The 72,089-nt window shown below is 31.9% G+C and overlaps 1 protein-coding gene across 3 annotated transcripts; it reads right to left on the bottom strand.

Moving 5' to 3' along the window:
• Positions 1–25,448: 25,448 nt before the first annotated feature.
• On the bottom strand, positions 25,449–64,120 carry LOC124357555 (serine/threonine-protein kinase SIK2-like). 3 transcript variants are annotated; one of them, XM_046809465.1, is made up of 6 exons: positions 64,009–64,120; positions 56,276–56,446; positions 54,221–54,344; positions 49,359–49,561; positions 46,898–49,015; positions 25,449–34,771 (listed from the first exon to the last, which is right to left on the bottom strand). In XM_046809465.1, exons 1-6 carry the CDS (start codon positions 64,099–64,101, stop codon positions 34,634–34,636), a joined length of 2,847 nt encoding a protein of 948 aa, XP_046665421.1. In that variant the 5' UTR covers positions 64,102–64,120; the 3' UTR covers positions 25,449–34,633. The 3 variants fall into 3 exon arrangements, with proteins under 3 accessions (XP_046665421.1, XP_046665420.1, XP_046665422.1); XM_046809464.1 differs by lacking the exon at positions 64,009–64,120 and adding an exon at positions 63,866–64,000; XM_046809466.1 differs by lacking the exons at positions 25,449–34,771; positions 64,009–64,120 and adding an exon at positions 63,866–64,000 and having other exon boundaries at positions 45,485–49,015.
• Between the last annotated feature and the right edge of the window lie 7,969 nt (positions 64,121–72,089).

Here is a 72,089-nt window from a genome sequence, read left to right as displayed (position 1 = left end):
ACCAGTTTCTAATCCTATTTTAAGTGTTATACATTTAAGAGATATTGGAATCGCACATAAACTAATTTTAAAGTCCACTCTATCAGGCGGTCCTCATATAAGATGAATCTCTATGATTCCTTTTTAAATTGTATTTCTTTGATATAACTTAAAATATACTCTATACAACAGCTGACGACCAATTTGTTGGTTTATGATATTTATTTGTTTATTATGAGTAATTAGTCGGCATAATGTTCTGTTTACTTGAGTTTGAGTTAATATGTTCAATTTTATTCGTTGTGTTCTGGAAATTTGAAAAATAAAAATATTTAGGTTTTACCTTTTTTTAATAAGGTTATTTACGTTTACTTCATGTATGGGATGGATAACAACTGTCATGTTATAGGTATTGAAATGTATTAGTAGCCTATTCTTAATGTTGATTTTATCTTAACATTTTTTAATGAAAATATCTATATCTATAAAACTAAGAACACTGTACTGTATTGATTTCAACCTCACTAAAGTAAATATATCGGTCTACGAGATATATATATATATATATATATATATATCTGGGTTCGAGTCCCGGCGGAGCAAGTACTTTTTGTGATTCAATGTTTATTGAAATTAAATTAGGCTATTGCCACTTACACAAATTTAATGAATATATATGAGTAGATATGAATATGAGGGTTCTAGCGCACTTTTTGGAGTAAACAGAAAATCAACGTAAAAATACTGTTTAAAGGACAATAAACGAATCTGTAACTCACGAATGGAAAATAACCGAATCTATAGCTGTTTTACTGTTTAATGTTTTTGCTTCTACATTTATAAGCTGTTTTAATGAAAAAAATCCATAAATCTCAATGAAAAATCTATAAACGGAAATAATGAAATTTGCTAACATTCGCTCAACAGAAAATAAGACGATTTTTTACTGAATTTCTTAATATCGTTCTTAATCACATCATAGGCTAAAAATTTCTCAGAAACCACAACCACATAAACAAATCGCGTTTGTAAACAGCATTTTGAAAATCCATATTGATAATTATATCGTTCTTTGAACTAGAAATATTTGTCAAACTCTTTGTTGTATCAATGACATAAATGGGTCTATTTTGCTATAAATTCTTTGGGGTTGTAATACATTTCCATATTTTTGTAGTAAACTTTCTTAAAATCTTGATACATCTGATACATGATTCTGAAAAGACCTCCTGAAATGTTTAAATTTTGTAATTCATCTGGATAATAAGAACCATTCAATTATATGCCCGGTTCATTAATAAAAATAGTGTTTTTTTGAAAGTTTGAAGGTAAGAACGATTCGTTTCCCCCCTTCTGAATCTATGTTATCGTAGCTTTTTTTATATTTGTCTTTAACGTGATCTCTAATCGCTTTCATCGTATTTTTAAAATTCCAATATTTCTGCAATATCTTTTTGCTTTAAACCAAAATTCATTATTTTCGTCAACAAAATGTTAAAATTTCTTCTATTATTGAATTTGAGTAGATTCACAACTGACTTACTCCATTTAGATAGAAAAAGAAATTTAACTAGTAATTTTTTATTTAGAGAATAAAGGCTAGATTCATTAATGAAAATAGTGTCAGGATGAAGATTTTGAAAGGGTCTATGGCATAGACTCTTGTAATTTATATATTTAAAGGCTATTTTCTCGTCATTATCAATATTATTTATGATAGCTTGTCTAGTATTTTCATATTCTAACACCTCTGCAACATCTTTCGCCTTAAACCAAAATTCATTATTTTCGTCAACAATTGTAAAGATATGTTTGCTTTTAAATCTAAGTTGATTATTGAGCAGGTCTACAACTGACTCCATTTAACTAGTAATTTTTATTTTGAGAATAAAGCCCAGATTCATTAACGAAAACAGTGTTTTTTTGAAAGTTTGAAGGCGGGGGCGAATCACCCCCTACCTTCAGAATGTGTGTGTTTTCGAAGCTTTTTTTATATTTTGGGGGTCCATTTTATTCCTTTTTCAATCTTAAATATATTGTTGTTTTACTCTCATTATTTAATAAATTTCCCTCAGAGTCTTGTATAGTTAGAGCGATTTTTTGAATTCTTGTAATATTTTTTCTAATTGGAATATAATCGATTTTCATTCGGTTTTTTCACTGATTTTTGATCCATAAGCAACATTTGGGAAAAAAGTGTACAAAATTTCCGATTCTTTGTGAAGATGTTCGGTATGATTTTCAAAAACTAGGTTCAACGAGATTGCAGTGCACTTCAATTACATCGAACGGTCTAAATTTTTGGCGTTTTATTTCCTAAATATACCTGATTTGGCTCAATAGTTTCTTGAACAAACCCTAACAAATCTACAATAATTGCTGAAAACATTATTCTTACTGGTGATTTTATTTGAATTTTTATTAGAGAGATAATTTTTTTGCATTTCAAACTTGTTTTCGTCAAAGTTTAAAGATTTATCTGATTGTTTGAATGTTTTCAGATAATTTTTAAGGGAATTTTTTATTTGATCGAAAGTATAATATCCTTTGTTTAAACCATAGTATTTTGTTATGTTCTTCTTCTCACTAAATCCTATACAATAAGGAGGGAACTTTCACTAATATTTATTACAAAATTGTCAGAATAAAAACCGCTTAAACCGATAAAATAATTTGATTCTTCCTCTAAGTGTATAGGATGTTCCAAGTTTAAAACTAATTTAGAGCTTTCTGAAGTCCAACTTGAACAGCTTCATTTTCGCAAGCGTTGCTTCAAGATGAAAATCTTCTATTTAAATGGAGAAAATTTTTAAAGCAAAAAGATTCAGATAAAACTTCAAACGTTTGAAGAAAATAAGAAAGATCAACCAATTCAGATTGTTAATTGTTATTGTTGGTTCAAGTGGATGTGGAAAAACAACTTTATTATTGAATTTTATCTACAATAGGTTGATTCCTTATTCCAATTTGTATGTTTTTAGTAAATCTTTAGAACAAGACGCCTATAAAAAATAAATTAAAGAAAGATTTGAAAATATTGAGAAAAACTTAAACAAAAAAATATCCACATTTTTATAATGTTCTGAGGACATAGTTTCCGTTAAGCGAATGTAAACCCAATTCGTTAATCGTTTTTGTTGATTGTATTTTAGAAAATCAAGACGTTATTAAGGAATATTTCGTAATGTCCCGTCACAAAAACATATCTGTGTATCTATCTTTCCCAATGCTTTTCAAAGGTTGATAAACAAGTTATAAGAAATTAACCTGAATATGTTGTGTATTTTTTAAGCAAGATGATCACTATTCGAGAAAAAATTTACAACAATTATGTGGGATCTGATATGAGTTTTTAACCACTTTAATGAATTATGTGATAAAATTTGGAAAGAAGACTATGGATTTTTAACTATTAATCTAACTTTTGAAGCCTAAAAATGGAAAATATTTTGAATAAATTTTCTAACATAAATGCTGCTCAGTGGTCTGACAAATCTACTTGATAAAATATTTGTTACAATTATTTTTACATTTATCTTTACTTTTTATTTACATTATGAAAATAACAGAAAAACGGTAAATCTGTTCACGTTCCACGTTTTACGTTCCACGTTCCACGTTCTACGTTCCACGTTCACGTTCTACGTACGTTCCACGTTCACGTTCCACGTTCTACGTTTCCACGTTCCACGTTCTACGTTCCACGTTCGCGTTTCCACGTTCCAAATTTTTTTTTCTTAATAAATGGATAGAGCACTAACATTATTACAAAGCGAAAAAGATAAAATCGAAGAAGAAAGAAATAATAAAATTTTAGAATTAATACAAAATGCCGAGACAGATTTTAAGAATTTAAGAGCAAGTTTATACAATCTTCTAGATGAAAAATATAAGCCAGAACTCGTAGAAATACAGTTTTAAAAATAGTAAAAGCTTTTGTAAATATTTTTAAACAATACAGAATCAGATTCTTTTACATTAGATACAGAAGACGAAGATAAAATATTAGAGATTATTAAACAAGTTGTTAACAGCACAATTGATGTAGATTCTAACGAATTTACATAATATTTCTGGAGGAAGACTCTATAAATACAGATTTAGAAGTTCTAAGTATGGTAGTGGTATCTAAGACAAACATTTAAAAATTCTAACACGTCTTTCTATTCTTTTTAACATTTTTTTTTAATTTTAATACATTTATCCAATAAATACGAATCTTTCTTTATTTTTATTAGGAGTTGTTTTGATCTTGTCTAACTTTATTTTTAACTTGTAATTTTAGATCAATTTTTTCTATCTTTTATTTCTTTTTCTAACCAATAATTAGAAATATAAACAATCTTCTACATTTTCGAATTTTAAGATATATCTTTCAGTTTTTTCTATAAACTATTGTAGATAAAGCAGTTATTTTTAATTCTAATCCTTCTTGTAAATCTTCTAATCTTTTACAATCCTTTACTTTTATGGTTCCAAGAATGTTATTCATTCTTAAGATTTTGTACTTGATTTCTATCTTCTTCTTTGTAAATAATATCTTCCTTATTTGTAAAAAGATCTAAAGCGTTTAGTGTTATAATTTTAGGAAAAGGTATTGCCATTAAAAGAAGTTTAAACCGTCTGTTTTTATTTCCATAATTGGTTTATCGATTGGATAGTAAATTTATATTTAGATCGTTGTATGGAATTAAAATAAATCCTTCTTCCTTTAAATTTTCCTTGTTGTTGTACAATTCGATTAAACTTATTTTTAAAAAGTCCTTTAACAAAATATACAGCTTTTTTACCGTCTTTTTCTGCTAAAACTCCAACATAGCTAAATCTAGTCTTTCTATTAACTACAAATGCAGAGATTTTATAGTGTCCTTTAGTACTTAAATCCTTCCATTGTTTCGAAAATTGATCAACTAATTCGTTTTTCGATTTTCTCTAATTTGTTTTTTTTTTTCCAAACTATCTTTATATATTTTTCGCTGTTCTTCCTTTAAGTTTTCTAGATAGTTTTCTTTTCCTAGTTTCCATATTTATTTCCTCAATTCTTGTTCTCTTTTTTTAATACTTTTTAAAATATAGAATTTATTGGATCAATTTTTCTTAAATGTATTTGGAAATAATTTGTTTGTAATATTAAATCTCTTTCGACAGATGTGTGGAACAAACATTTTTGGTGTTTATTAGTCCTAATTCTTCTAAATCGATCTCTTTTGGAATCGTCGAAAATAATGTATTAGACTTAGAAAAGTATGTTTTGCCTTCTTTTAAAATAGCATTTATGTTTAATCTTTACCAAATTTTTGTCATCTTTGTTTTCTTTTACATAGATTAAGTTAACTGGTAAAAGATTAAGGCTAAATGCAGATATTACGTATGTAATCAACTTGCTTCTTTCTTCTTTATCTGTTGGTAATTTGATCTGTAATCCTGTTAATTTTTTCGTATTTTTATTTCCCCAATAAACATATTGTAAAATATCGTTAAAAACTATACAGCAACTGTTTTTTAATAATGTCTTCGTTAATTTTGTCCCACATTTTCGATAAAGATACAGAATAAAATGGAGCATTCTTAAAATATCTTCTACTTTGTTTTAATAAGCTTATACAATCATCTAGCGGATCAAATTCTTTATCAGTTTGGACATTTTCGTTTACATAATTGTAAATAGTTGCTTCTAATCTCGTAATTCCATTATTTTTTGCTAACTCACAAGAGAATGTTTTCTTTTTAATCTTTTGTCGGGACAATTTGCAAAATTTACTATATGGTTACCTAATTGTTTATTAATTCCTGGACTCGTATATTTGACAGATAAATTTATTATATATTTTACCCTAGAATTAGAACTTAACCAAGTTAAAACAATCTGTTTCCAACAGTTTTGTCGTTATCTACATAATTTTAGAGTTATTTTTAATTTCTCTCCTTGTTTACCAAAAATTATAGTTTTCTATTAAATAATCGGTCATTTCTTGTTTATTACAGATACCAGCAAAATCTTGTGTTATGTCTAAGTCTAGCAAATAATAGTGTTCTATAGACTAATTGTTCTAGTATATTTCTGGTAATTCTTCCCAAGAGTGTTAATAATTTTACATCTGCTAACTCAATTTTATAAGGTATTGCAACTGGTTTTTTTATATTTATTTGTTATTATGGTTTTTAAAATCTGTATGTATAAATTTGATTTAAACTTTTCCCCTTTTTTATTGTTATTGTATTAGAATCTAAAAATTGTGGCAATTTCGCTTTTACACCATGTTTTGCTAATGGAAATCTCGAAAATTTGCTTCTTAAATAACTATTAAATGATCCACAAGCGTCTTTCTTTTAACAATTTACCTTCTAAATCTGTAGAATCTGTTATTTTAACAATCATAATATTATCGCAAAAAGGTTCTGTAATTCTTCTAAATTTGCTCATTCTTTGCCCACTTTCTGTATAGTTTATATCTCCAATATTTGTAATTAGATTATCGTTATGTAAATTTTCGTTTAAAAGCCATAGTTCAAATCGTTCGTTAGTTGGTTTTATTTTATTTCCTAAGAGTTCTGTTAAAGGAATATTTTCCAGTAGTGCAGATTTTATTTTCAACTTCCATTTAAATAGCAAAAATTTTTAATTAGGATTTTTGTTTTTTTCTAAAATATTTACTTAAAAAGCTCTAAATTTACTTAAAAATGTCTAGAAAGTAAAAGTAGTTGAAATCTTTTGCCTAAAATTTTAAACAAAAAAAAAAAATTTTCAGGGGAAATGTGCTATATTTAAGAGTTTTCGCAATAATTTTTGCAAAAAATGTGATTTCTTTTAAAGTAGTTGAAAAGCCGACCACAGTAGTATAGTAACCCTCCTTTCTTACCTATTTGAAAGTTTGAAGGTAAGAACGATTCGTTCCCCCCTTCTGAATCTATGTTATCGTAGATTCTTTTTTATATTTGTCTTAACCGTGATCTCTAATCGCTTTCATCGTATTTTTAAATTCCAATATTTCTGCAATATCTTTTGCTTTAAACCAAAATTCATTATTTTCGTCAACAAATGTTAAAAATTTCTTTATTATTGAATTTGAGTAGATTCACAACTGACTCCATTTAGATAGAAAAGAATTTAACTAGTAATTTTTATTTAGAGAATAAAGGCTAGATTCATTAATGAAAATAGTGTCAGGATGAAAGATTTTGAAAGGGTCTATGGCATAGACTCTTGTAATTTATATATTTAAAGGCTATTTTCTCGTCATTATCAATATTATTTATGATAGCTTGTCTAGTATTTTTCGTATATTCTAACACCTCTGCAACATCTTTCGCCTTAAACCAAAATTCATTATTTTCGTCAACAATTGTAAAGATATGTTTGCTTTTAAATCTAAGTTGATTATTGAGCAGGTCTACAACTGACTCCATTTAACTAGTAATTTTTATTTTGAGAATAAAGCCCAGATTCATTAACGAAAACAGTGTTTTTTTGAAAGTTTGAAGGCGGGGGCGAATCACCCCTACCTTCAGAATGTATGTTTTCGAAGCTTTTTTTATATTTTGGGGGTCCATTTTATTCCTTTTTCAATCTTAAATATATTGTTGTTTTACTCTCATTATTTAATAAATTTCCCTCAGAGTCTTGTATAGTTAGAGCGATTTTTTGAATTCTTGTAATATTTTTTTCTAATTGGAATATAATCGATTTCATTCGGTTTTTCACTGATTTTTGATCCATAAGCAACATTTGGGAAACAAAGTGTACAAAATTTTCCGATTCTTTGTGAAGATGTTCGGTATGATTTTCAAAACTAGGTTCAACGAGATTGCAGTGCACTTCAATTACATCGAACGGTCTAAATTTTGGCGTTTTATTTCCTAAATATACCTGATTTGGGCTCAATAGTTTCTTGAACAAACCCTAACAAATCTACAATAATTGCTGAAAACATTATTCTTACTGGTGATTTTATTTGAATTTTATTAGAGAGATAATTTTTTTGCATTTTCAAACTTGTTTTCGTCAAAGTTTAAAGATTTATCTGATTGTTTGAATGTTTTCAGATAATTTTTAAGGAATTTTTTTATTGATCGAAAGTATAATATCCTTTGTTTAAACCATAGTATTTTGTTATGTTCTTCTCACTAAATCCTATAACAATAAGGAGAACTTTCACTAATATTTTATTACAAAATTGTCAGAATAAAAACCGCTTAAACCGATAAAAATAATTTGATTCTTCCTCTAAGTGTATAGGATGTTCCAAGTTTAAAACTAATTTAGATGCTTTCTGAAGTCAACTTGAACAGCTTCATTTTCGCAAGCGTTTGCTTCAAGATGAAAATCTTCTATTTAAATGGAGAAATTTTTTTAAAGCAAAAAGATCAGATAAAACTTCAAACGTTTGAAGAAAATAAGAAAAGATTCAACCAATCAGATTGTTAATTGTTGGTTCAAGTGGATGTGGAAAAACAACTTTATTATTGAATTTTATCTACAATAGGTTGATTCCTTATTCCTATTTGTATGTTTTTAGTAAATCTTTAGAAACAAGACGCCTATAAAAAATTACAAGAAAGATTTGAAAATATTGAGAAAAACTTAAACAAAAAAATATCACATTTTTATAATGCTTCTGAGGACATAGTTCCGTTAAGCGAATGTAAACCCAATTCGTTAATCGTTTTTGATGATTGTATTTTAGAAAATCAAGACGTTATTAAGGAATATTTTCGTAATGTCCCGTCACAAAAACATATCTTGTATCTATCTTTCCCAATGCTTTTCAAAGGTTGATAAACAAGTTATAAGAAATAACTGAATATGTTGTGTATTTTTAAGCAAGATGATCACTATTCGAGAAAGATTTATAACAATTATGTGGGATCTGATATGAGTTTTTAACCACTTTATTGAGTTATGTGATAAAATTTGGAAGGAAGACTACGGATTTTTAACTATTAATCTAACTTTGAAGCCTAAAAAATGGTAAATATCTGAATAAATTTTCTAATATAAATGCTGCTCAGTGGTCTCGATAAAATATTTGTTACAATTATTTTTTATATTATCTTTACTTTTTATTTTACATTATGAAAATAACAGAAAGAAAAACGGTAAATCTGTTCACGTTCCACGTTCACGTTCCACGTTCACGTTCCACGTTCACGTTCATGTTTCACGTTCATGTTTTCACGTTCATGTTTCACCGTTCATGTTTCACGTTCGTGTTTACGTTTCACGTTTCGTGTTCACGTTCCACGTTCACGTTTTTACGTTCCACGTTCACGTTTTACGTTCCACGTTCACGTTTTTTACGTTCCGTGTTCACGTTTCGTGTTCACGTTTCCACGTTCCACGTTCACGTTTTTACGTTCCAACGTTCACGTTTTACGTTCCACGTTCACGTTTTACGTTTCACGTTCGTGTTTCACGTTCCACGTTCACGTTTTTACGTTCCGTGTTCACGTTTCCATCCACGTTCCACGTTTCAAAAATTTTCCTAAATAAAATGGCGAACGTAACTTCAGAAGAAGCAAAAAAACTTGATCAAATAGAAAAGAAATTAATCAAAGAATTTAAAGAACAGATTCGAATGGATGAAGAAGAACAAGAACTTATTCAAAAAATAATCAACCTGTAACTTCTGCAATAAAAAATGTTGAGGGCAAAATTGAAAATGTTTTAAGCGATAATCAAAATTTGATGAATTTGGTTCCAGTTGTACGACAATTTGCTGATATTTCGATACCAGAATCTGAGTTTGAATTGCCAAAAATTACCATCTTCAACACCATTTAGACCTCGAATTCATTGAAGGACTCTACCATAGTTGAACCAATAAGTTCCTGGAACAACGGATATAATAATTGGTGAAATTGGTAAAAAATTTCTTCCTAGAGCAAAGGATGATAAATTTGGTTTGTATTGGGACAGAAAAAAGAAAAGTTTTATGATTGGAAATTTGCCCGTGAATTTTGAGCATAATGATATCATTATTAAAGATAAAACATATAAAGGAACTCAAGGTTTATGGAGATTATTAAAAGGCACTGATGTTCCAAAAGATAATTTATATTCTGAAGAAGACTTGAAAAAGTATACTGAAATTTTATGGAAATCTGATTCAATTTACAAAAATAATGATCCATCAACTAAGAAACCAAAGTCAAGTAAAGGTAAAAAATATCTCAATTTGATTAAACCAATTTGGGGAAAAAAAGAATCGAAGGATCAGGTGTGAGAAAATACAGTGATAATAAGATTGAATACAGATATATCGACGATTTGACAAAACTCGATGGAATTATTTAATTATATTTATGCTCAAGAAAAAGGCTGGAAACAAACATTTTTTGAACGAAAAGAAAGCGATTAAAGATTTTTATTTTCGAACAAACTTGATGATAATGATTGAAAAAACCTGATGGAATTTTATTAAATATTTAAAACGAGTTTTGCCGGCAATAAGTTTCATCTATGATTGAAGGTAGCGGACTTTTGAATGATTTTATCAACAATTTACCTTTTGAATTACACGTTACCAATTATCAGTATCTGGGGGGCCTGGCACAAAACTCGAAAAAAGACTAAAAAGAGGAGATCCTGGTATAAATAAATTAGATTCAAGCTGCTATGGAACACGATATTTTTTATGCAAAACATAGGAGACACAAATTCCAGACATATAGCAGATAAAGTTTTGCAAGATAAAGCAATGGATAGATTTTTTTATCAAAAGATGCTAGTTTAGGTGAAAGATTTGTTGCGCTTCCAACAGCTGGAGCAATGTTTTTTTGAAGAGAAAACTAGGAATGGGAATCGAAGAGAACTTGAAATTTTAACTATATAAATGGAGGTGAATGTAAATTTCAGCAAAAATCAGAAAGAAAAAATAAAATCCGCTTTTAAGAAGAAAATACCCGTTAGTATTCAATTTAAAATAGATCAACTAAAAAATGGCGAAGATAAGATATTTTTAACAAATAGACAATACAATAAACTCGAAAAAACATAAGAAAAACAATAAAGGAACCAGAATAGAATTTTCTTATAATCAGTTGAAAGAACTCAAAAATGGTGGACTTTTGAATAGATTTATTAGATTTTGGAGAAAATATTCCAGTTGTTAAAAATGTTGTTCCTTATGTTCGTAAAGCTGCTCCAATCGTTAAAAAAGATGTGATTCCTATTGTTCGAAACATTTTAAATTGGTTAGATAAATAGAGTTGGAAGATGTTACCAGGATCTGGATTAGATGAAAAAACTTTGAATTACGTGAAATCAAAACATTGAAAAAAAAATTTAAACCTTTAACATTCGGGGAATTGGAAGAAATCTGCAAAAAATATTAAACATTTTAGAGGAACTCTTCATGAGAGATACATTACCGAAAAAGTTAAGAAATTCGAATGTGGAATTGTGAATTTTAGACTCGATTATGGGAAGTGGAAACGCATTGGATTTGTTATTATAAAAATGATAAGAATGCATGTTATTTGATTCGTATGGAAGAAATTGAGGACAAACCACCTATAGAATTGATTAAATATTTGAAAAAAATCAAGCGTCTACTACAATGACTCTCAGATTCAAGACTATAAAGATCCCCCAATTTGTGGTCATTTATGTGTTTTTGTTTTTGAATGAACTGAGTAATGGTAAAGATTTTAAAGAAGTTGTTAACCAAATTATTGCTTAATAAATATGGATTCACAAAATATTTTTGACGTATTTGGTACACAAATTATTCAAAATGTAGATAATAGTTTTCAATTTTGATAGTTTGAGAAATGAGTTTGATAACAAGTTAGAAAATTTATTACAAAACCTTCCAGATTCAGATATGTTTGCTGTCGACAGATTGAAGATTTTAAAGCAGAATATGATAACAAACTTGCAAATTTCAATGAGTTCAAATGAAGTTGCTGATAAAATAAAAACATTGGAAAAAGAAGTTGATTGATGGTGTAAAAAAATTATTTACCAATTTAATGTCTCATATCGAAAAAGCGATAAAATTACTGAAGCGATCAAAGTTGAAAAGAATTATGTTAGTTTGGCTAATAAGAAAAGAATTGTCGGTGTTCGACCTGGTATTGACAAACATGATGTTGTTTTATAGGTTAAAGAACAAATTTTAAAACCTCTAAAATTATCAGAAAACATCGATATTGTTGATTTACATGATCCGAATGTTAAAAAATGCCTTAGATTTTAAAGGAAAAGAATTAGCGGTGTTAGTAAAGGAATTAATCCATTTGATGTTGTTTGTAATGATTCAATTAGAAGATCCTATTAAAATGTTTAATGAACTAAAACAAAAAATTATGAGAATCATAAAACAGCATGTTAAAGATTTTACAACAGAAGTCTACGAAAAGTTTAGAAGCCAGAAATAGAAGATCAGTAGACGATGTTGGTGAATTACTTGATAAAGTAAATAAACTAGAAGAAAACCTTTAATACATATAAAAATGATGTCAATGTATTAGTTGGTGAAGTAATTAACAAAATTCTGGAAGATTTTGATACACATTTCAATGAGAAAGTAAACTTTTTTAAAAATTTTAGTACACGTTTCAATGTGAGAACGTAACACATAATAATAATGAATTACTTAAAAGAATAGATGATCAATACTCTTTATATCTCGATAAAGTAAATAAACTAGAAGAAAAACTTTAATAAATTTAAAGAAGATGTCGATAAAAACTTTTGAAAACATCGACAACAGATTTAATGGAGTAGGTGGTTACGATGACTAATTTTCTTATATATAAATGGCGCTCATATACTGTGTGAGGTGCAAAGAGAAAACTGCCACAAACGATATAAAATACTATGCAAACATTAACGAGTTTAAGAGAATTTCTGGAAAAATGTGCTGAATGTAACTCAAAAAAGAGCCAATTTATAAAAACTTGATTTTGAAATTTTTCTTATAATAAATAGAGATGGCGGGACATTACAGTGCTTTCGATCTTTTTATCATGCAACACGAAAGAGATTTGAAAAAAGAACATTGGGATGACATTTCTCAAAAATATGAATTATCCGAAGATATGATGAGATTATACGTAAACAAATTGAATTGGTATAACATTGCTAAAATATCAAACTTTAATCATCAGAGTTCATTTCAAGAAAATATACATTATCAATTAAAAGATCATAATGTCTGTTCTTTGTCTCTATCAACACTTGAGTATAAAGTTTTTGGATGAAAATAAAGAATACAGTTGATTGGAACAATATTATAGATAGCGGTTACTATCCTGTGTAGATTTTATTGAAATATGTGACCGAGATCGCAAAATTTAAGGAAGAGAATCCTGAATATGACGAAGTAGATCATTAAAAATGACTCTAATCTTTTTAATTATTTTACTAAAATTTATATCTTTTCTTATAAAAACGTACATTAGATCGATGAAAAAAATGATACATGATGTTTAAAATTTCTAAAATTTTCTCTTATTAAATGGCGGACTACAGAAAATTATGTAGTGATATTGAAAGGGCGGAGTTTAAAAATTTTCTATCCAATTAGTAAACAACATTTGAATGAACCGAATAAAAGAACTGAGTTTAATATTGATTTTTGGAGATAACTTTTGCTCGTCTAACTTCCAGTTTTATATTTCTGGAACTTTAACAAAAACAAGATGGTCAAGCATATCTTGGAACTGATAATGTTAGATTAATCGATAATTTTTATACCGTTTTTATTTTTTCTAAGATTGAAGTAAGAAAACACAATAAATTGATAGGAAGAAGTCGAAAACTGTGTGGCCAATTAAGCACAATTAAAAGGAACTATTTCGTATTCAAAAAGTGATGTTATTTCTCAAACTTCTAATGGCTTTGAATTCAGATTTTTAAATTTGGTGTTTTTGAAGCAGCTGGAAATTTATCTCATTTTGGATTAGGATTTTTTGAAAATGTTGACTATTCCGATCTATAAAGGAGGATTTTATCTAAAGTTTTATAAGAGCAGAAGACCAATGATGTGATTCTGAAGACTGCAACTGGAAATGTTATGCCTGTTGATGGAAAAATAACAATTACAGATTTTTTTTATTAGAGTTCCAATGATTGATTATAAAACCACGAGTAAAATTAGGTTGATTGATGAAATTACAAAAAAGTCAAAACATTTATGTTTAATTTTATCTAGATTGGCAATGTATAGAACAAAAAGGTATTTCCGGAACAACTTATTCGTTCGATATTACAAATATTTATAGAAATATCTTCAATCCCAAGTTCGTTATCATAGGTTTTCAAACAGATAGACAGAATAATCAAGAAAAAAATCCTTCAAAGTTTGATAGTTTGAATGTAAAAAATATCAGAGTCAGAGTAAAATTGAATGGTTCTTATTGATCCAGATGAATTACAAAATTTTAAAACATTTCCGGTGGTCTTTTCAGAATCATGTATCAGATGTATCAAGATTTTAAGAAAGTTTTTACTGTAATAATAAGGAAATGTATTACAATCCTAAAGAATTTTTAGCGAATAGACCTATTTATGTCATTGATACAACAAAGAGTTTGACAAATATTCTAGTTCAAAAGAACGATATAATTATCAATATGGATTTTCAAAATGCTGTTACAAACGCGATTTGTTATGTGGTTGTGGTTTCTGAGAAATTTTTAGCCCTATGATGTGATTTAAGAACGATATTAAAGAAAATTCAGTAAAAATCGTCTTATTTTCTGTTTGAGCGAATGTTAGCAAATTTCATTATTTCCGTTTATAGATTTTTTCATTGAGATTTCTGGATTTTTTTTTTCATTAAAAACAGCTTATAAATGTAGAAGCAAACATTAAACAGTAAAAACAGCTATAGATTCGGTTATTTTCCATTCGTGAGTTACAGATTCGTTTATTGTCCTTTAAAACAGTATTTTTACGTTGATTTTCTGTTTACTCCAAAAAGTGCGCTAGAACCCTCATATTCATATCTACTTATATGCATATTTTAGGTTTTCTGCATATTGGTTTAAAAATAGTTCAATGGTACTGAAATTGTTGCAACTATTCTTCAAATACATTGAATGTAGCAGACAAACTCCATTTAGTATTTAGATGGTAGACCTACTCATAAAATTGTTTTGGTACTAGTTTATAAGACCCACTTTATATTTACCTTTGCTTTACTCTATGACTTTGGAACACCAAAACACTGTTCTCAACACTTAAAGTTAACTATTCTGGTATGGATCAAGGATTGGAATATTTTTTTAGTAATCATTACTTTTCTCGGGTAGGGTACGATAAGCGGACCCGGTTTGTTATATCGAAGAATGTAATCATCGATACCTAATATTTGCATCTCAAATCCTAGACTATCAATCGATATAAAAGTATCTATAGTCCTCAATGACAATCATATGTTATAAATTAAAATATGAATTTAATATTTACAGTGATGAAACAAATTATTATAACCAAAATTAGGAAAACTTAAGACGACCATATTTGCTCCTCTAACAGTTACACTTGTTTCTTTCCCACAAATTTCACATAATGGATTTTTCGGTACGTCCAACATGTTGAAGTCATGTAAAACATGTCATCATCTTTAAAAGCAATGTCGTGTAGTTGTCTAAAATTGACTGCCATTTTTAATAATCAAATGTGTATTGTAATGTAAAATTAAAATATTACCTTACGTGTATTATTTGAAAGTGTTTACAGCTGTTGGTATAGATTATTTAAGTTAATTGTTCAAAATAATTAATCAGTATCGATTGATTATATCGGTGGTTATGATTAAGTAATATCGTTAGCCAATTTCGATATAAAAAACCGGATCCGCTTATCGTACCCTAGGCCTACCCCTTTTCTCTGGAGTTTGTATGCCCTTTGATGCTCTTTTTGAAAAGCTTGAAAGGATGATCTCATTGTATATATACTAAATGGTCATCAATAAGTTGTATCCCTGCGGAGATTGACCTCTGATCCTCTTCCAGTCAGATGTGGCTTCTCGCAAGGTTCAGGTTCAGGTTCCCTGATACAGATACAGATACAGATAACTTTATTCATGAGCTTCAAGCACAGAATGGTGTCAAAATTTTTATAATCATAATTTATTTATTTATTTTTTGTAGTGTAGTGTCAAGTAGCACTGCTGACGTCAGGTCTTACGCGAGCGATGAACTCCTCCATGCTGTATAGTGGGATGTCTGCAAGCCATTGCCGGAGCCTCTTCTTCAACGTGGAGGGTGTGCCTTCTTTTATTGACTGTGGAAGCATATTGTACAGTTTTGCTCCAGCGTATGAGGGTTTCTTTGAGAAAATAGAAGTTCTGTGGATGGGAAGATTAAAGTTGCTATTGTGCCTTGTGTTGTAGTTGTGAAAATTTCTGTTTCTTGGAAGAGGTGATTTTAGAGCGAAATCTACTGTCTCTAGGATGTATAATGAGACTGCAGTTAAAATTCCAAGGCTTTGAAAGGAGTTCCTGCAGCTTTCTCTTGGCTGAAAACCCGCCATGGATCGAAGAGCTCGTTTCTGGAGCACCAGCACTCGTTTCAAGTTTTCTTGCTTTGCCCCACCCCAGAATATTATACCATATCTGAGGTGAGACTCGAAGAGGGCATGATAGCATGTTCTTGTTGCTTCAGCCGTGCTGATGGCTCGAATACGCTTCAAGGCGAAAATTGAAGAGCTCAGCCTCATGCAAAGAGAGTCAACATGGTAGTTCCAAGACAGCTCATCATCAAGAACTATACCTAAGTGTTTTGTTGAAGTTAGGGTTTGAATGTTAGGAGGACCAGTGACCTTATTTTTGAGCTTTCCCATAATCAACTGTGTAGTTTTTTCTTCATTGAAGACCAGATCGTTGTTGATGCAGTAGTCTTGTGCTGAGCTCATAGCAATGAAGTTGTTCACTTCCAGTGCTTCTGCCGCCTTGTCGCTAGTCAGGAGCATGGTGTCATCGGCAAACATGATGGCCTTGCTATACCGGCTGACATGGTTTGGAAGATCGGCTGTGAACAAGGCAAACAGCACTGGACCCAAGACCGAGCCCTGGGGGACTCCTCTCTTAACATTCAGTGGCTTTGATCTGATCAAAGTTGTAATACCATTGGCGGTTCCTTTCAGCTCCACAAGCTGCATTCGACTGCTTAGGTAGCTTTTAAACCAAGAGTGTGCTATTCCGACAACTCCAAGATGTTCGAGTTTGCCTAGAATAATCTTGTGGTCATGGCAGTCGAATGCCTTGCTTAAGTCAAGTGATGTACTAATAATTGTTTTCCCAGCATCCAAATCGTTAATCATACATTCAATGATATCTCCAAGAGCTATTGCTGTCGAGCGGCCCGGAACGAAGCCATGCTGTCCTTCAAGGTTCATGTTGTTCCGCTGAAGATGAGCTCTGAGTCTACTTAAGACAACTCTCTCCAGGACTTTTGAGAAGGTGGAAACCAACGAGATAGGCCTGTAATTCTTGATTTCATCTTTTTGCCCTTTTTTATGGAGGGGATATACTTTTGAGGTCTTCATTTTAGATGGAAACAAACCTTGTGCCAGAGACTCATTTATTACGTCAGTCAAAGGAACCAGCAGTTCCTCCCCGCAAGATTTCATGAGCCTTGAAGACATATCATCCACACCAGCTGAAGAAGATGATTTAGTTGCTCTGATGATTGTCCGGATTTCGTTCATCGTAGTTGGAGCGAAGACCCTGAGATGATCGTCAACAGTAAAAGTATTATCAATAGGTGTATACCTTTTTGGGGGATTATTTTTTATCAGGGTTTCTTCGGCGACATTGATGAAGTAGTTGTTTAAATGTTCAGAAATGGTGTGTAAATTGCAAGTAGTTCCATTGGCTATTTTTAGTGAAGATATTGAGTCAGTTAAGTTTTTTAATGTTTTTCTTTCAGCATCTATTATTGTCCAGATGGCTTTATTCTTGTTTGCAGATTCAGAGATGAATTTCTCGCTGGCTGACTGCCTCAATGATCTAAGCTTGAGGTCGTAAAGTTTTTTCTTATGAGCCGCATCTGCTTTGTCTTCCGGTCTTCCATTCAGAATAAATCTGTCACGTGCTACAATATAGGCGTTCTTCTTTTCGCTCACCTCTCTGTCATAGGCAATTATTTTATGTTTTACAGATTTATTGCGATATGTCTTGTATGGACAAGCAAAATCCAAATTGGAGACCATCAGAGTGATGAATTTGGAGTAAGCAATGTCTGCATTCTCCTCCGTAAGCACTCCATCCCAGGACTGATAAGTGATCGTCTCTTTAAAGGTGAACATTGTATTACAGTTGAACTGGCGTCGAGTAGAGACAGTCGATGTACTTTTCAACGATGGTACATTTATAGTACATATTTGACCAGTATGGTCGGACAGGTGTTCATCAACTATATCCACTTTTACCAGATCTTGGTCGAGACTTGAGCACACTAGGTCGATGGAAGACTGTGACGTACTTGTTATTCTAGTGGCGGAGAGAGGTAACCTATGTATACCAAAGGAAGCTAAAAGCTCATTTAAGGATGATTTATCTCTTGAATCTTTCAGGTGATCAACATTTAAGTCTCCCACTATGCAGATCCCACTGTTGTTACAAGGTAGTGTCTCAAGCACATCCGACAGTAGCGCCAGTGCATCTTCGAGGGGGGCATCTGGTGGTCGATAGGCACCCAAAATGAGAAGATTTCCTCCATTAGTTAGGGAGATATTTATGCCTGACAACTCCAAAAGGAGTTCTCTGCTAGACTGTTCAATGTGTAGACTCTCCAGGGGGTTAACAATTGAGTCGTGGCTGTAAATGGCGACGCCGCCCTTTTTGTGATTGGTCCTGCTGAAAGCTACTATTAGCTTATAGCTTTTAAGATGAACATTTGAGATGGAGTCGCAGTCTAGCCCATGTTCTGTGATAACGAGAATGTCAGGTTTATGACTATCAAGCAGACAGTTCAAGCGTTCTATCTTGTTTCCAATGCGGTCTACATTCTGGTGAAGTATAGTTGTCTTTTCAGAGACGAGTTGATTATTATTCTTCCCTTTGTTTCTTGCTTCCACCTGTCTTTGTAAGGGGGGCCTAATGCTAAAAAACGTTTGTTGCCTTGCTTCCTCTGAGATGAGTATTCTGATGTAAAGAAACCTTGAGAAATGGCATTATCTGCATCAGTGGTTGAGTCTATGGATGGGTTGCTTTTGTTCTGAATGTCATTGTCCTGCTCTGTGGGGTTGTTTATGTATCTGGAGAGAAAATCTTCCTTGCTCTCTCCTTGGTCCCGTATTACAGCAAGCATTGGAGGCCTTCTGCGCCGGACTGTAGGTCGAGGAATAGATAGACTCGTCTCTGTCTCAAGGGTAAAATTCTCTCGAGTTGTGTCCGTAGATGCAGGTGAAAGAGAATCTCCAAGTCTCAAATGGCGTGGGACAGTGTTCATGTTGCCAGCATTGTTGTCAACGTCCGGTACATTGACAGTGGCTTCTTCTGTTCTGGGGTTTCTGGGGCGGGTCAGATTTAATTTTATATTTTTAAGTTTTTCACCCAGGAGCTCTTTTTGCTTTGCTACCTGTAGTGATACACTGAAAAAAGATTTCTGTTCTTTTTTTCCTCTTTTCTTCGTAGATGGGGGGTGAGGTTTGGAGGATGGCAGTGGTATTCCATTTGATGTCTCGATTAGAGGTCCAGTAGGTTCAGAGTTTCCTCGGTTGTATAGGCAGTCTTGGTTTATCCTTAACTGCTGCTCTACGTGGTCTTGACGCTTGTTTAGATTATCCAGGTGTAGGGTGACAGATTTGCAATTTTGAACAGGTTCAGTTGTTTTTCTTTTCATCTCGTCCAGACGAACTCTCAATTCCACCAACTGAAGCAGAAGTGATCCCTGTGAAGGTAAGGAGTCCATGTTGGTTTGTGTTTCTGCATCATTTGTCGCACATTCCGCTGTTGGACTTGAGTTCCTATCACTTATTTTATTTTCATTTGGTGTTTTAATTTGTTTTATTACTTCTTGTAGTCTAGCAATTTCCATATTATTACTAGATATTATATGTTCTTTTTCTTTATCATGTTCTTCGAATATACATTCAAGTTTTGAACGGAGCTCCTTTTCCTTGGCAAGTTGGGCTTCAATTTGATTTATTGTATCCACTAGTACAGAATTTCTATTTAGTAGGACTTCTTTTTCCTCTTTAAGTTTTTCAATTTCTGCTTGGTGTATATTTATAAACTGCTCTTGGTTCTCATAAATGACTTTCCTTCTCATGTTTTTACTCAGACTATTCTATTTGCAGATTACACAACTCAGGTAGCAACCTAGCAAGATTTAATTTCATCTCAGAATTTAATAGAGATTAGTTTTAAGGGAGCTGCTGAGTGGTTTAAAGCAAATTGTATGGCATTAAATGTTAATAAAATGCTCCTTATTTTTAGCTTCTCAGTGGACCAACCTTGTGCTCAGGGTGTAAAATTATTAGGCTTTATTCTAGATACTAAATTAAATTGGTTTGAACATACGAGTTTATTGTGAAAAGTATCTAGAACTCTGTTTTTGTTAAGTAAACTTAGTTATAGGATACCTCTAAGTGCTCTCATGATGGCGTACTATGCTTTTTTTTAATAGTCACGTTTCATATGGTATCAAGCTTTAAGAAAAAAGCAGTAAGAATATTAACCAATACTACTATCCATGAACATTGTAGACCCCTATTTGCTGGTCTTAAGATTAAGACGATTGTTAACTTGTATTTTTGTCTGCTTATGTGACATTAGAGGAAACCACCCTAAGTACACAATCAGAGATATGAGAAATATGTACAATGCCAGAAATAAGTTATTGCTGGATTAACCTTTCTATAAATCAAGGAAAACAAAATTGTTTTCCTGTTATTGGTATAACACTTTTTAATAGACTACCAGTTTCAATCAAAGAGTTACCACAAGCAGCTTTTAAAAAAACTGTTAAGCCTTGGTTATTATAAAAACCTATTTACAATATAAGTGTATATTTTGAGAACAATAACCTATTGAGAATGTTGCCTATTTAATCTTGTTTCTATCTTGTTGATTTTAATTTCAATTGATTATGATAGCTGTTGATTTTAAAGGTATTGTTGACTTTACTATTTATTGATTTTCATTTAGTTTTAAAATATACAAAAGCCTAAAATATACAACAAGCCTTGGAAATCTGGTGACATTGTAGTTTCACTATAAATTTAACATACTGAATGTCTTGTAAGAGATTGTAAATCCCAACAACAATACAGCATTGACAAAGAAACAACATGAATGAACACTTGCCTCCCATCTCACACATCCATTTATTAGTTTCAATGGTTATAAATAAAGCTTTAGTATTCTGGAAATGTATTGTTACACTGAGTTGACATTACGTAGTATAACTATATGAAAAAAGTTTAACTTTTGGTAGTACAAGAACATTATTATTTGTAATAATAATTTGTTCTATAGTTAAGGCTGCAGTCACTAGTCTAAATAAAGAAATCTGTCAGTGATTAATTATGAATATCTATAGGTCAGATGTTGTATTCGATAGTATCAATATTTAAAATTGATAATTGCAATCCGATTGTGTTGATGGCCGTTTATTATACTGTAGCCAAATTAAGTTATAAGAAATTAAATCTATTCTCAATCATATCAGAAGATCAGATAAATATATCAGATTAAATATAGCCTAAGATTTTTATTAATCAATTTCTCAATGCAATCATGATGTTATAGTTACTCAAATTCTGTTATAGTTAGTAATAAAATCTTAAGCTGGTCTTTTATATTTGTTTAATTCTAAGGGTACATATATACTGTATGGAGCTCACAAGTGGAGTAGCGGGAGGAATGTACCATCCACCTGTCAGGGCTCGCTGTCAATCACTTTTCATGCATTTCTAAAAACATTGCACATGCTACAATAAGAATAATTTTTAATAATAGTTTTTTGATTAAAATAACATTATGTATTTAAATTTGTAATTACAGTTCATTGTTTTATTTTGATATGTCTTTTATTTAATTGGACCAATTTTATGTTTGTATAGTATTATTAATCATATTGTTTGAATCGTTCTTTTTTATTTTTGTCTATTATACTATTTTCATTGATTAGCAATTCAAATGTTTGTAATTATTTTAATATGATTGTAACATTGTTAACTGTTATTAATTGTATTGCTACTGTTGTAGTTATGAATTTGTTTCATACGTTTAAACTACATTAATTAAAAAAGTATTGATAAACAAAAATATACAATAATCAACCGTCTTGTAATAGTTATAAATTTAGTTAAATAATAAGTATATATATATACATATAGCACTATACATATGTTAAACGTACGATAATTATCAAAACTTTCGGTAATTAATACATTTCAAGTACTGATTAAATAGTGCACTAAGTTAAGTATACAGTAAACAACAATTAAAATGTTAAATTTAAGTTTCATGAATACAGTGCAGATGAAGTGACACTAGGGTAGGCAGGCACTATGCTAGAGGGGTGGGGAAAGTATAACAGCATATTTTTGGAATGGCTAATTCGAGGAATCCGCTTGAGTCTACCCCGCTCCACCATACCCCTTGCTACACCACACATGAGCTCCCTAAAGGAGCTTCCACTTCCTGCCACATCAAGTTTATTTACTTACCTCAATGCCACATTAAACAAGCAGAGTTGTATTAGGAGTGATTATTAGTAGTTGATGGCTCTAGTCTAGAACATGCATGAGCAGCAGCAGTGTTGTCATATATGACTTTTAACACTTTGAACGGCTTGATAGTTCATTAAATGGTTCCCAGTTAACATATTAACATTAAAAAAATTAATCTTTTCCTGTTGCATAATTCCTGTAACCATTGAAATATTCTGCGCAGGGTATTTCAATTACTTGTACTTTTTGCTGTCAGTAATATTGACTGCCCCAAGAGATTGTTTTTTGATGAAGCAGGATTCCCTATAACCTAAGTGCAGAGTTATTTAAATTGGTATAGTCATCTGAAGAGCTGCCAATTAAGCTTTTAACTTAATGGTTTTTACCCATGTTTGGGCTAGGTACTCAAATTCTTTCTTTAAAGGGAGAATGGCTTAATCTGTGAAGTTCTAAATTTACATGGGCTTAAAACATCTCTACTCCATTTAATGCATCATACTCTTATTTTATTTTGTTATCAACTTGTTTTTTGTGGAATAGAGATAAGGCAAAATTTTATGAAATATCGCTTGGTTTGGACTATTATTACTAGGCCTATAACAATAAGTTGGTAATGAAGTGGTGTCTAAGTTAAATTTTAAATATAAACACTGCTTCAAAATCATAATTATATGTAATTTAGGTTGTTTCACAATGTGGTGGTTACAGTGTTGTTCTACTTGAGAACATGTTCAAATCAACACAAGAAAAAATGTTGATGATTGATTATGTTTTCTGAAAGTTTGATGTGGGCTGGTCTGGAAATGTCTTTGGATGAGGTCACAAAGTTGTGCATTGACATAATTAGTAAAGGTAAACAAAGACACTTCATTTTAATATGTGTATATATTAGCCATTGTTATATAAATTACAAAAATAGAACACTATAACTTAAGGATTGGAATCTTTTCACTCCTTCAGGTGTAAAAAAACTCTTAGGTCCAAAGGTTAAGCTATTGTGACTCAAAAATGTAAAGGGTATGAAGCAATCTATCAAAATTCTTAAAAGTTAATTATTTTTTAAAATTATAAATTCATGAGTATGACCATCCCACAACTGTTACAAAAAAATTAACAAAATTTATTTACTGAATTTATGTATATTAATCCATATGGCGTATAAACTATTCATTTTACATCAGCAATTGTGTTGAGACTGTCAAAACAAAACTTTCAAAAACCAAATTTATACATCAGATTCTACATTCTTTTAAACATAGCCCCTAAGGTTGATTCATCATTTATCATAATTTTCAAGTACATTTAGAATACTCTCTTAATCTAAACTTGCTGCCTACTCCAATACAGCAAGTACTCCAATCGCTCAGTAACGTAAAGACTGTAAGTAGGTGGAACAAAACTTCCCAGCCAAAAGAATGTAATAAAGTTTGAGTCTGATGAGATGCAGTGTGAGGCCTTGCACTAACATGGAGAAGTAAAATTCCCTTTTTCAGCATTCTACATCTATTGTTTAGAATTAAATTTCAATGCAGATTACTCAGGCCTTTTAAAAAATGTTGTACACCACTGACCTACACACTTAAGAAAATTCAGAGAGTGGTTAATTTGAAGTGTCTGTTTTCATAACTTTTAGCTTCAACTGAAATCACCAAATTGTCTGAGATCAAAGATGGACACTCTGAGTAGGTGGACTTCATCGTGACCATTTTAAAATCCTCTAATCCAATTATACAGTTTGCCTTCACTCATGGCAAAGCACTGTAAACTTTACAAATCTGCTGATGAATGCCTGCAGTAGACAGGTCTGCTGTATTATTGACTGGAACTCTCACAGTGTGGGCGATTCAATAATCTGGAATATTTGAAAAACACAGAACCATACAGGTTAGTAACAAAGCTGCAACTAAGCCCAGTTAATTCCAACAAATGCCTTGACATGACACAAGTGGTCATTGCATCGCTTGTATGGACTATTCCCATATACAACTGAAGGGTCCTTACTTAAAAAACATGGCTTCTATAATAATGTCAAGCTGAAATTTTTATATTCTCCTTCCATTACATGTGAGCTGTTGAAGCACATAGACATAACATTTATTTTGCAGTGAATTATTAAACTAGATTTTTTGACCTTAAAAACATGAGTTCTCCAAAATTTGCAATACCAGCTTGTATCATTGATTAAAAAAAATAATAAAAATTGAAAGGCAATAGCTACAGAATATTATGTTAAAAGTATCTAAGTTTGACTCAACAATATTGCAGAACACCTAACCTTTGTTCTCTTTACTTTATTATAAAATAAGTTCACAGATTAAAATATAAATTTAATTATTTCAAAAATAAATATACCTAATTCAAATGTGTCAGTAAACAGTTTATCAGATGTGATCTAAATTTATTGAACTGACAATAGCCAGTCACTCATGGGCTGATTAAAAAGTTAATTTCTCTTCATCTGTAAGAATTGAAATTACGCATAAAACTTTATTTCTACATAGACAAAAATGAGTTCTATGGTGTTGCATGTCCACCCATTGAATTTGGCGAGCGTTGTTGAAGCCTATTACTCAGTAGGCTGACACAATTTCTCTTGTTTGCCAGGGTATTTAAACATTGCATAGCCATATGATTGTCCGCCATTATATCTGTCAATAATGAAATAAGTTAAATACTTGAAATGTTACATTGGACCTCAGTGAAGCCTGTAACACAACCTTGGCTTTATACCTTGTATAAAATTAATGATGCAAGTGATCACTTTGATTATAATTTGTAATGAAATCAGAAGTACAAGACAACTACTATGGTATACAAATAAAGCCACAGTAGATAAGTGAAATGCGTCTATTTACTAGTAAAATACAATCTGTACTGGATTAGTCTATAAATGTTGATTTTTAACAAAACACTGTAATTTGGACTGCTATCACATGTAGCTATTCACTACTGCACAGATGAGATGTTAATGTAACACATTTTACAAAAATTGCTTTCAACATAACACAATTCACAAAAATGGAGGCTAGCTGGTAACAGAGAAGCAACAAGGTTTTAATGAATACCATGTTAAGTTTGTGAAAGCAATTTATACCTATATTGTTTTGCTTTTCTGCTTACCAGAGACACTGTGTTTATTCGGTCAATGTTCTTTGATTATGGACTCAAAATATGAATGGACAGAACTTTAATAAAAAGCTGTAAACAAACTAACATTGTACAAGAACACACCAATAATCATATTTTAAATTATAAATGTTGAGTTCTGTCTTTGAACAAAGGTTTTGAGACTATAATTCTTATGTAAATTATTATTGGTAACTAAACTTTACACTTGAATTGCAATAACTATTTATTTTAACACAAAGGTATTTACCATGATTAAAAAACAATAACTATTACCAAATTAATAACTAAATGTTAATTTAATTAATGAGTTCTAAAAGTTACGAAAATGTTTTACATCATATGTATTTAAAACTCATTGTAAAATGCCTATTGAGCTATGGCATTTCTTCAATGAAGAAGTTTTAGATAACAAATTAGACAACTAACTCCAAAGTTCATTCAGACCACAGACAACTGATTACTATTATTTTATAAACTTGTTGGCATTTTTTGTAATATTGTTGCTGTCAATTCGATCTCTTGAGTTAAAAATTCCAAATTAATATTACATTTTATACAGGGTATTTACAAATTCTTGGGAGATTTTTGGGTTAATTTTGTTATTTAGGTCAAGCCAAACAAAAATGCAGTATACTCGTATAACATCAATAAAAAAATGTTTGGTTTACTATCTGTTTGTATCTATTTTTAGGTTCTAATCTTTATTTTTAAAAACTAGGAAATATAAAGGGATTAAAATTTGGCACAACTATTTTTCTCCCCATCTCATTTTAAGACAAAAATTAATATTACGTTGTCATATTATGTTTGAAGGTGGCAGTGGCAATCTTTAAAGCTTAATAACACAAAAACTAATAAGATTATGCAAGTTTGTATAGATTAATAAAAGTTTCTACATTTGAATAGAAACATTTTGATACCCAGGTTAAAAATATATGTGAATAAATAATGTAGATATATCCTTTTACCTGTTATAACGACATGAGGGTAGCAGTTAATGCCTGTTCATAGGTTAATGATCCCAAAAACATAAACAATGAAAATTTTGTAGTGGATTATAACAGTTCAAAGCTTACATCCACACTATTTATACATTTTTGGTGTAAAGGTGTTAAAATGTTAGTTAAAACATTTAACAACTTTTAAACCTTCCGCCATCTTGAAACTTAACATGATAATTTAATTAATTAAAGTATTATTTTTTATCTCTTTATTTAAGACTGCAAAAACAATAATTTTTTTAACTTGATTTTTTTATCTTTACTGGTTTTTTTCATAAGAAATAAAATCTAAAAAATCACATGCAAATATCAAATATATAGGATAGCCTATGTTTTGTTTGTCTTAACACGAAGAAAAAATTTCCAAAAGATAATTGTAACACTAAAAGAGAGTTGGTAAACACCCTGTATATACCAGTTTTAAAACTTATACTAACAATGTTAAAGCTTTGTTAAACAATTTAACATTTTTCAGACCTATCTGATACAATTTAAATCTTTTGCATATTAAAATATCATACATTAATTCCTTCAGACTCATGATTTCAAGTCATCAGCACAAATCCTAGTTTTTTAAGTGAATGAAACAAAAACTTCTCATACATGTGGTAATAGTACATTTTAAAATAATAATCATTTATAGTGCATGTTAATGATCATGATGTAGTCAACAGATCAGAATGATAGTCAGCAGATCATAATGAAAATTTGATAGTTCCTATTATCAGTTGTCTAGAATCGAGTTTTTAACGGCCCATAAAATGCTCTGAGATGAAGTAGTGCATTAATCAAAGAACACATTATTGAAATTTGATTGATAAGCACACAGAAACAGAGCATTCTCATTAGTGCTTTCATGCATGTGGTGCTCCAAGAGATAAACATGATTATATTATTTTTTAAAGTTGACTATATTGTCATCAGTTTGCTTTAAGAATGCAGTTGGATTTCGGCAATAAATATTTGTGATAAAGACATTAAAAACTAATATTAAAAAAATATAGAATTTTTATTACTACTTACGCAAAACAACAGATATGTCTTGCTCAGGCATGACATTACTAATAACTTGTCTGGTCTTGTGAGCTGACCAGTTCCCTCCCCTTCTCTTGACATTCTCACCCAACAGCTGAAGACGTCATGCCACTTATTTCACCTATGGAGCCTTGAAAAAATGTCTGGTAAATATCTGGTCACCCAAGTTGTTGATAGATTTATAATCCTATATAAATACGATAGGATTCAAGAAGCATTTTTAATCAGAAAACTCAACATTCTCTTTTTGTAAAAATTCAATATATCATGAAAGACGATCAAGGAATAAAAACAATAGTCTGGCTTAATGTCTTCACATGATGGAGAAAATAACTTAGCGGAGATGGTTAGTAAATTTATAAAGCTAGTGTTTATTGAAAACTGAATCAAACAGGTACTTTGGAATAGTTTGATTTATTTCAATACATGTGAGATTTTCTGAACTATTATATTTTACAATTGTTGAGTCAAAAACGTAAAGAAAAACTGATGACCAAAGTTCAACACCTCTGTATGAGTTGGGTGAGGGCAATCGAAAGGTGGGGACAGTAGCAAATCAAGATCTTTAGCTTACACATTATAATGTTGATTAATGCAATGTAAAATATTCTTTTCAACCAAATTAATAGCAAACAAGGACAAAAAAAATGTTTAACAAGGACAGAAACAACTATAAAATGGGGTATTAAAAGTTCTGATAGGAAGTAACATATTCATTCTAGTAGAACATTTAAAAATTTTTAGGATGATATGCAGTTTAGTAAAAGTATTAATACTCTGAGGATAACTAAAATAACAGGTCAACCGTATTGACAGTAAATCTTTGGAAAATAATTGTAAAAGATAACCTCATGTATCATTATTTTCTTTGGTTAAATAAGCTGGGAAAATGTGGTTGACAAGGATACAAAAAACTCTAAAGAATATTTTACATTTTATTTTTTCAAAATTAAAATTTAAAGTCTGATTTTATTTTGCTTTACAAGCAAGAGGTAGAAATCTTTACGCCATTTGGTAATTCAGATTTTTGTCCTATAATCATATGTGTCAAATTATTAATGATTAATGTGCTCATGAAAATAATTCAGCTCTATCCGCTTTAAGAAAAATCTCAACATTGTAAAAATGTCAATTAACAACTTGCAAACAACTTTTAACATTACACAATTTAGTTACATTGTTATTAGTTTTTATTAGTTAGAAACCACTTCATGTTGAAAATAATATTTACAATTTTGTACACACATGATACAACCATTAGCAGAGTATGTTGATATTTATATTCAGTTGATCGTAGTAAAGCCTAATTACAGGTACTGGTATGATACTAATTTTATTCTATACTTGAGCTACACTAAGCAAATATTAGATAGTCTAAGTGCCATGGTTTTAAGTCAATGTTTGGTATTCATAATTGGATGCAACTTATTAAGATAATGTGTACATCATGAAACCCACAGATAAATTTAAGACCATATGAATAATACCCTGTAAATTGATATTATATGAAGCATTAAAATGATTCACATTTTACTTTTTAATACAACTCCAAAAACATTTTGGAGTGATGCACTAGCATCTAATAAACTAAGAATACATGACACTGAAAGCTGAAAAATAAAATAAAATATTTTTTTAATTTTAATTTGAAACAAATGCGTTAATATAATTGAATCGTAAAATTATCAAATTTTAGCTTCATTTTTTACAAATATTGCCAATTTTTTAAGATTTTGCATATTAAAAGTTATCTGCCAAAACAATACAATAGGCTAATATTTATATGATTCTGAATGAGGTTTTAAAATGAGGACATGCTGGGCAGATCAGCATAACAAAATAACATAAACATTCTTAATATGAGGAAACTAATAGTAACAATATTTTTTAATTTATTATATGTGAGACTTCCTTTTACCTCAACTAACAGTTTGCAGATTCCCCACTGGCCAGTGATACAAGACTGACAGAAATCTCGAAAACTCAAGTGTCCAAAATAAACCTAAGATATGGGCATGGAACACTTGAAAAAAAAAAAAAAACTTATTGCCTAAACCTTCAGTTAGCTACAGCCTCAAACTGGAATCTGCATCACTTGTTACTGAGTTAGATCAGAATCTAACAAAAGTGGGTAAAAATCTGAATGTTAACCAGATCAAATTGGCGTTGAACTTAATACTGTGTATTTGCATAGACATAAATGTGATCATTCTTGGCACTGAATATTCAGAAATTAAAAAAGTAATTTGTGCTTTTATCTACGGTTATGAATAATTATGCACATTTTATGAATCTGATTTCCCAAAACTATGCAATTTATTTTAAGTTATTTTAAAGAAAGGGCATAAACACGTTGGTAAATAAGCCTAAACTAAAATTACTACAAAAAATAATACATTTTCAGATGCAAGCAAAACGTAACCAAAGAATGGTATTAATGAAAATAAGACAAAACATTTGACAGGTACATAACACAAAACGTAAAAGTATGTTTCACAATTTTTGAAAATCAGCTTCTATTTATGCACATTGTATAATTGATTAAAATTTGTACACTTCAAGTTTCATCCAATTCAAAGTTACCCACGAAAAGTTGGTGGCACTTGTACTAAGATTATATTAGTCACATTCATATTTTGAACTACACATTTTCTACAATACGAGGCTGCTGTCGGACAGACAAAACAGATACCTGACATAAACACGCAATAAAATAGATATAGAGAAAAAGAATGTTCTTAAAATCACAACAACATTCGATGCAATCTTCGGCATTTCTGGAGTAAGTACCTGAGTTGTCTGGCGATCAGCTCCTGTTAAACAAATGAATGAAGCACCAAAGGGGCTATAATGTGATCACAATGTTGAGCTTGCTATTGCAATACTTTAACATGTTCAACGACAACGCTTATGTTGAAACAACTCATTGCCTAGATCTACAAACAACAAACTAACCTATAAAACACTGATTCACAAAATAGTTGTATCCATAAATACACTCAAGCTAAAAATGCAGTTGTAAATCGTAAAAAACAATGCAGCTCCGGCCCGCAGAGCTTGATTGCATACGTCACATTGTCAAGAAAATCAACAATAAAAATGCGTGAACCCCTTAAGAGTGTGAAAATACTTTCACTTGTAGTTTATTAACAAAACACACTTTACAAGTTATTATTGCTACGCTCTATATTTAATAAGGTCATTCCTACAATAAATCGCTGAGAGAGTGACCATTCAACTAAAACTGATATTCAAAGAGAAAATTAAGAACTGAGATCTTGTAAGTTCCTAAAGATAATATCGCTTTCTACAGCTTAACTAGGAACATACTTTAACCCTTGCTTATGTACAAAACTAAGTGACTGTGTGGTACAACATTTTCCAGAAAATAGTTTTCACTTAAAGCTACTATATAACAAGTTATACCTGTATGTAACAGATTGCAGAGCAGAGATACAATATTTACAATTGAATTGACAGAACATATTATTGTTTCTTAGTTTTCTATAATTCTTTTTATTTAGATTTTAAGAAAATCAAGAGATAAACTTTACAGAATCACAAATAGTTACTTAGAACAAACTTAAACATACAAATATAAAAAAAAAACATGTACAGGTAACAAAGTTAACTATTAGGAATTTCTATAGTTAGTTTAAAAGAACTTGCACTAGTACAAAACACATTAATAATAATTAATGAGGCATAAATTAATACTAAAACTAAATCATAGTAAAAACTTTACAGTTGATTAAAATATGAAATATGCTTTCAGTATAACAAATAACTCAGTTAAATTAATCAAAATAGTATGTCAGTTCTTTATTATTGATATTTCATTTGCTTTAAACAGTTGTTTACCCTCAAATTAAATTAAAACACAAAGTTATTTACAGAGATACTTCTTGAAACTGACTTCATCAAAATGAAATTTCAGGATTAATGCTGATGTATAATAACATTAGATATGTTTGTTTGCCCTTCTCCAAACACTCAAATTGCTGTTCCTGATCTGAGCTACTCCATTCTGCTCCAAATATTTCGTAGTTTCCTTTACTGGCCCTAACCAAACTTTGATACATAATGTAAAGTTACTTCTGTAATATGAGCTTTTTTATGAGTGTAATTATATTATTCACGTAGTATTATGTAACTAGTACAATTGTATAGAAACAATTGGAAGTTTACTGATAATTTTGTCCTATTTGATATGAATATTATGATCTGTACACAAAAAAAAACGAGTTATTCTGTTGTTTTGGAGAAAATAAAATTGATATCGAAAACGAAGTTGATTGGTGTATTGATACTCCTATTAATAAGAATAAAATAAAATACAATGCATCAATTAAGTGTATAAATGTTATTGTATTGCCTTCAATGAGTCGGTCAGTAAACCCTGCCTATGTTATGAAAATCTAATTAATTTAATTGAAATGGTAGGTTGTTTAGTGTTTATAATGCACAATGTTGGTTAAAAACGTGAAAAAATACAAAGTTTACTTTTGATTCCCATCTTTACTTTTGATTAATATTAATAATATTGCCCGATGACATGGGCAGGGTCATGTCCGACTTGGGTGGATATTTCCTGAAATCAAGGATGAATCCAGTAATAGTTTTCGGAGGTGGCCATCTTGGTTTTAGTACAGTAGTCCCTCATTAATCTGAAACTTTTGTTTATAAGGCTCAACTGCTGATTAATAAAAAAATAGTAATAAAAAAGTAATAAAATGCAGATTCCAATATTAGATAATATTTCAAACCACGAATAAAATCGGTACTGTACAACCTCACTGTATCACTATCATTAACTGTACAGTACAACATTTATCATCTTAACACACTACAAATATTAACTGCCATAAGTTATGAACAACACAATAAGCAAAAAAATATAAACTATCAACAAAATATCTCATAAACTTCCTGTATTATATGTACACTATTCTAAAATGGAAAAAAAATCTGTTAAATACAGTGTCGTTATGAGCTGGGATCACAAATTGACGTCTGTGATGACACTCTACCTTTGTCTACTGGCCAAATTACTGGTGGGACCGGACTGGCGGAGGGCCGGACTTTAGAGGGACTACTGTATATCCTTATCTTTAATGCAACAGGGGATTTTGCATTTCAATGCAACATAAAATGTTTGGATAGAAATTTACTCATACTCAAAGCAAGTTCTTATGTTAAGTTAATTTTATTTTTTTGGTTATAATACAAGAGTGATTAAGTATTGTTTTTCCCCATAAAAACATCTTCTTTTTAATCTCAGAGAGGGCCCTGGCCCCTCCCCTGGATCCGCCACTGCCTGAAATCCTGATCCTGTTTACTTTCATAAATGTTATAGTTCATCTTCTTCCTTGAATACTGTTCTGGAAGTGCTTTAGTAGAAGAAATCCTTGATATAAAGATCACAGGCTTTAGAATTATACCACAATTTCAAAATACCATTAGTTTGTGGTATTTTAAGTTTGTGGTTTGTGGAATAAGTTCATATTACATATATGTCATGTTTTTTTAAGAACATTGATTGTTCCATGTTTTACACTACCCAACTAGAGTTTAATAAGAATTGTTTATATCATTAACACTGTCTTAAATAACTTAAGTTTCCAGTGTCTAGTTTTTTAAATTTACATGGTGAAGGGCCTTAGATATGTCTATTTTCTTTTAGGATCTATTGACACTCCCAAAATTAAATTAAAATAAATATTATCAATGTCATTGATATCCACCTTCATTTTGTCTTAGAATTAATTTAGTCATATAAAATAAAAGCTCAGTCCTTCAGTTACAAGTTTTAAATGGTATCTTATAATTTATGATGATATCTTACAGAAAAACCATTCTCACCTTGTTTTACCCTTACCTAAAGGTTATATTTTACAATTGTATAACACAACCTTCAATAGTTTATAACCTTCAATAACCCAATAGGGTTCTGGTTCCATGTGCATCGAATTAGGCTGCTAATATCTGGATTGAAAACCACATAAAATAATTTGAATCACAATGTGTTCTACAAACATTTAAACTGAATTGCAGTTTAATCAAAAGATGTTATACATTAATATGTAAAAAAAGTGTAATACTGTAAATATATGTTACATATGAGGTAATTCAGAGAGGACTAACAAACAAACAAAATAAATTTTCCTTTAAAAAAATTGTGGATAATTCCCACAGTACACTTGGATTATTAATACAATATTTGTGGCAAATTAGGAAATTTCTTTATAAATGTAATGTCAGTTTTAAGATGCACTACACTTTTTATATCTAAACTGCTCATACTATAACATATGAATACAACAGTTGACTTATTGATATAATAATCATACATTGTAGAAAATGCAACAACTTTGAAGCAATTGTGTATTAAGAATATACATGACGAAGAAGAAGTAACACTCAGTATAAACAAATTAAAATCATTCAAAAACACCAGTCAAGGGCTAATAAATTATTTTCTCATATATATATATATTAGTTTGTCTCTTTTCTGTCCATAAAAAAAACTTTAATACCTATAAAGAAAGTTTCAGTGTATGAACGCTCTTCTAGCTATATACTTTGAGCTACACAAACACTGAACGGGGATGTGTATTAAACTTAAGAATACACCAAATGGAATAATCTATTTGTTATTTTATTTGAGCTGCCTTCAATTATGATTAAAAGATACAAAGTAATGTTCTACAACATTCAAAAGCTACAATTCAGATAATAATATGTTTTGCATACTATTTCGTTATATAAATTACTTATTGATCAGCCCTTGACTATTTATTAGGCGCTTTTAATTATAATTACATTATATATCACAATTAAACAGCCTTTATGGCTACATGGATTCCATTTGTTCAGTGAGCTCAAGGATAGGACTTTCAGAGACCGGCTGCATTGGAGATGACAGACTCCCAAGCACTGGCCATGCAAGGTTGTACGCCTGCTGGGTTGCATTTCCTGACTGACTAGGCACCTATAAAGAGAATACATTTTGTAGGTTATATTGCTATGAGATTGTGATTATTCAATGACTATACGGACAGTAAAACTTTCATTGAGAGAACCTAAAAAAAATTAAATCTCTCTCTCTCTCTCTCTCTCTCTCTATATATTATATATATATATATATATATTAAATTAATCTTAATATATCATATCATCATTGAAAGTCCCACTGAGTTTGATGATATATATATATATATTATATATATCATTATATATATAATATTAATATATATATTATATATATTATATATATATATATATATATATATGTCTCTTATTTTATTAATAAATATGGTTTGATTTAAATTAGTTTGAAATTATTTATGCCTATATATATATATATATATATATAGAGGCATAAATAATTTCAAACTAATTTAAATCAAACCATATTTATTTATAAAATAAGGTAGGAGAATGCAACACAGGCTTCACTGAGGTTTCATGCACAATTTTAAATCTATATCTCATTTCATTCTTGAGTAGGCATGCAGATAGATAGACAGACAGAGACAATCATACAGAAAATAATAATTACGTTAATGAGAAATCGTGTCGCACTACTGAGTGATAGGATTCAATGATGATCAGCCAAATACCGTGGTTGTGCATGAACCATCATAGAACTCATTCTTGTCTACGTAAAAATTAAGTTTCATTCAAAATTTAAAGTCTACAGAAGAAATCTTCCTCAAGATGTCTTGCTACATACATTAACATTATTTTCAGGTTTCATAACAATGTTCATACAATAATAGTTTTTTCCGGTGAGTAGGGAGGGTACTGCAGTGCAAGAGTGCACTAAAATCAAATAATGTCACTGACTTTTAACATTGACTTAACACTCTTTTATTTTTTGTTTTACTCTATGAATAAAAATGTCTCATATTAAAATCCCACATAATTGTACTCAGTATGATAACAAATTTAGCTATTCTACTATTTTCTCATCATCATGGTTATCCTTACGATCAATCTAAAAATATTCGCTAAAGCTCAGCCAAATCCCATGGTGTAACATGCACCATCATCAAACTCAGTGCGACTTTCAAAGTTGTTTGAAAGGTTATAGGTGAGATCGTTTTCGAGATATTGTGCGGACATATAGACAAACTAAATTTTTCCAACCACTCAAGTGATATGCTTTGGTAAGGGCTCCGCCAATCACAAATAGGAGATTGTTCTGTTTGTAACAAAAGTCTTTCAAGTCAGTGTAAACTTCCTGGTGCTCAGCCAAAAATTCCTATATTCTGATTCAAAGGGGTAGTCATCCATACATATATGAGGCAAGGTTTCAAGAAAACTAACAATTTTATCAAAGTGGCTTTTAACAATTGAGCCTTATTAGATTAAGGTAATTACAAATTATAAAGATAATACTTTGAAAATGCTCTCTTAAATTATTTGAGTCCTCTATTTACTGCTTATTTACAAATATTAACTCCTAATATTAATATTAATCTGATTTGATAATGTATCTATATTGAACTCGTTGAGTTTCCAAACTGCTCTTAGGGCTTTTATTACTAAAAATTTAACTATCTGGGTGTTAATAAAAAATAATCACATTGTACAAGGACATGAGATTATGTGAATAGGGCACTTAATGCCTTATTGCTTGACTGGATTTTTAAAGATTTACTTAGTAGTGATAGAGGATATGGATTAATGCATGATTTGTGAATAAATCAAAATCATATTAAAATTGTTCACACGCACAAGAGAGATAGTAAAAATAAAGTGTATTCTTACGTTTTTACAATTAAATTAAATGAGAAAAACAAATTGGTTGGAAAGTCAAATTAGAACAAAAATGTGAACCAATTAGAACTTAAAAAGGCAACAGCAGTAAAGTTATTGAACTATTGATTCAAAATTTTAGCTGAGTTTCTTCAAGTGACACAACCAACATAGAGCTGATATTATCCAACAGCAAACATGAACAAGGAACATGTGATATTTGAAAATTTTCAACAGAATGATTTAGACTGTGTTAAGTTAACCAAGGGCATGCTATTATCTTGCTAATCTCTTGAGTGGTAGAAGAATACAGGGAGGGGCAAGTGGCCAAAAGTTTTATAGAAAAGAAATGAGCCAAACTTCAAGGAAGGTGCTTTATGCCATGGCTAAACATAGAGACATTTCTTTAATAACTATGGAAGTTGAAGAACATCTGGTTTGTTCTTCATATAGAATTCAATGACCTAAGATGTGACTCTGGCTACTAAAATGTGTTTTTGCATTTTGAACGCTCATTACACCTAGTTAGTACAATGCAGATCCATGTGCTATGGCACTTTTTATTTAGTTCTATAGGGACTTGAGCTTCACTGATCTTTTGATTACTGGGTAATTTTCATTTCTAGAGAGCCTGATTGTGTTTAGTTAGCTAACCTTAAAATTATAAGCATCATGTCAGTTTTAGGTACAATACTTTACCGAATCTTCGCTAGTGCAATTTGAAGGTAAATGCAATCTTTTTTGGGCAAGGTTGATTTTTATGGCTCTTGGAAGAACGTTACAGTCGTTACAGTAATTATTTATTTAGGTTGAAATTGTGACAACTTCATATTGTATATATCTTGACTTGGTTATCTAGCAATAACGGGCATGGTAGGGAAGGGTTAGGCAAATGGGCTGTGGTGTACTATGATCCTTTGTTAACTTTGCTTTGGCTGTTGATTTTGTTTAGAGGACTGAGGACCAAGGTGTGAGCTATCACATTGATAGCAGCGTATCAATTCTTATACTTTTCTTGACATTATTCTCTTGCTTGCAGAAGATAGGGTCTTCATACAACTCTAAGATAGCAGTGTTACGTCTTTGATCCAGTTTTAAATGTTACACGGTAGTTGAAACATGTTAAATCAGCAAACTTACAAAAATAATAAAAATTCATTTACATAAATTGGACATTTATTCATCTTGTTCTTAATACATACAAATTAATTGGGAGAAACATGAGATATTTTTAGCTTATTGGGTACATTGTTAACCAAGAATGAAATTCATTTTGAATTGCCAAATTGTAGAGAGAATGAGATTGCACATTCACTAATGAAAACAGACTATACTATATAAGCACACAATATATACAGTCCATGTTTCTGTACTTTACACCTTCAGAGGACTGAAAGGTTGGATAAAAGAAATTCTTATGCTTAGGATACTTGACTTTTTGGATTCGGTTATCTACAAAACTTCCATTTCCTCAGTTAAGATTTGATTAGTCTTCTTGGGTAGGGTTTTTATTATTTTACTTGTGAACCGGTTATTGGAGGTGGTGATACTATGGCTAGGTTTTTATTATAAAAGTGTCTTTCTATTTCTTTGTTACACTAGACAATGATTATTCATGCAAATGTGTCGTCAAGTGTTAGTCAGGGCTACATACTGAGCAGGACAGTGTTTGTAATGAAGCTGGTAAATCAGGTTTTCAGTGACACGAGAATGGTTGCCTTATTTGGTAGACTGCTTTCAAAACACTGCACAGTATACAAATCCTCATTAAGAATTCATAATATGTAAAAGAAATTTTACAAAAATAAATTTTTCTTTACTTCTGAGCCAACGCATCCAGTACTTGCCCTGGAGATATTGATATTTTCCTGTAGTAGTTCAGGCAACTGCTCATTCCCCATTTATTTTTATTTAAAAAGTTTCTGATCCATTTCAATGTTGAGAATGATCTTTCAGCAGTACATGTCAGTAATACTGAATTATTTCAATAATAATAATTGTTTGCTAAAAAGTAATTGAAAATATTTAAAATTTGGAGGAGTCAAGACCCCTTGGAATCCCGTCACTGGCTATGACCTGTTGAGTTACTGTGAATTTGCAGTCGTCTGACCCTATGCTAATCCCCTACAATCAAATCTCCATCATCCACCTGCTGATATTTTCTTTTCATGTCAAGCCGAGTCAGCTGAACAGTCGATTAATTTGTCTCATTTCAACCCAATTCAGTAGTGCACAGGCTGACTGATATATAACTACATGTTTTTCGAACAGTACGCTATAAAAATTAGAAATACATGAAATCCTCACAGATAAAAATATTACATAACTTGTGCTGGAGGAAGCACTATTATGATGACTAAGAACTACCATCTGTAATGTTATTAATACTTTCTCCTGCTCTGTAAGGGAGTGGACCTTCAACTTACTTTTCAGGTTAAGTGTAAGGAATGACTATGTAGTCCTAACTTTACCTTTTTATAAAATAAAGATAATTTTTATTGAATTTACTTGCAACTGGAAGAGGCTGGAACTGAGCTGACCTAGCTTTCTTCAGGTCACATGACTGAGATAAAGAGCCTTCTTATTTGGGTGGATACAAAAAAATGAACATTTTAAATTTCAAAATGTCTTAAGTTGCTTATACAGTATGTACTTAGAACAACAGAAAAATAATAACCAAAATTCGTAATTTTGTCTATTAGAACTGGACAAAATCTAGAAAACCATGTGAGGTGGTGTACTATTTATTAGGCACCTTGTGATTAACATGTTACAACATTATTTTTTCACAGTACATTATGTTAAAAACACACAAAAATTAATGTTTAAATATATAACTTAAAAGACCAAAATTTGTTATTTTAGTTAAACTTTAGGTATGATGCGTGACCTGAAGACATTAAATGTGAGTTTTTATTTATTTTCCTGTTATTCTACATACTAATACGTAACTTTTGAGACCTGTTATATTTCATAATTTTGATTTTTTTCGACCCATCCTACTCTTAATAGGATCTCAACAGGAAGTGACTGTTACCACTAACTTACTTATCATGAAAATCCTATCACTATTTTCATGAACCAAGTGCGAAGATCCTTTTAGGACTAAGTGCAATGAAAAATTTCCCCAGCTTCTTATCCTAAGTAAATAAGAAAAATAGTAACAAGCTTTCAATGGTACTGCAAGTAGTGAAAATTGTTTGGTGTATGCAGACAGTTATCTACCTATTTAAAAAAAATGTCTTTTATAAGCTGATGTGATATGATTTTTGATGATATGTAGATTTCTGTGATATGATGCTATACAGAAATCCTTACAATGGTTGAATACATATTAATAATGAAATTGCCTTAAATAGTGCTGCATCAAAACTAGAGTAGGAAAAATATGTGGTGTGTATGTCTAAGAAGAGACTATGTTGACAAATATATATTGTTCATCATGAAAATATAATAGTGATTTATTTGTTTCATGGTCATGAAGTGATTTATTTTTTTAATCTTTTTTTACCTGTCCTCGTATTTATATGTTCTGAACAAGGTACATTTTTAGAAATGACGTACTCCAGTAGACAATTTATCAGTCTGCAGTAATAGGAAGAGTCAAAGAGGTCTTGACTCTTTCACCACAAGTGCTGCTAACTACAAGGTAAATTTTCTCTTCAGAAAACTGTTTTAAAATATAATAAACAAATTGAGATATTTATGACTTTACTTGTAGAAGTCACTATCATTAACCCTAGAAGTGGCCAAAGACACGCCAGTGTAACAAGTCATAAATCTTGCCATTCTTTATTTGCACATGATGTATTATATGGGTACAAGGTAAACAATACAGGTGCATCATCTAAGACATAAAATATAAACTAACATAACTAAAACTAAAATACATTTTGTATATGTAATTTGCACTTACAACAGATAATATGTTTACTGTAACTTATTATCATAAGTCACAGTTTACTTCTGGAGCTTTCTGTGACTTAACCAAGGCTTTTGATTGTGTACATCATGATTTATTACTACACAAACTAGATGGTCTGGATATTAGGGATGACGCTCTTGGCTTATTTGGTTCATACTTGAACTGTCACAAACAGCGTACAAAATGTATTGTTGATGTATTGTTTACCTTGTACCCATATAATACATCATGTGCAAATAAAGAATGGCAAGATTTATGACTTGTTACACTGGCGTGTCTTTGGCCACTTCTAGGGTTAATGATAGTGACTTCTACAAGTAAAGTCATAAATATCTCAATTTGTTTATTATATTTTAAAACAGTTTTTCTGAAGAGAAAATTTACAGGCTTGTTTTTTTATTTAAGGCTCGTTCTATCATGTCCATTAGAGCAGTGTCTGTGGATAGTGATTTTCTAAAGCTGTATTGAGCAGAGCACAATAAACAGTGGGACTCAAGGTATTGCTGAAGTCTTACATAAGTTACCTTTTCAAAGATTTTTGACACATTACTTGTCACAGTAAAAGGATGATAACTATTAAACTCATTTTTGTCCCTTATTGAAAATTGGTCTAATCTTTGAGTATTCCAGCCCTTCAGGAAAAATTTCAGTAAGGAAAGACATTAATTAATTCGGACAATACAGGTGCAATCACATTGACACTTAACTTGAATAATAAGACAGGAGTTTCATCCCATTCAACCATCAGATTTAGCATTTTTTCAACTATACCTCTGCTGTAATCACATCATAAATTGACTTAAATTACTATTAAGTTTCATTGTTATTAGTATGTATCTTAACTTTAGAAATGTTCAGACTATGTACAACAGTGTTGAAAAGTAGTTGTTGACATTTCAACAATCAATTCACTATAACTTGTAACTTTACCACTTAATTTTAAATTCATAGTTTGTAGTTCTGGTATTCAGCCCTAGTTCATTTTTTACAACTGACCAGTAAGCTATTATTATATTGTTCAAGCGTTATTTACATTTCATTTTACTTTGTTTACAGTCTTTTTAAAACATTTAACACAATTAATGTCAGTATTATTACTGAATTTTGCCATATTATGTAAATTCCTTTTCCTTTCAACAAAGACCTTAATATTTGAAATGATACAACCAGTATTTTTATTGTATAAATTTGTTATCAATTTAGAGGGAAATTCTTATACGTACATCCAATAAATGAGCTAAGAAATATACTGTAATCACTATTTAATTTGTTAATATAATATTATTTCTCAACTGATCCAAAAATCTAATAAATCATTTGTGTGGAGAAATCTGTTCATTTTCCAGAGATTTTTTAATTTTAATTTGTAGGGAGGTAAAGGTAATATGAGAGCATTATGGTCTGACAAATCATGCTCAATGTTTGTTAGATTGCGCTTTACATAAAACATATTTGTCACATTGTGGTCAGAACAACTTTCTGAATGGATTGTTTTTCTACTGGGCTCTAAATAATGCAACTAAAGCCATGTTGTTTTAGTAGGCTCTTGAAATTGTTAGTGAAATTGTCTTAAACTTTTATTAAGGCAATATTAAAATCAGCCAAAATCAAAATTATTTTTATTTTTATTCTCATTATTTATGTAGAAAAGACAATCTTAGTTTTTTAAGAAATGCTTTGGTATACAAATAGCCAGGTATACAATATAGTGAAGCTACAAGCAGATTAAGACAACCCGACCTCAACAAAACATTCCTAGAAATATTCTTTATTGAATTTTGTGAGATCAGACAACTGTAGTACTTCTAACTATCTAAGAGAGAGAAGTATGCACAAGTATATACAATACATAAACCACCTTCAGGATTCTTTATGAAAACTCCATCTGTAAGTATTTATTTCTTTTAATTAATTTAATATATGCCTATTGTCATTACACAATGTTCATTTACGCATATTATCTGAACAATATGTAGAGTACTTTCTATAAATATTGAAAATTCGTTTAGTTTTGCGTTTATTCCTTGAATATAACATTGAAAATAGAACCATTTATACCGTTATCATCTGATTTTAAACTTTGTACGTTGCACCCTCCTTTTTTTTTAAAATATAATTTTTTGTTCCAAATGAGTCTTTTGGATAAGGCTTTTTTATATCTTACTTATTTGCATCCTAAAATAGTTTATGGTGTAATCTATATATCATTGCACTCAGAAAAATACGCTTAGTATTTTGGCATAATATACTTGAGGTTAATGTAACAAATAACTTTATAACTAGTTATAAAATTGAGCAGTCATAAAAAATTGTTGTGGCAACACCAGTTATAAACATTTTATAGTACTCCATTTTCTGGTTTCATTATTGAAGTTGAATATTTTTTTGGAAGTTTTATATGGTACCACTGTGAATTATGTTTCTTCAGACACATCTATTCACCAGTTTTCTGCTGCTGCTTTCTCATTTGAGCTACAGAGAAGTTGTATTCTATTGTACAGCATAGTTTAATGAGTTTTTATTTTTTTATGTTCAATTTTTCTCTACTCATAAGAAACTTATAACATTTTCATGTTATAAAAATGTTTTAAGTTATTGTTTTATGTAAAACTAGAAGAAATTTTACATTCACCAATGTTATAATCTGAGAGTTTAGTGTTTCTTATATATTTTTATGTAATATATTGCTTATTTAATTCATGTTGTAATGTAAATGTAAATTACATGTATACATGTATTGTGTGTATAAATGTAAATTGAGAGCAAATATTTTATACAAACAATGTAAAGGTAAATAATTTTAATTCATATAAATTTAACACAATTTTTATCTGTTTGATAAATTTAGTTTTTGATTTATAGAATTATAATGTTTTGACTGTAATTTCTTCCTAAATAAATCCAAACTTCTGATTTTTAGTGAAAATAAAATAAGAAATAAATAAAAATTTATTCAGTAAAATAATCATGATTCCTGTGGACCACTAATCTTCCTTAAATTTAATCTACAAAGATAATAATTGAATTTCGCATGAAAATGCACACACTTTGGTAATTTAGTAGACTTTTCATAATTTAGAAATTTCATTTTTATTATATATATAAGTAAAGCACACTCACCCGGCAAGTAAGAGATCTGGGTTCGAGTCCCGGCGGAGCAAGTACTTTTTATGATTCATTGTTTATTGAAATTATATATAATATATATATATATATATATATATATATATAATATATATAAAATGTAATATAAATAATATATTATAATATAATATATAAAATATAAATATATAGTATATATATATATATATATATAAATATATATTATGTATATATAAATTTTATATATGTAATAAACAAGCACAGCCACTTTAAAGATAAGCTTGCACCAAACCAGGAGCAACAAACAACTGATACTCACAACTGTGACATGTTTGCTCGCTTATACGTTGACGGATTTCATTCAAACAATTACCGTTGAAACTGGCAGAAAAATTTCTAAAGATATGGTGTCTTGTAAAATTTTTATAACCTATAAAACAGCTGATTCCTATCAATAGACAACATGTTTGCTGCTCCCTGCTTGTGCCAGCGTACCTTTAAAGTGCTTGTGCTTGTTTATTCATTGACGGATTTTGTTTGAACAAGTACTGTTGGAATTATAGAAATGTTTTTCAAATAGTTAGTATCTAGCACATTTTTTAAAACTGTCCTTTTTTATTTGACTTTAAACATTTTCAACAGACACCATTTTGTAATAATAAAGAAAATAACACAATTATTTTTAAAAATTTTCCTCTTGTCTATTTGAACATATGTACCAAATTTTGTTTCTTATCTAGAGATTATAATTGTTTATAAAAATAACAAAATGGCGGCTAGCGGGCTAAATAAGACATATCTTTTAAGTTTGGAACAACAAACGGTTTTTTATGTAACATAAGAGATATGGCTAAATTGTTACAAATAATTATAAATATTATACAAAATGAGTGTCCATTTCCTTGTGAATAAAAAAGTATATAACATGATGGGGTAAGTATAAAAACTATATTTTTTATGAATTTTTTAAATATACCTTGTAAAGACGGCAAAAATGCCTTGCCAGGATAGAGGACCATTATTGCCAGTTCTAGGGTTAATGATAAAACAAACTGTGACTAATTAACTTAGCATTTATTCAAATTAATCTATATTAGATTAAATTGCTATTCATTTGGACTTTGTAAAAAGTTAATAATTAGTTATTGTCAGTCGCAATATCGGTTACATGTACTGAATCCGTTATTTGTTGAAGGATTTGAAGGAATTGTTATTTAGGATGTAAAACCAATATATGCAAAATTTTCTTTAACTTTACAAAAAATTGAAAAATTACTTAAATCCTGATCTATTAAAATACCTTTGAGCCAAATTCTCTCTGAATTTAAAAAATCTTCAATAGCGACTTGGTTTTTCAAAACCAAAACATTTTCAGGTGTAGCCAAGGAGAGCCACATGGACAATTTTTGAGGAATTGTAATGTGGTATCTTATTATTTTGATTCAATAGTAAATTAATATTGATATTTTATTTATGAAAACCAAGATTATTTCACATCATTAAACCATAAATACCAGTACCATAAAGAAAAATATTTATTTAATCTCAAGGAACTATTAAAGACTATCTTCATCTATAATTAATTATGAGTACCAAAATTAGTAACACTCAAAAATATTAATGTGTAATATTTATGTACCCAATTTGTAAATAAATTTTTAATAAATCAATCGATAGAGATACAAATTTATTATAATAAATGAGACAAACCATGTCATTTTGTAATTTATTTATCTGCTGGACTATTATCTACAGTAGTCTCCAGGGTATTAAATACTAACTAAATAAATTAGCGGTGGTTTTACTACAGTAATCATGCACAAAGTATTAACTGAATCTAATGATAAAACAATGCATGATAATAATACACAATCAAACAAACAAATAATGAGGAAATTGAAACAAACATCAAGCTAGCATTTACTGTCTTTAATTGCTAAAAGGTTATAGTTATTTAAATACAAAGTAACTAACAAAAAAAACAGAAACACACAAAAATAACAAAATGTAGAATTGGTGTTATTTACATACAGAGTGTTCAAAAAGTATCAGAACGGCTCTATATCTTTTATCCTTTGCAGAAGGTTCTATAATGCAGGTTAAAACCTAAAACTATTACAGTATATTACACGGAAGGTTTTCGATTTTAACTTATGTGGACTAATTAACTAGCTCACACTAACAACTAAACTGATAAAATAGAATTTTCTAGTGACAGAATGTTACAGTTGCCTAAGCCAGTAACTAGCTTTCCGAATTGGTTAAAAACTGTTATCCTCCTGCTAGTAAAAAGTAGTATGGACATTCAACATTCCAGTCACCAACGGTCTTGTTTAAATCTTAACTGTTTAATCCTTTACACTGAAAATTTTTTTTAACCAGTAAAAATATGTTATATAATCTTCTAAAACTAATAACTTAAATTATCATAAAATTCAAATGACCATTGCCTTGCAAATTATTAACTTTTTGATGTCCAGTTTCCAGCATTTACTTTTCTCTAAATAAAACTTTAATATGATACCAAACTTGACCTATGTTTACACTGAAGCTTTACAACTGATGCTCCACAAATGAAGATAAAATGTCACTAATTGCCTCAAAAGCTGAGTTCTTGATGTATAACCCATATTGGTGTATAACATTTCATTTTTGCAAGTAGTGCCATAAAATGTTATAGAAATGTTCCCATACTTTTTTATACTCTGTATATTCTACAAATACTAAGTACAAAATGTATATTGTTCAAATTACAGAAAAATACAAAGTACTAGAAAGAGGGCAATAGATCGCCCACCCTGTCCTTTTCGAATAAATGGGTACATTCAATAAGATCCTAAAAATGTTAAAATCACATGTGTCAGTTTTAAGATTATGCAAATGTAGTTTATAATTATTTTATCTTTGACTGATAATGACAGTCTTGTTGTCTTGTTGATAATTTTTGTTAATAACCGTAACATCTAAATAAACAACTAACTGATTACAGTGGACATCACAAATAATAAAAAATCCACAATATTTTAGTGTTTTTAATTCCTATAATATATTAACAAATGTTACTATCTACAAAATAAAAATAATTATTAAAAAACTCTGTAACAAATAAATATGTATTTTTGGTTTATTGTATAATATTAAATGGCTTTATATTCTAAATAAAGAACTGCAAACATGCAACTACACAATAATGAGTCTGCACAACAACCATACATCAACAAACATTAATATTAGACACTGATTTAGCAAAACAGAGGTTTGACAGAAGAAGGATCGTGCAAACTACACAAGTCAACTCCTAGGGAGTATCCACAATTATTTGTCTACCTGATTCCAAGAGGACAACTGTTGACTAGCTGCATACAGGGGCTGTTGCCATGGTTGTGGAACACTTCCCATCAACAATCCACTCTCACAGAGGTTGACTGTAGACTGGCCTGCCCACGTATGGCTAGGTTCACTAATCTGACAGGACGCCAGTGAGCTAGGTAATGATGTCCACTGGTCTGTTCCAGCATCTGACACAGCTTCTTCAAACCGCACAGGCTGAGCCGGTAACTGTCTTCCACTGCCTGAGCTCATCGCACCATTACTGCTGTCTTCTATGATTGGCGGGAACTCACTGTCGGCGTGCAGAGGCAACGGAGGAACTATCTGCGTTTGCTGAGCGAGCTTGTATGAGGCCTGACGCAACATTTGTCGCCTGCTCAGAACGAGATTCATTCCAGGCGTGAGAACACCTTCGACACTGACACTTGGTTGTTGAAAGGCACCTTGTTTTTGTAAGATTTGTCGTTTCTGCTGCAATAACCTGTGTTGCATCAGTTGTTGCTGAAGAGGGGCTTTACCGGCAGCATTAGGCGGTGTTGTTGTTCCACTGTTCCCTAATACAGAATCGCCTTCCATTTGAGCATTTTGATACGAAAAATTTTCTGGAAGGCTTATTCTTTTAGGCAAGGGAGGAGATGGTCTAGGGTCAACTGTAAGGGAGTCCCTTGTATGACGATATTCTGTATGCTGCATCTGGCGCTGAGCAATCTCCTCTTGAGGTACTGAACTTTGATAAAGAGATTTTAAAGCTTGATGTTCCCTCTGGACAAGGTGCAATTCCATGACACCTTTAGTCTTACCACTTTCATTCAGTCTTTGGCTATTAAATGCAACTACATTTCCTGAGGGAGCTACACTACTTCTTGGAGTGTCCGTTGTCACACCCTGCTGAGCCACCAGCCCATCAGAAGCTCTCCTACCCTCCCTGAAGTCAACAGGAGACCTAGTGAGATGTCTGTGGTTGAAGTGAGCACCTACACTCTGATTGTGTAATAAAGGTCCATGCCTACTCCAAGATTTATTACTACTCATATATACACATGGATGGATTGCACTGGTGCTAACAACATTTTCGGAAATCGACGGTTTTTGGATTCCAGGACTTGTGCAAGATGGTAAACTTGAGGCCAAATCAGATTCAAATTGGTAATCTAAACTACTTTCAAATGTTGAAAAGTTGCTTTGTAAAGATGACACATGAGAAGAAGAACAAGAAGAGTCTGAACTTAAGTGTTGACTTAAACTCTTGTTGTGTACACCTACTCCACTCGAAGATGACGAACTCGCATATGAAAGTCGTTGTTGAGATCTACTGTGACTATTTGGTATGTCTTCCATATCGGTTTCTACACCTTCATCAGTGGAGCTAGAATACTGAGGTGTCATGCCAATTGCACTGTCAGGACGAGGGGAACTTACAACACTACCAGAAAAGGAACCACAAAGGGATGGTGTGGTGTACCTTGGTAACGACTGATAACCGTCTCCAGTAAAACGATACCTAGAAAATCCAAGAGGTTCAGCTGAAGAAACCATTTCATTGCTGCCTGGATTCAATTGAAAAAGCACTGGTGGCTGACTAGATGTAACCCCTTGTGTGAAAGATTGTTGGTGCAACTCTCTGAAAGGTGGGGGATGGTGCTGGGTTTGTAACAGTCTTATGTTCTCACTCGTGCTAGATTGTGTGGTTCTGTTGAGACTATTAGACCTCTGGCCTTCCATTAGTCCTGAAATTATTTCAGAGCCACTTTGCACACTCAGTTGAACAGGAGGAGTAGCGAGCGACTGAGTGAAATTTTCTGAGAGGTAATTTCTACTTGATTCCACTGTAGACCTTCTGTAAAAAGATGTGTCGGGTGTTAAAGCTACACTCGGAGCACCTGTGATTGTAGGGGGATTAAGCCCAGCAATGCCCAGTTTTCTCATAGCCTGTTCTGCTATTGTACTAGGTCGCCTCTTCTGCACTGAATCTAACTTGTGCTGGCTGTTAGTGGATGTAGCTGTTGTCACAGAAGGCTCTTGGGGAAGTGAAAAGCTACTTCGATGTTGCCTTAATCTCTCTAGAAGAAGGAAATATATGGCTGCATGATGATCGTAGCTTCCACTTCTTAGTGACTGAAACAAAAAAAAAGCCTTATTTTGAAACTTAAACAAACTAAAACGTGTTAGAGTAGATCAGTGTGGGAAGAATACTCATTGACTTGTAAAATTTATAATTAATGTGCCCTATTATTCTGAATTTTGTATAGCATTTTTATCAGCATTTTATTTTCACTACCGGATTAATTTTTATTAACTGTGATACAGATCAAATGTATGTCATACCACTGTACATTGTAATAAAAATAAGCATATTTTGAAATATCTGGGATCTTTGCTGAAAATATATGAATAACATGAAAATCAATCACACATGAAAAAACAGTATGTTTTTAAAAGTACTGGATACAGAACATACCTCTCTGGTCTTGATAGCATCAATGCCCAAGCTCTGCATTAGCCGCAGTATCTGCTCATTTGGCTCATCGGTGGAACTGCTGGTGCTCGGCAGCAGCAAACGAGGAGCTTCTTCCATCATCCAGCGATGGCGCTTTATGTGTTCCACCGAATACCGTTTACTTGGATCCAGCACCAGCATTTTCCGGATCAGTGATTCACAATCTGCATAGAAAAACATATTATTTATTTGTGTAGAAGTAGAGTACAATAGCAAAAAAAACATATACACACTTAATTGGGGACAACAACGCTCTCTAGACCAGGTACTCCCAAAAGTAGGAATTAAGTATTTACTACAATAAAATTGTGTAGGTATTTCAACTGATTGTTCATATGTTCCAATAAGAGTGGTACTAGTTCAAGTGGCTCTAACAAATCTTAATTTAAAAATTAATATAGTACATTCTTATTATACATAATATCTCTGAGTTAAATTGATTGAGATTAAACTTGAAGGTACCATTAATGCAATTAAAAATCTCAAAATTTGCAGTTTTTGATATATATTCCATAGATCAGTAATTATAAATTATGCTTTCTTATTTGGTAGTGTAATTTACTGACATGTTTTGCAACACTTTCCATTCATTTTGAACAGGAAATGTAATGTTAACAAAATTGTTCTCCTTACTATGTTTTTCTCATATAAACAATGAATCCTGTCCTCAAAGTAAATAATAATGAATCTAACAGCCAATGAGTGCTATTGGTCAATAGGAAGTTCCTGCCAGAATTAATGAAGTATTTACATTCCAGTCACAACTGGCTGATGAAGTTGAGCTGACGCACACGCTTCTATTATATGGTTTCTCTCCCCTAAGAGTTCTTGACTTGAGTTGTCTCTTGACTTTCCACAATATTCTTCTTGGGAAAACAATTTTTTTTAAAATTAATTTCTTGAGTCATCCCAAGCACAATATTCAAAAGCTGTTTAAAAATTTATATTTCCACAAATCATATTATTTAAATATTGAATTCTGAAAGCTGCATGTAGATTGATTATATAATCAAATATTTATTTAAAACTAATTCTTTTAACATTCCTTGAATATTGAAACCAGTGTGTACAATATTTTATAAAATATATGGTACTATCTCGTACTTGTGTAATTAAAGGCTATCACTATTTGTGTTTTAAAATTAAGTTACGTTATTTTATAGTTCAGTTAATATTTCTATTGCTGTTGAAAGGCACAAATATTTAGATCAATAGTACTTAATATTTTCATTATATTTTATATAACCAGGGTTCTATATGACGAACCTAGCAGGTTTGTTTGAACTCAATATTTTAATCAGTTATAAAAACGTTTGTTGTATTATAAAATAGGGACTAAAAATATAAAATAAATAGTTGTAGGAAAGAGATCAAGGATCTGATTAATTATTGTTTATGCACATTGACTGATTAGTGTAGTCATACTCAATTTGTAAAAAGTACTTTTGCAATTTATCTACCAGGGGTAGACACTTCATTCATGGATCACATGAACAAAGGCTTTTAAGAAGATCATGTGATGTCTTAAGGTTGATAGATTGTAAAATAGAAGAAAGAAATATAACAATTTTGTAATCGAAGATAAAACACGATTTTATTAACTGGTGTTTGTCAACTCTAAAATTGGTTGTGTATGACAAAGATGTCAAGTTATTAAAGTAACAATTTTGTTTGTATAAAACAGAAAACTAAAAATTAAAAAATTGTACAAAGTCACTATAAGCTATGATTAAACTGAGTTATAAAGGTGAAAAATTGAATGAGCCTATTTTAAGGTGTGTATAGATTTGTGGACAACGCTTTGATGCCAAGCCTGCTCAACACAAGCTGACCTGAGATGGCCACGTCCAGAATAACCTATAGACGTCAAAGTTGGTAAATTTGCTCCAGTCAATACTCATACCTACCACTCATGTACTAAAACCCTTTCTCCCTCCATTATATGCTGTGGATCAAAAGTTTGTATTGTTAAGGAGGTATAAAATCTGTATATATGGTTCATATACAGAAAGATTGTATAATAAATTGTACATCCCTATTTTAACACTAATATAAAGCAAGGTTATATAAATTATGAAAAAACAAATTTTTACTGAATTAAATGACCAAACACTTCTTTTTTGTAGGAGTTTTTTAATATTAACTACTGTCAATTTTAATAAGAACTAGTTTTAGTTACAACCTTAAAAGTCTAAGAGACAAACTATATAATATAAATTCATTCACCTTTCAAATATTAGACCAAATTCAAGTAGAATATCATAGATAGTTTTTTTTTTAAGTTTTACACACTTTAAAACTACCATCAGTCACATGAATAAATGTCAATCAGCATCCTAACAACATACAGACCAATTATTTGACTGACAATTTCAGTCTCTTTATATACTTGTTATCTACTTTATCTTATCTTCTTTGTTTAGTAGTTGTCTGATGGTGATAATTTTATGTGTCTGTTGTTGATTATTAAGAGTCTATGAGAGCTAGCTGTAGTACAACGGCCTTGAGTTTTCCTACATGAAACAATGTTAAACCTAATACAGTTTTATGCCCTTATTTTTAGTCTAGAATTATGGGAGATGTCTAATTTTAAAGATATAATTAATACTCAACTGTATAGTTAATACTCAATAGAGTTTGCTACTTAGGTTTTTTGTAAAGTGTATACTTTTTGAATATTTAAGTAATGAAGTATAAAAAAGTAGAATATTTCTTCTTAGTAACTCGTAAAAATGTTTAAAGAAATTAAAAAGTTTTGGATGCATTATTGCATTATTATATTTTTAAAATGAGACATCTCCTATGATTCCATGACTAAAAAAGGGTCTAAAACTGTATGAGGTTTAACCCTTCGCGCGCTGTTGACAAATATAACCGCCAGATTTTACTTTGCTAAAAACGCTGTTGACAAATATATTCGCTTTTAAACATTGAGTTTATTATTGGGAGTAAGTAGTACCCAGTTTTGCCGGTGGAGTGCAGCAGCTGCTAGAGCATAAATCCCTCAATAGAAAAACATAGTAATAGTTTTCCCCGCCTCCCGGTTGTTCTCAAAGCTGCAAAATGGCGGCGCACTACCCATGTCACTGCCTGTTTTGCCAGACACTAGCGCTACTGACAAATAAACTCACCGGTTTAGTTCGTTCGCGGACTGTGATTGGAAATGTTATGCGTACGTTGTCAAATTGGTTTTTGACATATTGGGAAGATGTATTGTGTGTACACGCAACGGTTTACGCAAGGAGACCATTTACGTGTGCGAAACATGCACCGCCCGGCCGAATCTGCACCCGGATCCGTGTTTCAAGACATACCACACGATGACGTTACCTTGAACACCGTGATGGCTAATTTTAGATCTTTTTATATCCATAAATGTTTTATTTTAACTATAATATACATACTATATATATATATATATATATATATATATATATATATATATATATATAATATACTATAATATAATATTATTCACGATAGTAAAATTTCGTTCAACATTTCGTTAAATTTTGTGTATTTATATTGTTTATAAGTTAAATAAACGTATTAAAAAAAATTATACTTCTTTCGTCCCCCAAAGTCTTTTTATATGGTAACAAACTCAAAAACAACATTAGCGTTGACTTTATGGAAAAAAATATTTTGAGGTATATGTAGCGTTTGGGTATGGTGCGTCCCAAATTGCCGTAGCGCGGGAAGGGTTAACATTGTTCTCGTGGGAAAAAACCTCAAAATCATTTTACTACAACCTATTCTTAACAACGAACCGACCAAAGAGTTTAATGAGTTAAGAAAATCTTGATTTCATTTAAATTTTAACATATTATTAAGATAAAACATGGGTAGCATGAAAATATTAGCTTAAATGTTGTGTGAAATTGATTCACTCCACAAGAATTCGCGAACGGAAGCAGATGGTATTTTGGGAGGACTTGTGATATAAATACTTCTACTGCTGAGGTTTTGACGCGCGAGAGGGTATTTTTAGTTTGCTAAATTCAAGCAGTTTATTTACAAACTGAGAGCAATCTTATTAACTCAGCCCTAACACTCTCTTTCTGTAGAGGCTAAACTTAGAGATAAAGGATACATCACACTATTGTGGTGTTTTCCGGGTTCGAGTTTGCAAACAGTTTCTAATGCCGCATTCTATGACAATACTAACTCAAATCTATTACAAATGTTAAGTAATGTAATAGACGCTTCACAAACACCAATTTAAATTTACTTCTTATTTTTCCTGTGTTCATTTGATGAATTAGTTTTTTTATTATTTATTTCAGTTATTGATAGAAGGGTATTCAGTTTGATTTTGGGTGAAGGCCAAATCCAACGTTTCCCTGCAAGAGGGAAGATGAATTACACTAGTACACAAATGGAACCACAGGGGTTCTATCCAGGCCTCTAAGTTAGGTAAAAAAAAATTATGCATTACAGATCTATTACTCCATAAGACAATTCTAGATCTGTTAAACATAAAGAATATCTGTTTTATTTGCAATAAAAATAACACTATTCTCAAAGGACTATTATTATTTTCTTCCAACAGTTTGGTTTAAACCCTCTTCTACTAGCAATCATTGAATACCCGTCTGATGAGTAATTCCGTAATATATGGGACTGGGAATGTCAAACTGCCCTACTGCTTACACGATTCTCCTCGTAAGTACAACTTATCAGACTGTAATAGTGCAGTATCGGTGTAGATTTGCTGTAGATACCATATCCTCAGTGAACCATTTTACTAAAATTTATCACTATACAGTAAAAATTGTTACTGACACAACTTTCTTGTTTTATATTATTGCAGGTCTTTTCACCTGAGCTCATGAAGTAGGGTATCCGGAACCTGCCGGAGAGCACCCTGTCCCTGAGGGTGTGGAGGGTGGAGCCGTCGAAGGGTAGGGCACCACAAACCAGCACGTACAGCACCACGCCCAGGCTCTGCAATAATGAGTACACATCATTGTAATAAACCAGAATATTTATTTGTGTTATAACACATAATGAGGATGTTCTCATTGAAGGTGGTGCGGTTGGTTTTTGGTTGGTTTTTCTTTTATTTTCAAAGAAAGAAAAATAAGGGTATGAAGTTTTTGTAGTATCTATATTGGTTAAAGAGAATGCCACGTGTCTTATTTAAAAAAAAGAAGAATTTTCTTAAGTTTTTTTAACATTTAGTTCAAAAAAATTATATTTAATAAAAAATGATCATTTTCTGAAGGTAAAAATGAACAGAATCACATCACTCCCTGCACATAATTGCACATCTTATGTAAATATAACTCATGCACACACTGTAAAACTTTCACATTTTTATCTTCAGCGTTTTAATTTGAGCCTGATTACAAAATTGTCTGAAATTTACAACTTTCAATGCCTGTAACTCCTCGTGGAGTGATGGGAAATAAATAATAACTCTTTTGTTTTCAGAGAGGCTTATGAATTTAAAACGAGAAAATTCCCAACAAAAAATTGATTTCACCAACGTAATTCTCTGATGATAAATGATAGCTTGGTTAAGTTAAAATTCCTCTTTTCTACCGCAGGTCTTTGAAACAGATTGTTTATCTCAGTAATAAATGTTCCAATGTATTCCAGGTGGCTGGCTCATTTGGTCAACGTGTGGGAGTTCTGAAACTCAGTTACGCAAGTTAACAGTATCAATTAACACCTGACCTGGCTAGCAATTATTTCAATACCACAACTAACAGTTATGTTGACAAATATAACTTAATTGGCTAACACTCTTGCTAAAGATAGACACTTTACTCCACTGTTAATTGGATATTGTTCTATAGTACAAAGTAGTATATCAAAACCATCATCATGGTGGCATTGTTCTTACAACTGCTCAAGGGAGTCAAGGAACCCAGAGGAACCACGGTCAGCGACCAGGCTGGACAATGCCAGGTGGGTCATGCATGTCATTAGTGGCAGGAAAAGAGTGATTCATTTTAAATAAAGGTTGGGCACAATGTCGTGTCGCAGTATTCAAATATAACTACTCCACATTATAATCGACAAATTAGACATATTTTAAGGTTCATATAAGGTTCGGTACGTGTATGTATCCTGAAGTATTACATTGAATGTATTAAAATTTTGTTAGTATATTCCTACATTAAAAACATGTACACTTCTTTTATTGATATAAGTTTGTACAATATAAATCCAATAAATGCGTTCTTTTCTGAATAATAAAGATCTTGAAAAGTATATGATAGGTTTTATTAAGAACATATACTGTGGATGGAATTTATAACTATCTTTTAACAGAATTTTAATGCGTAACTGTTAAATATAAGATTAATTCAATATTGTAAAGTTTATATAAGATGTTTGAAAAATATATTGGGAAAAGCTTCACTGAATGAAATAAATAAAATACCTTCTTTTACTATGTATTGTACTTCACCATCATCCATTTGTGTGTGCTTTTTCCTTGAAAATAATTTACAAAAGTTATGATGGTGTTAGTTAAAGTGTTGCATTTTTTCATGGTTATTTAAATCTTAATGTGACCTAATTTATTTCAAAATATTTGAAAAAATGACTCGTTTCAAAATTGTGGTCAAAGTTAATAGCAGTCCAGACATTTCACACAAAGTCCATAAAAGGTCAAACGTTTAGTATTTGTTGTATTAAAAGGATGATAAGAAATTTTAATGCTCTCATGCAAGTTAAGTTTAAATTAACCAACAAAAGATTACAACCACTTTGTCATTTATATATCTTAAGAGCTGGATTTTATAAAAAACCTTCTTGATATTTTGCAATTTATTTTCTTTTTTACATTCTCCCTGTTTTTCTACTTTATTTTGGTTCATTGTGTTGAATATTAAACGTTATATAAAACACAAGTATTAGCTGACCCAAATATCGATCTCGGGACCCGTGTACTTCTTGCCCTCGAAGACTTCAGGGGCAGCATAGGGAGGCGAGCCACACCAAGTAGCAAGCTGCTCGCCGGGAGTGTAGTAGTTGCTGAACCCGAAGTCTGCGATCTTGATATTCATGTTGGCATCCATCAGAAGGTTCTCAGCCTACACACCAAAAACATGAATTAGGTGCAATATGGAACAATATATAAACTAGAAGTTACAAGTAATATCTGTTAAAATAGAGAGTTAAGCTTTAAGAAAAGTATCAAAGAGTAGTCATGATCTACAAACAAGAATTTTATATAAATGAAAGTTTGCCCCATGTCGTTTGTTCTTGATAGAGATCTGAAATAAGATATCCATAACCACAAAATGAGATCTCTGATTGTTAGGCAATTGCCCAACCAGTTGTTAAATGATTATTGGAATTGCTGAATGCATCACAATAAGAACAGTTTAGGTCTCAATAGAAAATTGAGTATCCTAAAGCAAATATTTCAACACAAATTTTAGATTTTAGTGTAATAAGAAATAACCAATCACTTGAAATAAATATAAAAAAAATGAATACATAATTCTATAGTAATAAAAATGTAAGAAACTATCTTTACCCTCATAACCAAACAATTGTAAATGAATAAATAATCAATAATAACCAGCTATAATTGGTTGAGAATTACCAAAGCCTGTCTTTTGAGGACCTAGAAACATTTCATTTCTGTGTGTTTGTTTAACCACAAGATATCTTAAAAATGAACAAACCTGTAGACTTGAAATTTTAAAAAAGCTTTATTTCTATGTAGGCAACATGTAGTTCAACATGTAGTTCGGTGATAGTTCTTGTCACTCACCACATAGGATGTTGCTGAGCATTAGTGAATATTTTTACATTGATCTTATAGGAAATCAACGTTAACTTTAAAATTGGGAAATAAATAAATCTTTAACATGTAGCATAGCCTAATAAAATGAGCTATAGACTTCAAATTTTGCTTGCAACGTCAGTGATGTAGTGCTGCTACATTAAACGTGCTGGCATACTCCTACCTTGATTATGTAAAATTTGTTGTGTGCAAAATGTGATTATTTAATAAATACTCTTTTAAATGACGAATATAATATCCACAAGCTCTTTAGTTTGATGAGGAGTGTTCTCCTAATATGTAATAATTTCTTTACACAAACATATTTTTTCCCATCAATAGCACCTGATGGAAACTATTTTAAAATTACTTGTAAGGTTTTTGACGGACTTAGAATATACTTTCAATGAATTAATTGTTCCTGCTTAAAAGTTTAATTTTGAGTAGGCGAAATAGTATTTTTACAATTTACCTTATAATATTACAACATTCGTTCATTTTATTTAAGTAAAAAAGTGATATGAAACTTTAATATTACAAATTATTCAGGATTTAAAATGTAAGATGAACTAAGTGCACTGTTCGTAAGTAAAAATATCTAAATCAATGTTATCTCAAAGATTTTTAATGTTTAAAAAAATACCATCTGAGCTTTATCTCTTCTGTACATGTAAATAGATAACGGATTGACCAATATCATCGTGGGAAAAGTGATTCAGAGCAAATACTAGTGAAGGAGAGCAGCCTTGGGCAGATTGGCATGACGTCATGATCGATTCACTTACGTCACTGGAGTAATCTGCATGACAAGCCGGCCCATCTATTTCGTGTAGCCTGCCATCCACGCTGTACGGTCCATATACCATATAGTATATCACAATACATTTCAAAGACTGTCGCTGTTTTAAACCTCCCAGTTATGTCATTCCTCGGCCAAACATCGCCTCTTTCCGTTGTTACCTGTTACTCACCTTGTAACCCTGAGTTATTATTATTATTGTGGTTTAAGAATATACTGTAAATTATTTAATTTATACTTGATATACCAAGTTACACTAGAGTGAAAAGGAGAACAGAAATTGAGTTTTAAGATCGAAAGAGAATAAAGCTATTCTTAATTTCAATGAACTATAGAGTTAAGTTTACTTTATCCTCAGACAAAAGTTATAAGGATTGGCAGTAGCATAGAAGTAGGTAGTTTAGAAGATATTCTAAATGTTAACCCATAACAACCCAGTTTAGCAACATGGACACAGTAGTATGTACAGCATTTTACACCCTAGTGTTGTACTTTCGCATTAAAATCTGGGCTAACTAGTTTAACCCGTATATTAAGCCTTTAAGCCGTATTTTAGTATATAATTTGTGTAACCCGTAACAGCCCAATGTAGCGATAATGATACTAGTATGTCAGTAGTTTTACACCCTAGTGTGGTACTCTCAAATTAAAATCTGGTCTATTGGTTAAATGGTTGAACGGTACTGGAAGTAAACACCAGGTGTTAACTAAGACCCAAATCAGTGATTAAAAAAAGTAAATTACATAATCAAAGGTAATGCATTATAATCCAGCTTGAACCAATAATATTGTGAATACTTTTGAACAGCTGGATAAAGGTTTCGTTTACCTACGGATTAAAACAATGTCAAGGACATACACACACACAGTTATCAATGTCCGTGAAGAATGGGTCGAATCATGTACTTATTCACCCCACAATGTTAACTTTCGGATGCGGTATGATTAATGCAGTTTTACATATTTTCACATCTTCTGCTGCAAACAAGCTATGAGGATAGTTACGTAATTATGTCGATTAATGTTTTATTGATCACTATTATGATGCTGAATTCCATAATCAGAACAATAGCAGTACCATATAAGCAGAGCTATTGCAAAATACCAAATTAATTTTCAGTATTAACTAAAGTAGCATTTGTATTGTAATCATCATAAAAGGCTTCGGAGAGAGAAACGGTTCTGCCAGGCAGAAGATAGGAAACTAATGGAAAATCTGGCAGAAATAGTGGGCTTTGTGTATGAACCATTGTCTCGGTCTGCAATATCGATAAGCCCGGCATATCCTGGCCGCTCAGCCGTACGTGGACTATAACAAATCCCAACGGGAGAGTTGCCAAGGTTCCTCCAATATCTTAAATAAAAAAACGAATGGTAATACCCATTCTAAAAACGAATGGAATATGCCAATACGTATCTTGGCAAAGCTGTCTTAATGAAGAACGAAATTAATTAGTTATAATACAAGTCACACGCTGAGCTTTCAATTTAACTCAATCAACTTAAAGTCACGGATGACCTTTTGGAAATGTTCATGTGCTGTATTGCCTGTTATAACAAAACAGAAAATTGTTATGCACAGGGCAGTAGTATATCCAGGAATTTAGTTTTGGAGCCTACACTCATTAAATCATACTCCACACAATGGAATTATGATAGAGGGTTAATTTCCACATTTTGAAGGAAGGTTAATCAACTTCTTTTTTTTATTTTATATGTAACAAGTACCAGATGTTTAGTTCCTGATGAAACTAAGTAACACACAAACGCGCGCGCGTACACACACACACACACACACACACACACACACACACACACACACACACACACACACACACACACACAGATACGTCGCTATCTGCTGTGTTGGGATGAACAGCATGGGTTCCTATTGAAGCTTCAGCTGCTATTGAATCTCCAAACCTTAACATTTAAAAGTCAAATAAGCTTTATATTTTCGACTTTGACGTGTTCATTGACATATTTGATTGATTTGAGAATTTTCTTGTATGCTTAGGGGTTTTACCTGAAGAAGACAAATACCAATTGCCGAAACATAGTGTAATATTATGGCGATGGCAAATGTATGCAATCCCTTTATACTCTCAGTATACACTTAGAAACTACATTAATTTTTTCCTGACTTGGGTGGTTACGTCCTTTTTACCTCTCTCGATGGGTTGGCGAGAGACTCATTCCCGGCCTCATAATTAAATGTTTTAATGACTTCTTTTACTGAAATTATAACAGGAATTCTATTCATTAAATAGAAATATATTTGTGAATCTATACATTACTTAAGAATATATATGAATTTAAATGACACGAAAGTAGGTTGTATCGTATTGTAATCTGATGTACACAAAGCTCATGTAAAATGAAAGCAACATAACAATCAGAAATCGATGATCAAAGGGTTGCTGTAAAAGCCTCCAGTCATAGGGCAGAGTGGAGGAGAGCTGGATTACGATAAACATCCCTCCAGCGGCATCGTGGTGGACGATCCCCCAGGACTGTGACTCAAACTCAGGAAAGTTGTGTCAAAGGCTGGCTGGCTATACAAAGCGGGGAGCTTGGGGACAACTAAATATGGTCTTTAAAATGCCTGTCATTGTTTCATCACGGAAAATGATCGGTTATAAAGATTTCAAGATGATTATTGAAACAATTTTCAGATGGTAACTTTTTCAGACACATTTATGTCAAACTGAAGAATAATAATTTTTGTTTCGGAACTTCAAGTACCAAAAACGCGTGAAGTACCAACAGAATAACTGTTTTTAAAATGGATTTAATATGCATTGATCCTCATGAAGCTGTCTATGGCGGGCATCATGTTGACAAGCCAGCAGAATATCAAAGAGGCAATTTAAACAGCTGTTTATCAGCTGATAACACCACTTCGCGCCAGCTGGTCTCTTGGCGCTGCATGACTCACACAAGCCGCACGAAACTGGTTCCGTGACTGTAACGCAATCAAGGCGTTCACCTCCACCCGCACCGAATCTATATAACAACACTGCATAATTATTGTCAAATGCACATTTTTTGTGCTGTGTTGGGAAGTTAAGGTGGCGCAAATGGTTTTCGGTTAGATTTTTATTAAAAAATTACATTTCCTAAACAAGGAAAAAAATCTCTATACCTCTAAAGAGAGTTAAAGGAATTTAAAAGGATAATTTCTGCCATCCAAAATCATACCTAAGACTGCGGAAGATGACGGTTAGTTTTTATTGCATATGTATATAAAAACATATGACTGAAGGTAAATAACACGAATTTAAATAGTAGCAATTTAATGTTAATGTACTTTACTCGAGTCACTATGATTGGAAAGGCCATTCCCTTAGCTTTTAATAAAAAGTTGTACAAAATTCATATCGTTATCTTCAGCGTCGTGGAGTGATACAATTATATTTCAACATTTCCTGACTTTTGTCGAGGCTTAAGGAGCTGAAACTAAAAAAAAAACATAATGCACCTGCTTAACCACACAGAGATACCACGTTTTCTAAAATTCAAGGTCATCCTTAAAATTCGTAGATTTACGAAACAGTATATTGTCTCTTATATGACATCTTGAGAATAACAATCCCTAATTATACGAAGCACGTATAATTGTGTCTTTACGTAATCAAAGTTTACAATTTCCTCATCGCTTATAAAGCCAGCTGGGGGATTTGCATTTCTGAGTTCGTATTTACACAGTAGGAATTAGCATGTCAGTGAGTGCCGACCAAATTACCGTTTCCGCACCGTCTAATTGCAGGTGTTCTTAAACTTTCATTAATATTAATGTGCTTATGTTTACATCGAACAGTTCTGCTAGCTATCAGTGACATTTCTAGTTATTACGCTTTATTACGCAGTTATCTCTCGTAGAAGAACGTAAGTGTGAAAGGATAAAATATGTGGCGATATCAACACGTGTTTTTTATATTATGTATGGATACATATCAGACCAAATTTTTAACATACAAACTATATACTTAAAGCAGTCTTCCTTCCTGAATTGTTATAGATGGTTTCCTAACCAGATAAATGGGGGCTTGGGGTGGAATTTCTTGACCTTTGTCCAGTGCTTGCAGTGATTGACCATTTTTTTCACCCAAAAATTTTTAAAACTCTTAATCACCATTCTAGTTCAATTCTGCAGGAAAATGAAAACATGTGGAGATATTATTATGGGTAGCAGTTTACATAAGAAATAACAAAAGCAAATAGACAATTATTCTAAAAATTTAATCTCCACATAGGCATCAGCCCATGGTGCAAAAAGTGACCACCAGTTTGCGCTTGAGGTACACTAAAAATCTCTAAATTATAAATAAAGAAATAAGTAAAAATTTATTCATTCTATTTACCTATTGGTATTCTAAGCGGCTTGAAAGCATATGGAACTTTATTGAGATAATTTAATGAAAGTGGTGGAATTTTGCAGAAAAATCCCTATGGTTGAATACTTAAGTGTTATTTTGGTTCCGTTTTAGAAGAAAATATTATAGTTGTCTCGTCGTGATACAAAGAGGTGCGAGGTGATCATACAATTGGCCCTGCAAGGCCAATCCACCGACCGACCGGGAAGCCTTATCTAAATCAGTAATCTGTTGTTCCATTGTCTGTATGGTTTCAAGTGCAAACGTTTACATTGCACTCGTCAAACTACCTTTCATTGAATGGCAGTCTTGCAAGATTCACGCCGCGTTGATTCTGTTTGATCACGAGCAAAGTTCTTCTTAATCTGTTTGATAACAGTGTCGGAAGCGTCGGGCGTTCTAGTGATTTCACAAGACGTACAGAAACACCAAGTAGTTATTTGGCTGTAAACTGTAGGATGATCGAAATCTACGATAAACAGCTTATTTTATTCCTACAAAAATTACACTCAGCACCAATGAAATGATATCGGTTGTCAACTTAACAGTCAACACCACCTAATCAGAAGACGTAGTTTGCTGCAAAATTACACATTCACCGATTCCGTATGTTATCTAAAAAAATTATAATATGCGTCAAAGCCTTTTTGACTCTACTCGATATTTAAACTGTAAATTATTTTCATAAAGTTTCAAAACATAATTGAAAATTAATACTATAAATGGGGTTTTAACGTATCATGTTATAAACACCTCTTAGTAAAGTGAACTGATTAAAGTAGGCTAAAGATTGATGACTGCCTGTGGAGGTATCACATGAATTTTCATGACAGCTCTCGTATGAGTCACCGGAAATCTCGTGTGGGAGGACGGATAGATCTAACAAGTTTACTGTCATAGGGTGGCACTGTAGTGGTGGGTAGGAGGAGGAAAGGGGGGTAGAGGGTGGGTGATGACGTCAGAGAAGGGGTGCTATGACGTCATGCCTGCGGCTACTCCACAAAGGTCAAAGTCTTCACCCCTTTCTCTTGCTTTTTACAACTAACGCGTACGATAAATTTAACAAGACAAATATAATTTATTGAGTTGTAACTCGATTCGGCTTCCCAGACAAAAACTTTTCCCAAATTAAAACGGTAACAACGTGCACTTATTAACATAATGTATCGTGTACTTAAGAAACCTTTACAGACTTAGTAATACAAGATAAAGATTTATTTTACTCGCCTTTCTTCAGAATGTTAAAAACCTTCCTGCGGAGCTATGAGAACGCGTATAAAGTCACCCTGAAAATTCGGACAATTACCGATGATAGCAGCACAGAAGTTGGCATCACTAAAGTGTATATATCAAGAGCAATAATAGCTCTACTACCGTATATTGATCAAGGCTATCCGTATCTAGATACTACCGTTGATCACTCAAGGTCTGAGTCATTGTTGGGTAGGTGCCAATGTTATACCGACTGATCTGTCTTGACCACAAATATAGGAATCTCAGGGTTAGTATATACGATGTCCAGCACAGCAACTCAAAGACTTATCTTGAGGTCTCGGTGAACAACTCTTCGGTTGTGGCAATACTCCACCGCCGAGAGGATCTGCCAGAACTTCCTCCGGGCTGCACTCTCCGTCATCCGGCCGTTTCTCGCGATATGATCTACAATAAGATAACTCTAGGACTCACTTTGAGGTCTCGGTGAACGACTCTTCGGTTGTGGCAATACTCCACCGCCGAGAGGATCTGCCAAAACTTCCTCCGGGCTGCACTCTCCGTCATCCGGCCGTTTCTCGCGATATGATCTACAATAAGATAACTCTAGGACTCACTTTGAGGTCTCGGTGAACGACTCTTCGGTTGTGGCAATACTCCACCGCCGAGAGGATCTGCCAAAACTTCCTCCGGGCTGCACTCTCCGTCATCCGGCCGTTCCTCGCGATGTAATCTACAACAAGATAAGTTGTAAATGATAAGAGAAAATAAGGGGGATCAGTAATACATTAAAGACACATTGAACATATAATTTTGGTCAAAAACACACTGTGTTAAATGAATTTATAAGGATGGACTTTTGCTTAAGTGAAATATTTATTACATTTCTTTAAAAGCCGTTTATCTAGCTCACAATGATAACAACTGCTATATACGCATAAAGGGTCTAGTTGTTGACCATAAAAGCTGTACTAAAATACTGCAGTTTTGACTTTAGTTACAGTATTTTCAAATGGTAATTTGTACTGGGATGATAATCTATTTCTGTTGAAATTTGAAATTATGATTCCAAAAAAATCGGCTTTCTAAAATAAAAATTTGTATCGGTTACGTGTAAATTCCATAAGAAATTTTAGATCACCAAGAACTGGTAACAGAAATGCTGCAAAAGTCCCAACTCGGTAAAACATTAATCTTACAAATATCTCGATTAAGATCGTGGGCCAGCTTAGTACGCCATTTTGTTCCATTATGACGGCCAGCCATTCAAACTTTTAATAAAATCACAACTCCGGTTTTTATGAACCTATAGAAAACAAGAAAATTGTTCTGGACTCCTTATAATATTTCTTAAACATTTGTTACAAAAGCATTTTTGTATCTGAAAGCTTTTCAAGATATTCAGTACAATAAATCTCATTGGAATAAACTAATAATATTTAGCTTGTACAAGACTACCTACTTCTTCTTCCGACTGAACCGGAAGGACTAGTTTTTGTATTAAACACGATGTATATATAATTGCAAATTATTGCCAGGTAAAATTGAAACTGTTTTTCTCTTCCAAGGTAATTTCACAATATTTTCTGACCATCCGAAATGTTTGCTTTTCGATATCACTACGACATACGGTCTGTAAGAATCGTCACTACAAAATATGTATTATATTTTATCCCACATTCAGATAAACCCAGTGTTACTGAAATAGAGGGATTACAATTTAATATGAGGCCTGTTACAAGATGCTTGCTAGATAGTTAGCTGAGTGAAAAGTTTCCAGCACTAAATTAAATTCTTACCATCCACTACTGATGCCGGGACGCGCTGCTGAAGTTAAGGTGGATTTAATCTGAGTCTAATTCTCTCGTAAACAAACCAATATTCAATGAGGAATAGATTAACAGCACAGACCAACCCCATTACATTTTAAATTGTATTTTAAATATCCTAATACAACCTCAACATAAAGCGCGCTATTAAGTAATTTAACCTTACGAGATATTACGTTTATTGCTGAATTGTAATATAGTAATAAATCCTGGTTATGATCGGTTCAAAATAGTCGAATGCCAAATCATGTTCCTAGTCACAGACACGATCAAACCCTTGTCTGTCAAACCGGCAGTTTAGTTTGGCATTATACAATTTGGACCATGTACGGGATGAAGGGAAACTGGAAAGTTTCGTGGAACCAATACCCATTAAGTATATTTATTTGCTAGGTATTGAAATGTCATCGCCAACCACATAGGGCCGTGGTGTTCTAGAATTACACTTTCCAGTCAGAGGCTAGTGGTTTTCAGGAGCTGTTAGTTACAGCGCTCAGAAGTTTCAAACGCCAGATCTCTTGTAACGGCAGAAACCAACGTTGCGGTTAGAGAGCCAAAATGTCTTGTAATTATTTTGTATGCAATACAGACAGAAATAAAAAGTAACCAGAATCTCAAACAGACAGCATAACAGTTTCTCTTGTAAAACATTGCTCAATGAACACATACTGAAGATGTCATGTGTTTAAAAGGTATAGAGTTATTTTTTGTAAAACACTAAGTGAAGTAACATTTAATGCACTGACTATGATACACACGTTAATGCATCAAGGCAGTTATGAATAGTTAAGATTCTTCAGCATAGACACACATTAAATGTGTTACCGATATAGAAGTTTAATTGTTTCATAACATCTGCACGAGAATCTCTCAAAAACCTTTCTGAATAATCAAGATACTGAATTGAATTTGACGTGGTCTTTAGCTAGACAGGTATGGTATATTAGAATAAATATATGTACACTTGGTTAGAAACATGACAGTCATAATGACCCTGCGACTGAAAATAAGGACGTAAAAGTGTTTGATGTTTAACATTGATCTTATCGGGTGTTTTTGGTGGGTTATGTCGTGCATTTTTTATTGAGGTCACTAAGCGTTTTTCCGGGAAAACCCCACTTATCAATATTTATTGACCTTCCGTAAATCGAAACCGTACCTCTCTCGGTTACAGAATCGCAGACTTACGCCTAGCCTACGAAAATCTGATTAATAAGTATTAATAAAATATTATTTGCTCCGTAGATTTATTGAATCTCTTAGCAATATACGTAAAAGCCAAAAAATCTCCTCTGTTTTAAATATTCTTCGCTTACTATAAAATCTATATTTTGCTTAAAGATTTGAGCACATTTCAATCCATATAAAATATAGTTGGAACGATGAGATGGAACTGACATCACTTGGCGCGCGCTGTATATTGTCGTCGATCGTGACAGAGCAAACCAATGTCGATTGTATTTGTTAAAAACCTCGCCTGCCTTGCACCACCGCCGCTGTTGAATGATTTCGTTTGATTGACTGACAATTCAATACAGCTAAACGAACACACTCTTGTTTTAGCGAAACTGCTCATAGATTTACCGACATAGAAGTTTAAGTTTAGAAGTTGTTTCACCACATCTGCACGAGAATCTCTCAAAACCTGTTCTGAATAATCAATATCTGAATTGAATTTGACGTGGTCTTTAGAATCAAGAGAACGTCTCCTTTAAATTTTGAAATATGGTGTTCATAAGTTTACACTCTACAAGTAGTTTAAAGTAACACTTTATATGCTATGTTTTATGTTAATAAATAAAACAAATTGATGTAATAAGTATGTAATTTGCCAAAAACCTAATAACAAAAATACTGATGTCCAATAACATTGTTAAATGACCAATACACGAATGGTTTTATCTTATGTATCTAAGTTCGTGGACACCTAAAAAAGAGTTTCACAAATCAATGGATAGGCCGAGGTGGACCAGTTTCATGGCCAGCAAGATCACCGGACTTAAATCCTTTGAACTTTTATCTTTGGGGACATTTAAAAACATTAGTTTACTCATACCCAATAGATACCATTGAATAACTCCGATTAAACATGTCTAATGGAATAGAAAACATTAAGCAGACACCTGGAGTTTTTGAACCGGTCCGAAACTCGATGAGAAGACGCCTGAACGCGTGAATTTTGAACAACGGAGGTCATTTTGAGCATCATCTTTAATCTTCCGGTGAGAATTAAAGCGATTGTAGATATGTTTATTGTTGTATTTAAAAATAAATTTTGAACTAAAAATATGTTTGTTTTTCATCAGCTGTTACCAATCAGATACTCATTATTATAAGACAGCAAAAGTATGCTGTGTAGTGTAGTACGTGAGGAGTCAATTTCATAACTTTTTTACACATTTAGTTAACTTTGCTTATTATGGTTGTTTTCAGAATTAAATTCTCTACAATCTGTAGTAGAAAAACCATTTGTTTATTGGTCATTTAACAATGTTATTGGACATCAAACATTTAAGACGGTATTTTTGTTATTAGATTTTTGGCAAATTACATACTTTTTCTCAAAAACTGTTCACACTACAACCTCTAGAGTGGTTTTATTTGATTTTCAGGTGATTTTCCTCATAAATCCATTTTATTTGAGTTAAAAAGTAAGAGGAAAACATTTCAGAATCACTTAATTTCACCAGGTGAACTGAAAACAAAGCAAAATCTTTCGCCAGCCATTACTCATTAATGGAGCGTTTCCGGACCTACCTTTATATAAAATTTTTTTCTTATTTTTATCTCTACAATCACCTCTTAAAATATTTTACCATATTTCTGACTCACCCTGTATATATAACAAAATATCGGAACAGTTTTAACCTGTTAAAGCAATGATTTTCACACACTTATTAAAGTAATTAACACATATTATAGGCCACGAGAATAGCAATGAATATAAAACTTGAGTTTTTAAGGTTTGCGGAGTTGAAGTGACTTATAATACTCGTATATTATAGAGATAGCATGTGCTGACTGCTGACAAATCTGATACAACGATCCGAACTCTCCCGGCACCCGAGTCTGGCTCCACCCCATTCGTTTACAGGGAACATGCTCCCATTATTCATCCAGCCACTCCCGCGAACTCTGGAAACGTTTCCAGGAACTGGGATCTAATCGATTTCGGCGTTTTTATTACTTTGTCGTCAGATGTTTACAGAAGAATAATTCCGATGACTTTAGAGAAAATACTGAATAGAATATTTCTGAATTATTGTATGAACAATAAATAAATAGTTAACGGGTACTGTGAATCATAATGATCTATCTTCCTCTGCACCTAGACTCACATCCTTTCACATTTCACAAATTATTGCACGCGCAGAAGTCGAAATCCTTAAAAAAAATTAAAGTAAACTTTAGTCATACCGCTTATCAAATCCAACCACCGTCTATGTTCTCGTGGAAGATCTTATAACGCATTTTGGTAATGAATTTATGTGGTATAAATTAAGGAATACCATATTTTATTTTATTTCTTCAAATCGTTAACCATCAAAGTTGAGTAAATTGTATTATTTATTTCCTTTAATTAATTAAGGATCGCGGTAGAAGGGCCAGAGAAGTCTCCTCGCATGCACGCATTCCCACACACACGAGCGCAGAGTGTTGAGGCGAGCCCACCATTGCCGTTTTCCGTCCCGGATTATTCAGCGACATCTTAGACTCAGGACTAATCAATACTCTGTGAAATTTCAATGTATTATGCGTTGTTTGGTATCATATGCTTACAATTTATACATATTTGTATTTTTAGAATAAAATAATAAAGAACAAAAATCTGGGTTTGATTGGGAAAGTTCACTAGGTAAATAATAGAGCAGAAATGCAGTAGGTCCTAATCCCTTGCACGTGTGTGGGAGTAAAAGTACCTGGGTCCCAGCAGTATTCACCTTTAGCTGACTCTATTATAGTCTACTCGTGAAATCTCATAATGCGACGAAACTCGTAAAAGGTAGATAGGAAAAGATAACGGTGTCTGATATCCAAAGATTACCTAATAAGGATATCTCACTCTTTACTGACGCAGAATAGCAGTTTAACAGTCGTGAAAGCGTTGTCCCGTCGTTTATCAAGTAAAACCAATGATTGGGTAAGGACTGAGGAGAGGGTAGGAGGGGAGGGTGGGGCAGAACAGCAGCCAGGCTCATATTGAATCCGAGGGTGGCGAGAGAGAGCGTGCCCTGACTGTGGAAGTGGGGAGTGTCACTCTATATGTAAACAAGTGTCGCGACCTCGCCGTGACGCTCTCGGGCGTCTCCATCCGTCTTAGGCCTGGCAGAGATAATCCGGACTCGAGAGCTGCAGTGTTACGTGGCGAGAGAGCAGGATAATGGTTTTAAAATATTAGCTAAGTTCTTTCTTTCTCAAATATAACGAAGAGAGGAGTTAATGTCATCCTGTGAAATAATTAAATTGGGTACTTCCGTCACTATTCTACCGCCTGACCAAACCGATCGAGAATCCTTAAGTTGTGCTAGGGCGAAAGATTTTGTGTGCTTCTCTATATACATACATCGTGCCAAAGTACATTCATCGTAACAATGTTTTGTTGGTCAATTTGTATGTAAAAAAAATTGTCAACGAAGATTATCTAAGACATTAGTGGACTTTGGGAATCCACTTAAGGTTACACTAGTCAGTTAAAGATGCAAAACATTATTACTTTCAAATTTTTGGTTAGGCCACTAACTGTTTTTCTAGATTTTTAGTTATTGAAACTGAAGTTGCAATTTACGTGCTATTTCAAGAGCCCCAGAGGATTACAAGGAGACCCTTGCACCCAAACGTCTCACGCGCAGCCCGGCCTATCTGCCGTCCCTGTGCTCGTGACTCACATAGTAGGTCTTAGTTGCAAAAGTGCTATTGTTTATCATTTATTAATAAATGATAAATTTTACTTATTTTATTAATTTTAAGATTTTGTAAACCTGCATTTTATTTTATGATAATAGAGTCTAAACTCGAAATAACTACGTCATTTCTGGCGTGTATTAAAAATAAAAGGAGTCAATGATCACTTTATTTCTAAGATACAGTTCAGTGATCGTTTTTAAAGGAATAAATTTGTTAATTCTAGTAAATTTTGATTTCTGGAATCGAAAAATCAGATGCGAAGGGCCTTGGAGAGACTCTTAACTGAGGTCATAATAAGGCACTCCGCAATCTGGACCTATTCATCATCTAGTCAATTTCTTTACAATCTTCGTTGCTGGAGATCCCCCAACTGCTCCCTGGTGAGGTATAATACTGTGTGGGGGGGGTGGGGGGGGGGGGGGGTGGGGGGGGGGGGGGGTGGGGGGGGGGGGGGGTGGGGGGGGGGGGGGGTGGGGGGGGGGGGGGGTGGGGGGGGGGGGAATAAAATATTTTAAATTTTACGTAAGCCTTTAGCCATTTCAAGTCAAAGAGTAAATTAGTTATATAAAGCGTTACAAAATAACATAGAATATAGGATTATAATTATGCTAATAGTATACTAGTAGTTTATAAAAAAAGAAAACATAAAAAAAACTACAACATTTCGCAATTATTTGACCTTGTAGTATTTGTTGATTTACTAAAAGTGAATTAAGCTTACAAACAGTCCCTAGTTGTAGGAAAACTATTATCATCCTCCGATCTTCACATAAACTTTTGGAATTTTAGAATCTCTCAATATGTAATTTGGTAAATTTTGCATTGTTTTGGCCGCCACAGACTATTTTTAATTATTTCGTCGAATTTTGTATACTCATCCGGATAAAAGTCAAACTTAGATAAAGCATGCTACGCCTTGCTCTTAAAGTTCATTGAGCATTGGTTTTCGACATTTTCGAATTTTTTTTAGCACATGGACCACTATGAAATGTTTGGATTTTAAGGAGCTAATCTTTATATAGCCATGTTGTGCTTTAACCTTCAAAATCTTAATACACCAAACCTTACCTTAGCATGGGGAATCACAGTCTACTTATCCATTCTCAAAAACCGCGAACGACTTCGGAAAATTTATTCTATACGAGCCCCGTAATGATCACTGGATTTCACCTGCCTGTCTTATTCTTCACTTAGTCTAATAAAATTAAATGATTGCCCATAGGTTTTAGTTAAGTGGCGATTGCCTCCTTCCTGTTGAGTAACACAAGTCTCAAAAATTGTGAATATTATGCCCAATTTAGTAAAACGTTCGATATTAAACATTACTTGATTATTTTAAATACAAATGTGGAAAGGAAATCAAACTTTTGGTAATAGACGTTATTCTTTGACTTTCAACTACCCTGTGTCTAACAGTTTCGTATTATTTTCATATACGGTTGTAAAAAAAATTTGGAAAACAATTATTATGGGAGCTTATTATTTTGAAACATTTCGTGTCAAAATGAAAAATTTGTATGAACAAGTGAAAATCAAATTTATGAAAACGGACATATGTTTCGTATGACAAATTTCTAACTATGTTTATGATATATTAAGCCAATTTTGTGTATATGGTTGGACATTCTTTAATTATTACATGTTTGTGGGTGTGAACGAATAAAATAAAAATAAAAATCAGTTACACAAACTCCCTCTTCGTTTAAAGTACTTGTGTCTTAATTTCAAATATTTTTGTACTGATTGGACCGGTATACAAAGAACTATGAAACAAGCAGAAATACTTGATCAATATATATAATTTATACAGTACAAAATTTT

The sequence above is a fragment of the Homalodisca vitripennis genome, chromosome 3 (genome assembly GCF_021130785.1).
Source record: "Homalodisca vitripennis isolate AUS2020 chromosome 3, UT_GWSS_2.1, whole genome shotgun sequence".
NCBI classification, from domain to species: domain Eukaryota; kingdom Metazoa; phylum Arthropoda; class Insecta; order Hemiptera; family Cicadellidae; genus Homalodisca; species Homalodisca vitripennis.
This window is presented reverse-complemented; position numbering and strand designations above follow the sequence as displayed.

What these genes read in the sequence shown, in the direction of transcription:
- LOC124357555 (XM_046809465.1), bottom strand. Translation starts at nt 64,101, where the DNA reads ATGACGGAGAGTGCAGCCCGGAGGAAGTTTTGGCAGATCCTCTCGGCG. An exon ending in TCGTTCACCGAGACCTCAAA is followed by an intron (nt 56,447 to 64,008) that starts GTGAGTCCTAGA and finishes TTTGGTGTGTAG; the next exon opens with GCTGAGAACCTTCTGATGGA. An exon ending in GTCCCGAGATCGATATTTGG is followed by an intron (nt 54,345 to 56,275) that starts GTCAGCTAATAC and finishes TCATTATTGCAG; the next exon opens with AGCCTGGGCGTGGTGCTGTA.